The 72,089-nt window shown below is 43.0% G+C and overlaps 2 protein-coding genes across 5 annotated transcripts; one reads left to right on the top strand and one right to left on the bottom strand.

Moving 5' to 3' along the window:
• Window positions 1-16,126: 16,126 nt before the first annotated feature.
• srpra (SRP receptor subunit alpha) lies at window positions 16,127-36,955 on the top strand. Its single transcript, XM_080543073.1, has 14 exons — window positions 16,127-16,373; window positions 17,601-17,684; window positions 17,795-17,958; window positions 20,502-20,656; window positions 22,862-23,027; window positions 23,214-23,364; window positions 23,486-23,613; window positions 23,758-23,876; window positions 23,999-24,085; window positions 24,275-24,447; window positions 34,400-34,613; window positions 34,811-34,974; window positions 35,250-35,348; window positions 35,781-36,955. The coding sequence occupies exons 1-14, from the start codon at window positions 16,251-16,253 to the stop codon at window positions 35,907-35,909; spliced, it is 1,956 nt and encodes a 651-aa protein (XP_080399199.1). The 5' UTR covers window positions 16,127-16,250; the 3' UTR covers window positions 35,910-36,955.
• Window positions 36,956-37,064: 109 nt separating this feature from the next.
• On the bottom strand, window positions 37,065-65,235 carry fam118b (family with sequence similarity 118 member B). Of its 4 annotated transcripts, none has more exons than XM_080543075.1 (8): window positions 65,025-65,235; window positions 63,292-63,375; window positions 62,782-63,085; window positions 57,819-58,046; window positions 52,004-52,132; window positions 51,516-51,813; window positions 38,227-38,319; window positions 37,065-37,995 (listed from the first exon to the last, which is right to left on the bottom strand). In XM_080543075.1, exons 1-7 carry the CDS (start codon window positions 65,099-65,101, stop codon window positions 38,252-38,254), a joined length of 1,188 nt encoding a protein of 395 aa, XP_080399201.1. In that variant the 5' UTR covers window positions 65,102-65,235; the 3' UTR covers window positions 37,065-37,995; window positions 38,227-38,251. The 4 variants fall into 4 exon arrangements, with proteins under 4 accessions (XP_080399201.1, XP_080399200.1, XP_080399203.1 ...); XM_080543074.1 differs by having other exon boundaries at window positions 38,257-38,319; XM_080543077.1 differs by having other exon boundaries at window positions 62,782-63,034.
• Window positions 65,236-72,089: the final 6,854 nt, after the last annotated feature.

Raw genomic sequence — 72,089 nt, 5'->3', positions numbered from 1 at the left:
CAGAAGATGGGGAACCACACGATTGTGTGAAGGAAGCTATGAGGTACTCTAAGCTTAGAGCAGATCTACTAGCTTTGCCTTTAAAGGAAGCTGACGTTGAGTATTGGACTGATGGATCTTGTTACTGGGTAGGAGAAAGTTTACGTGCTGGGTATGCCATAGTCCGATCCCAAAATTCAGGGTTCATTGTGGAACAAGCCGAGGCTGTTCCTCAGCCTTGTTCAGCTCAGTTGGCTGAGTTGATTGCCCTCACAGAAGCATGCAACTTGGGAACCGGACGAAGAGTGACAGTGTACACCGACTCTGCCTACGCCCATAATGTGTGTCATCTACATGGAGCTGTATGGAAGGGACGGGGTTTTAAGAAAACTGATGGTTCGCCTATTCAGCACCACGCTCAAATCATGAAGCTGTTACAAGCCATGATGAAACCAAGGGAATTAGCCATAGTGAAGTGTGCCGCACACAGATCTGACTCATCACATGTCACACAAGGTAACAGGGCTGCAGATGATGCAGCCAAAGCCATTACAGGAGCAGACAAAGCAGGTAAAGTTCTGCTGGTCACACATGAAACACAGTTACAGGGCATGGTCACGCTTGAGGATTTGTTGATGTTACAGAGTGGGGCAAATGCGCTAGACAAAAACCTATGGTTAACAAGGGGGGCTAGTCAGGATGACACAGGTCTATGGAGAAATCATGAGGGACTGGTTGTGGCACCCCCAGATTTATTAGGCATGCTGATACAGGAAGCCCATGGATTAGCACATGTGGCCAGGGGGGAGGTAAGACGCAAGATCACCAAGGAATATGGTTTTTGGGCTCCATATTTATTGGAACAAATAGACCATATCCTTGGTCAATGTGTGGTCTGTTTGAAAAACAATATCAGACCTGGAATACCAGTGGGAACTGGGCATATCCCTACCCCAAACGGGCCAATGAAACATTTGGTGATTGACTATGTGGACATGATTCGTCCTGTTGCAGGATACAGGTACATGTTAGTTGTAGTGGACAGGTTCAGCAGATGGGTAGAAGCATGCCCCACTCGAAAAAAGGATGCTCAGTCTGTAGCAAAGTTCCTATGCAGGGAATTCATACCTAGGTTTGGAATTCCAGATAGGATAGCGTCAGACAATGGTAAGGAATTTGTGGATAAGACGGTAAAGCTTATACTACAAAAGTTGGGAATCAAGCAGAGATTTGGATGTATTTACTCACCTCAAAGCCAGGGGATGGTAGAGAGGATGAACGGGGTCCTTAAGAACCGTCTTTCTAAGGTCTGTCAGCATACAGGTCTTAATTGGGTGGAAGGACTCCCTCTTGCATTGATGGCCTGTCGTTCCAGTGAGATTCGAGGGCTGCACTTGACTCCCCATGAACTGGCTATGGGGAGAATAATGACAGCTCCCTGTGCACGAACCAGTGGGAAAGGGCCAAGTTTGGCTCTCTTGGAGAGTGACATGAAAGCCTATGTACAGTACATGACTAACCGGCAAAAGAGTATCTCTTCTTATGTGCTCCACAAACAACAAAAGGAACGTGAAGAGGAGGTGAACGCACAGGAGAGGAAGGACGCGTTGCAACCGGGTGACAAAGTATACGTGAAGGTCTACAGACGGAAGTGGCATGAGGCTCGACGGGAAGGACCATACGAGGTCGTTCGGTGCACTGGGACTGCCATCCAAATCAAGGGGTCCCCCACCTGGTATCACGTTCATCACTGCATCAAGGCACCCAATGAGGACGATGAGGGAGAGCCTCAGCAGGATGGTGAGGAGACCCCTGGGGACGAGGAAGTCCACAGCTTGGACATCCAGGCTGACGAAGATGTTGGTGAGTATCTGCGCCGTGATGCAGATGATGCCGGGGGCCTCGTCCCAGACCCTGTCCAGCCCAGAGATGAGCGGGCCAAGGGAGATCGTGAAGGATCCAGTGACTGCGACACCCCTCTTGGGGGTTCTACCAAGCCTGGTGTTGCCCCTGTTGTCACCCCTTCCGACCCTGACAATGCTCCAGACGGAGATGTCAGCAACCCGGGCGGCTGCCCGGACCAAGGTACCATTGAGAGACACAGACCTGTCAGTGATACACCCCAACCAGACAGATCCCGTGATACACCGAGGCCAATTAGGAGGAAACTCAAGCCATGCCGTTTCAGAGACTAATATACCCCTTAGTGTTCCTACCCCATTGACTTCCTTGGACAATGTTACACTTCACTCACACACTGTTATGCCTGGACGTCAGAGAAGAATGATCACAGCAGGTAGAGCTTTTGTTTGCCCACTTTCACGTTGTACTGTTGATGATTGTTTGATCTATACCGCCGAAGCGGACGAGTGGTATTTACTGGATGCTAAATATGTTACACTTAATCAACACTCAAGCAACACGCAAGAAACTCGTGTGACATTAACTAATGTTGACAAGGTGTTGAACTCGTATTGGTGTGCTAGACGTAATATCGGTGAACAGGTGTCTAGTAAATCCAACAATTTCAAGGACAAAGTTTGTAGGAACACTCCTGACTTTCCACACTACTATAGGTTGGACTGTGAGAAATTTGTGCATGAATATGTTCACGTTGAGTTACCAGGAAAGGTTGAAAATGTTGCTGTAAAGGCTTCTACGAAGGCGATTGTAGTCGCTACTGACGATTATTTGTTGTATGATTCTAATCACCTGGGGACACGGTCCCACCCTAATTCTGCCACTAGTATCATGAAAGATTTTGCTTCAAAAATGAATTATTCTGATTGCTGGATTTGTCAACAGGTCCCTGTAAGTACATCTGCTCCTATGTTTTTCCCCATACCGTTAACTAAAGCAGAATGGTTTCATTATAATTGGCAGGGTTTAGCCCAATTTGTTTTACAGGGCAAGAACCAGAGCTCTTCTTGTCAGCCCAGCACGATTCTGGTTCCTTTAAATTCTTCCTATGCAGGTGTGGATATTGGTGTGTTGGAACGTCTGACAGCAGCAGTTAACGAACACCATAGGCCTAGCGGTGTGGGGAAGGTTATTATTGATAGGCTTACACATTTGTCACAACCAACAGGTCCGAAGAAGATATATATTATCCAAGCTATGTTCGTTCAATTGAATGGTACTGCATTGAGTCCTCATCTGTTATGTTCTGGGAGTGTGACTTCTACACGGTGGAGAGGTTCAGTTGTTATTTCTGGATTGAAATGTAAAGTTGTTGATTGTGCTATGGTGCCTCAAATGAAATTACATGATACCAATACTACCAGACGGCAGAAAGGCACCACGCAGCTTAAGGTCATGCCTCTCGTAAATATTACAACCTGTATTGACATACAATCTCGGCTCAAGGGCAGCGCGCTTCGTCAGCTAGGGGCCGCGTCTTGTATAGGTGGTGTCATTTTCGTGTATCCTGGTACGGAGCTTCAACTCCCGGAGGGTGTGTTTCTTGTGTGTGATAATAATGCATTCTCTAAGCTTCCTGCTTTGAGTGAGGGTCTTTGTTATTTAGCTCATCTGATACCTTTGATTAGGAAAGTTACTCGGGAGGAGATGTCTGTACTTCACAAACAAGCAACCCATCGTAGTCGTAGGGCGTTATCTACCGCTCAGAAGTTTTTTGGCCTAATATTCCCAAGTTATGGTGTCTACAACTCTCAGACTGAATTAAGTGCCCTATCATCCGTTCTTGAAAAACACATTAATGCTTCGGATGCTGTAGTATCTGCCCTGGCTACTGAATTGACTGAAACTAAGAATGTAGCTCTCCAAAATAGAATGGCTTTGGACATTATTTTGGCCAGTCAGGGTGGTACTTGTGCTTTGATAGGCGGTGAATGCTGCAGTTATATTTCGGATTCTGGTAACGCTCTGTATGATTTCCATGAATCTAACAAGAAGGGTATAGAGGATTTACGTAAAGAACACGGTTGGAATACGTTGGATTTCTTTGATTCTGCTTTTTCAGGTATTGGTAATATGATCAGGTCCGTCGCTATTATTCTTGTTGTCATTATCATCTGTATTATGTTACTTGGTATTTTAATCAAATGTTTTGGAAAGTGTATTTCTGATGTTCCGGTTAATGCTTTAATGATGGCCGACATAGCTGATGAGCAAAAGCTGGATTCTGCTTTGCTTTCTGATTTTGTTTCCTCTTTTGATGATTTATTTATTAAGTGATGTTTTGTGATTGTTTGCTTCGGTTCCTGTTTGTTTCTTTCTATATCATGTGATTGATGTCGGTTGTGAAGTGATGTAATGGTTACGCGACAATGGAAGCTCCTGACTATGGAAGTGTTATCAATCTGAGACAGCGGTAAAGGCTGTTCTCCAACTGGGGCCATGTGCTAGCAACCTCTGACCCTGCCGCTTCGAGGACGAGGGAAACATCGGTCGTTGGAAATTTCTGTATCTCAGTTTTTGTATTATGCATGATGAACTGAGTGTGGTTTAATTGTGATTTGTTGATGTGTTGATGTGTTGATGTGTTGATGTTGTTGATGTGTTGATGGGATGATGTAGTTTTTCTGTCTGTCGTTTAGTTTCGGAACACACTCTGCGTGTTCCGAGGGGGGCTGTGTAGTGTATTTTCATGCTCTGTGACCATAGCGGTGGCCCTCTAATACACACAATGGCCTTTTGACATGCATGTGCAAAGGCTGTAATGTCATCATGGGAAGATATAATTGCATTAGGGCCCGAGCCAGCAAGACGCCCATAACATAAATTGCATTAGAATTGTATTAGACCATAGGGTGAATTGCATTATAATAAGACAATAACATCCTATTTACAGGCCAGAAAATGACCTCACCTACTATGATCTCACTGGTAAAACTTTGTATCTAACCAAATTAAAATGACGTGGACTCTGTTTTGATTGGCTCAGCGACAGTGACAAGGGGGGGGTATAAAATCCTGTACACAGAGGGACTCTTTCTCTTTTTGTTCATATCCCTCTTCTTTTTCATTCATATCCATATCTTTGACTTCATCCTGTGACCGATTCGGACCATCAGCTCCATTGAGGGGCCATGCTGTGTAACCTGTTTTTTTTGAATAAACAAGTCTTAAATTTGCTCAAGAACTCTTCTTCATTTTTAGTAGTAACAGATACCAATATATACGAAAAGTACAAGCTTACTAACCAGCTTGTTAGCTAAATTAGCCTAATCTACAGCTAGCTAGACAGGCATCGTTTTGCTGTAATAAATGAAGCATAATACAGAACTAAGCTTTCTCCCTATACCTAGGGTGTTAGGTCAGGTGACAGAATGTGGACGCTAGGAAGAATTCGACAAAAATAACATGAACTACAAATATCAAATGCACTTTTGTGGCAATTATATGACAATATATTGTTACATTTCAACATTAAAATATACCTCTATATGTTTTTTTAAGTGTTGTATTATTTCGTCAACATCCGTTTTAATAATCACAAATTATGAGATTATGTTTACAGCGACAGACCCGTCGAACGCTCGGTTTCGTGAGATTTCACTTTTTAGTGATCGCCGCAAAACCTAGTGTGGTCAGACATCTTTATTTCGCAAAAAGCAGTAATAAAAACTGGACTGGAGTCAAGTGAGTTTTCCTTGGCAAGACTCATCCCGACCTCCACAAGTGTGTTGTGAAAGCAGACAACGAATATTGACTGAAATACAAGGTAAGTACCATTTCACTTCGATGTTATGACAGGATTTTTTGCAGATATGTATTCACAACATAGCTTGTTAGAAACTGCAAGTTCTAAGCTACATTTTGATATACAGGTTGTTAGTGGTTGACCCAGATCCGTAATGCAATCCGGGTTTTCTATGTGATAGCAAGCGCTGAAACAAACGAGCTGTCAGTGGATCAAAGCGGCAGAAGCTAGCGGCCGGCAGAGATAACGTTCGCTTGCTTCAATTTGATGATAATAATAATACTACTACTACTACTACTACTACTACTACTACTACTACTACTACTACTACTACTACTACTACTACTACTACTACTACTACTACTACTACTACTACTAATAATAATAATAATAATAATAATAATAATAATAATAACAACTTCTATTTGTAGTCTCTCTCTCTCTCTCTCTCTCTCTCTCTCTCTCTCTCTCTCTCTCTGTCTCTGTCTCTCCCTTTCTCTCTCTGTCTCTCTCTCTCCCTCTCCCTTTCTCTCTCTCCCCCTCTCTCTCTCTCCCTCTCCCTTTCTCTCCCTCCCTCTCTCTCTCTCCCTCTCTCTCTCCCTTTCTCTCTCTCCCTCCCTCTCCCTCTCCCTTTCTCTCTCTCCCTCTCTCTCCCTCTCTCTCTCCCTCTCCCTCTCCCTTTCTCTCTCTCCCTCCCTCTCCCTCTCCCTTTCTCTCTCTCCCTCCCTCTCTCTCTCTCTTTTCCTGCAAACGTTTCAGCTCAAAGTGCTTTAATCATTATATAAATCATCATTGAATTATTTAGTAATTTAAAGAGGGGTTTTTAGTCTTGACTTGAAAATATTTAATGTTTAGTTTAGCTAAACTAATCACTGTCATACAAAGCTGTAGCTAGCTAGATATATTAGTTACTGGAGCTTCTGCTGAGAGAGAGAGAGAGAGAGAGAGAGAGAGAGAGAGAGAGAGAGAGAGAGAGAGAGAGAGAGAGAGAGAGAGAGAGAGAGAGAGAGAGAGAGAGGAGGGAGAGATGTGCTTATTCTCTGCGATTGAGTGAGTGAGAGAGGGAGAGAGCAAGAGAGAGAGACGCGCTTCTGCTCTGTGAATGAGAGAGAGAGAGAATTGGTCTGAGAGAGAAAAACCTGATCTGACTGATTATCCAAGTATAACCTGATGCCACATTAAAGCAGTTTAATGCAATTCTGACTGTTGTTATAGTGGTGGTCAAAATGATTGGCACCCTTGTTAAAGAAAGGTTGTTGTATTAAATCATATGTATCCTCACTACACAATGCATAACAATGATGTTTGATTATTGACCTTAAATTACAATTCTTACAAAAAATCGAAACAAAAAACTGTATGATCATGAACGTTTCCATGTCTCCTTTTTCCAGATTTGGTGGGGTACAATGGATTGTGCATCCAGTGACGCTGAGGAGTCAGGCAGCCTTACCAATGATACAGTGCTCAGTCTGCGAAATAAACATGGGATGTCAAAAGAACTGTACAATGCAGTGAGACAGCTGATACCTCAAACGGAGGTTAATGATCCTGCCTTATACATGTGTGTGAGCAGGATGCACAAAGCCGTCACTCAGTTGAAGAAAGGGAAAAATAAAGAGGAGGTGACAAGATATCTCCAACAGCCATTTAAAATCCCAGTAGCAAGGAAAGACGATGAGAAAGGCCAAGATAAAAAAAAAACAGACTCACAGTTAAACAAAGCAGGAAAACTAATGAAGAAAAGAATCACAGGGCTAGAACATGAAAACTCCAAACTAAAAGAGGAAAAGGAACATCTGGAGGTTAAGCTGGAGGGCACTGTAGAAAAGGACAAATCAGAACTGGAGAAAGCACAGTCAGTATGCAAGACATTAACAGCAACATTGGACGTGACAAATAAAGTAGCTAGAGTGAGTGCAAAGGTTGCAACAAGCAAGGTGCGCAACCTCAACAAAAAATTAAAGACAAAAGAAGAGCAGGTAAAAACACTAAAAGAAACCATTAAAGGATTATGTCAAAAGTTAAAAGATGCAGAGAAAGAAAAAGAAATTGCAGAGAAGGAACAGACAACATTTGAGGAAAGACAGAGAGAAACAGAGAGAAAGCTTGATGAACTCAAACGGAAAATGAAATCCTCTGTTGACAGTTGTCGCAAAAAGAAAAGAAAAATGACAGACAAACAGACCAAGGAAATGCAGGACCAGGAAGACCTGAATAACACATTATTGGAGCTGGAGGAAAAGCAAAAACTAATTGAAAAAGAAAAAAAAGAGTTAGAGCAACTTAAATGCATAGACACAATTATCACCTTTGAAGACGGGAGATACACCAATGAAATCCGGGAGGTCGTAATGGCTCTCTTATCGATGAACGTCTCAATGAGAAAAGTTGATGCAGTGATTAAGACTGTGCTAAACAGGTTGGCTGGGCAAGATGTCCAAAAGATCCCAAGCAACTGGCTGAAATCACAGCTTCTGCTTGAAGCTAGAGGTCTGGCAGACATCCAGGTACGAACTCAGAGGCAGGGGGTTCAGCAGATGACAAACTTCAGAGCCAACAGGCTCACAGCCGCAGAGGACGACCCCCTGCTGGCGGGAAAGCTGAACACCTTCTACGCCCGGTTCGACGAGGGGCGAACGGAGGTAACCACAACACAAACACCACTCTCTCCAGCTCTCAGCAGCCTCACCCTCACAGAGCATGAAGTGAGACGCGTACTGAAGGCGGTGGACCCCAGGAAAGCCTCGGGGCCGGATGGCGTCCTGGGACGGGTGCTGAGGGACTGCGCCGACCAGCTGGCCGGGGTTTTCACCAACATCTTCAACCAGTCCCTGTCCCAGGCCACCATCCCACCCTGCCTGAAAACCTCAACTATCATCCCAGTCCCGAATAAAAGCACGGTGAGCTGCCTAAACGACTACCGCCCGGTGGCACTCACACCAATCATCATGAAGTGCTTCGAGAAACTAGTCCGGGCCCACATACTCACACGCCTCCCGCCCAACCTGGATCCATACCAGTTCGCCTACAGAGCCCTCAGGTCCACAGAGGACGCCATCGTGACGACTCTCCACGCCACTCTATCCCACCTGGAGAGGGGAAACAGCTACGCGAAACTGCTCTTCGTGGACTTCAGCTCCGCCTTCAACACCATCCTTCCAGACAGGCTAGTGACCAAACTACTAGACCTGGGTCTATCACACTCTATATGTGCGTGGATCAAGGACTTCCTGACCGACCGCCCCCAGAGGGTGCGGGTGGGCCCCCACACCTCCACAGCCCTCAGACTCAACACTGGGTCCCCCCAGGGCTGCGTGCTAAGCCCCATCCTCTACAACCTCTACACCTACGACTTCACCCCCGTCCACCCCAGCAACTCCATCGTTAAGTTTGCAGACGACACCACCGTGGTGGGATGCATCTCGGGGGGGGACGAGGCGGCGTACAGGGATGAGGTAGAGCAACTGAGCAAGCTGTGCAAGGTTAACAACCTGCTGCTGAACAAGTCAAAGACCCAGGAAATCATCGTAGACTTCAGGAGGAAAAAGTCCGAGATCCAGCCCCTGCTCATCGACGGAGAGAGCGTGGAGAGAGTCTCAACCCTCCGATTCCTGGGGATGCACATGCGGGATGACCTGACCTGGAAGGACAACACAAAAGCCACCATCAAGAGGGCACAACAGCGGCTATACACCCTGAGAGTCCTCAGGAAGGAACACAGCAAGCAGGAGATACTGGTGACCTTCTACCGCGGCGCAGTGGAGAGCATCCTCACCTACGGCATCTGCAACTGGTTCTCCAGCTGCACAACAGCGGAGAGAAATGCGCTACAGAGAGTCGTGAGAACAGCACAGAAGATCACCGGCGCCCCCCTCCCCTCTCTGGAAGAGCTGTACAACACACGCTGTCTCAGGAAGGCCTCCAAGATCCCCAGGGACCCGACCCACCCTGGGTACGAACACTTTACCAGACTGCCCTCGAAAAGGCGGTTCAGGACCCTGGCCGCAAGGACAAACAGACTGAAGAACAGCTTCTACCACAGGGCCGTCCAGGCCCTGAACACAGCAAAGACCTAAGTTCTGGGCCCTGGACAGTTTGGACGGATTGATGGCAGCTGCTGGACTAAAAAAATCAGGTGTAGTGCTGAGGCACAAACATGTACATTTCAAGCCTGCAAACTGCGACACTTTAAATAAATGTGGAATAATACTATTGTGCAATATGACAACCCTAGTCGTCTGTCTGTACAGTATAGTACAGTGGATAGTGTACATAGCCTTTATTTATGTAAACCAGCTCCTTCCCTTCTTGTGATTTTTTTTCTTTTTTTCTAAAAGTTTTTTTTTTTTCCTTTCCTAACACCAGGGGAGCCACCCCTCCTTAATTTCGTTGTTTGGTACCTGTACTGTAGCAATGACAATAAAGTCCATTCATCCATTCATTCATTCATTCATTCATTCATTCATAGCTGTCCTTTGATCATATATCATCTTTGATTATAACTCATTGTTTATTAAATAAATAAATAGCCTATATGAAAATGGGCTTTTCATAACTCATGCATGGTCACAATACTGATTCGCCTATTATAGAAATAGTTTTCATAATATGGATTTTAAATCACAATTATTTATGAATTAATCACATATGACTTAAAATCAACACAAAGGGAGCATTGTTAATTATACTATAATAGTATACTATAATAAGTTAACACTTTATTTTAAGTGATTGGGGTGAATGGAGCTGTTAAAACGGTTTTTAATCAAGATTTTCCCACCGATTTGCGTAAATTAACACATACATTTGCATATTATTCATTAAATTAGCATAATATTTTAATATTTATTTGTTGTAAATGTCATGCATAGTAGTTTCTATCATCCCTAAAAATGTCATTACAGTGTGACCAACCTATCTTAAGCTATGAAGTAAAGTATGTAAAATATAGTGATAAAAAGGTCCATTTGGTGCCATTCCGGAAGACAGGTGTCCATTGTTAGGTGCGCGACCTTTTTGACCTGTCTTGGTTCACAAAATGGGTTGTATCTCAGCAACCGTATGTCCTATCATCATAAAACAAAGTGCTCTGTGCTCCTGAGAGTATGCTCTAGAACAATGTATATCAATTGTACCAGCAGAAGCAATCTTTAAAATTGGTACCTAACACCCATACCCTTATTATCTATAAGTTGGCTGCATGGGATCATTACAATGTTGCTGTCCACCTGTTGTGCTTTTCTTGTGTTGTGTCATGTTTGACGTTAGATTTATATATCTGAAGGGCATCCAACGAACCTTGCACTCCACAAAGTCCTCATTTTTTATGTTGAGTTTAGGGGATAAGCGTTTAACAGTTACTACTGTATGGTAATGTCAAATTGGCATTGCCTCACTTGATCGAATTGGCTGTATTGGTATTAAGATTTGCCTTTGGGTAATGAATGTGTCAGTTTGTATGGAGAAAATGTCATCCCCAGCTTTGTCAATCTAATCATAGGTGCCTACAGATTCTGTCTAGGCCTATTGATAAAATATTGCTTTTTGTGCCTTGCTTGCTAGTTCAGAGTGACAGGGAATCTGACTTTGATGACAATCATAACAGTCATGATGAAGAGCAAGAGGTGCCTCATTCAGAGGGGGAGATGGACAGTGATCAAGCCCCTGAGCCAGAGGAAGTGGAGGAGATGGACATTGGAAATGCTCATGACAATGGAGTGGTAAACTGAAACCCAAATGTTGTTTTAATTTAACTATTGGCAGTCTTGTTGTTGTTGACTATTATGGTTTTGATAGGGATGTGATCTGCTTGGGTGTCTCTACTCATCACTTATCTTGCCCCTTCAGCCAGATCCATATCCATGGAGATCTTTCACAGAAGCAGCCCTGAGCTTGTTCTTTGAAACCTCAGGAATTTTTTACTTGAAAAGTTTACTTGAAATCATATCACATGAGAGTTTCAAGAAGGAGGACGTCCCACCTAATGTCAGTGCTCTCAAGGTAGGCTATAGTGATACAAGTTATTTTTCTATGCTATTTTTCAATTTTTCTGCTAGTAGACCTACAGACAGGGGGTAGACCTACAGACAGGGGGGTAGACCACTCACCTAATATGGGCCAAGTTGAACTCATGATATAATAAGCTATGATATTATGAAGTACCCTAGGACCACGGGCCTGTAAGGTACCAGTCACCTAATTATGGCCTGATATACAGTGTATGCTATGCTATGATGATACAGTTTTTCCCAATTGCTAAAACACAAAAGCCAATTCTCTAAACCAAATGACCAGTTCTCTAAACACATTTAATAAAACTAGCTCCCATTTGCCAAAACCATAAACACATTTCACATGAAGACACAATTCACAAAACACAATCCTCCTTTTCTCATAAGTCTAAACACATTTTGTCTTGCTAAAACACAAGTTGCAAAAAACTCTGCTCAAATTCTCAAATTAAAGCTCATGTGATGTAAAATGCTTGCCACAGTCAGCAACATTTGAACACAATGAACACACCTAGCTTCATTCATTAAACATAACGACTCAAAATGTAAGACACTTGTTGCAAATTATTGTGGTGTGTGTGTGTGTGTGTGTGTGTGTGTGTGTGTGTGTGTGTGTGTGTGTGTGTGTGTGTGTGGGGGGGGTATAGTTCCATAAATAAAATAAAAAAACATCACACCCTGAACATTGTTTTCAGTGAGTATTGTTGTGTGTAATGGATCCTCTGTAGTGTTTGCATTGAGTTGTGATACAGTACAGTAGTGTACATGTTACGGTACATGTGGGAATACATGTACTGTGTATGTGGTATAGTTCCATAAATAAATAAATAAACATCACACCCTGAACATTGTTTTCAGTGAGTATTGTTGTGTGTAATGGATCCTCTGTAGTGTTTGCATTGAGTTGTGATATAGTACAGTAGTGTACATGTTACGGTACATGTGGGAATACTGTACATGTGGGAAAACTAGGGTTAGGGTTAGGTGCTAGGGTGCTAGGGTTAAGGTTAGGGTTAGGATTAGGGGTAGGGTTAGGGTTAGGGTTAGGGTTAAGGTTAGGGTTAGGGTTAGACATGCCAGCACCTAACCTTAACCCTAGTTTTCCCACATGTAACGTATTCCCACATGTACTGTAACATACATACTGTATTTTCTGTAGATTTACATACTGTTCATATGAAACACACACATCTATGAATGCCCAATACTCTACAGTGATATATTCTGAGAACAGATACTGTAAGGTTTCTAAAAATGTGCTTTGGCAGTTGTGAAAAAAAAGAACATTCTCACACACTGAACATTGTGTTTTCAGTTGTTTTGTTGTAGTCTGTAATGATGCTTATAGTGTTTACATTTTTGCAGGCTTTGAGCAGCTGTTTTGGTGTGAAAGTTTGAGTTTTGAAGAGAGAAGGTGTGGTTTTGTTTATGTAGCTTTAGAAAAGTGTGTTGTGTTTAGAGTTTTGGGAAAATGGAGGAAAGTTTTGTGAAATGTGTTTTAGCAATTGAGAAAAACTGTAATACACACTAAGCGTAAATACGAAAATGCATTGTGGGTTAACCTTCCCCAGTTAATGACCATGTTGTATAGTTTATGTCAAGCATTTCACTACTTATAATGTGCTTACACTATGTTTTTTGATTGAGAATGTTTATTTTGGTCCCCTATACAATTCACAATACAGATATAAAAAATGTACACAGTCACAATGCATAACACCAGGACCAAAAAGGTGTAGGCTGAAGCCATGGCTTATTGCGCCTACCCTTGTTACATGTATGTTTTTTCCCCATGAATGCATAATCAAAACATTGAAACTTTTACAAACAAAATTTCACTTACGCATGTCAACAAAAAGTTCAAAAATACCAAACAAAAACTATATTTGAAATAGTCTCTGGATACAGTCTGGAAGCGTCTTATTTTTTACTTTATACATTACTTGTGCCATTTTGAAGTCCACCAATTCTTTAAATTTGAGATCATAGGTGTTTATGAATAATTTGTTAGTTGGTTCTTGATAGGCAACTCTGTTTATAATTCGTATAGCTCTTTTCTGTAGTAAATAAATTGGTTTTGTGATTGTTTTGTATGTGTTTCCCCCCACTTCCACACAGTAAGTTATGTATGGAACTATTAGAGAACGGTACAATATGTGTAATGTTCTGCAAGCCTAGTATAGTATTCCACCCCAATCTGACAATCAGGTAAAGAGGTCATGAGAAGATTAGTTTTAAAGTGCTATATTAGCATTAGTCTTAGCTTTTAGCCAAAATGGTAACATTTCAAAGGCCTGTTTTTTGAGATATCAGGAAATGCTTCAACATGGTAACACATTGTAGTGCCGTATTGACGTATTGATGTAGCAGGGCACATTCTCAGAGCATTTGAAAATTCTGGGCCAATTTCTTTTTCTTTTCATATAATTTCCTCCGATATCTTTAAATGGATCTCTTATCCTTTAACACCCTGTAGAGAGACGTGCACCACCATGTTCATATACAATTTTGGACCAATCTGACATCATGGCGGACTTTATGGGTTCTTGAGGCAAATCTTCATACAACGGGGTAGAAATGCCAGCATTGTTACTTGACAAGTTACTTGATTTTCTATTTGTTATTATAGCGCCACCTATGGTCGAATCATGGTAATTATTTCGGGCATTGTTACTGATGCTCTATAGTTGTGGCATGCACATTTATAGCATTTTTAGTTAGGGACTTTACCTAGCAGAGCAAAATCTATGAGAATTTGAAAATTCTGGCCCAATTACTTTTTGTTTTCTTATAATTTTCTCCGCCATCTTGGAATGGATCTCTTGTCCTTAATCACCCTATAGAGAGATGTGCACCACACATGTTCATATGCAATTGGACTTCGACCAATCAGACTTACAGTTGATTTTAAGTTAATTTGTTGATTTCAAGTTTGGCCAAATTTTGCACCTGCAGAGAAATCCATCATGGCGGACCTCATGGGTTCTTGAGGCAAATATATTCCCCATGAGGAAAGACACATATTCTACCAAGTTTCATGAATGTTCATCCAACGGAGTGGAAATGCCAGCATTCTGAAGTAAATTATTTACTTGTGGTTATTATAGCGCCACCTATGGTCTAATCATGGTCATTATTTCTGCCATAGTTACTGTAGTATACCACCAATAACAATACTACTACGTAGTAGGAACACACATCCTTCCTTCTTCTAGCATTGTGACTGCCAATGGTCACTGGTCCTAGCATGTTTGCTTATGATGACTGTTGTATAGATGATTCACTTACTTTAGGCAAATTAACTTGTAAGCTTGCTTTGGATTAAAGTGCTAAATGTCAAAAATGAAAAACAATTTAAATGTAATGAACAACGTTTATTGTCTGTCATCACACAAGTACAGCGCAAGCAGCAGCAACAACAACTGTAGTACAGTAAAACAGTGAAGGGGGAAATTCAATTTCACCATGTTAATTCCCAGTATAGTGAAAATACCACCGCTCATCCGTGATCAGACTTAGCTGGGGTGCTGCAGCTGAAGAGGATCAAATAGAGTGCAAAAAAGCAGCATCTGCACACTCAAATCTGTGCAAAAAACGATGTTTATTGCAAGCTTTCGGTCCCCAGGCTATCGGACAATGTAAACAAAAGCTGTATGACGCAGTTTGACGAGGCTGAACGCGCACAGGGTTGCCAGATGGGATTGACAATTTACAGCCTAAACTTTCTATAACCTCTAAATCCAGTAGCCCATTCGGCGGTAACCCGCCCCAATGAATCTTGGGGAATTAGTACCCCAGAAGTGTCCAGTCGTATCATACGACTTACATGTCTTACATGTAACGATGAATTGAGAATCAAGGACCCCAATTGAAATAAGCCAGTGGCTTTCTTGGGTTTTTATCCTGTTAGTTGACCGTGTATGTAATATGTACTTTCATGTACCTACTTCTGCAAATCTTCTAATAAAGTTTTCAATCAATCAATCAAACTTAAATAATTCCGAAAATATAGTATATACAACATTTCTCGCATACTCAAATCTACGTCATATCTAGTATTATGCTAGTACGCTATTCCGAACACAGCCACTGTGTAGACAATACATATTCTCGGGAGACTTGTAAAACATATGGATTTCTTTTAGACATTGATGGAATACAATCATATAATCAACCTGAATCATAAGTGATGACGTCGGTGCTATCTTTGTACACAATACATTTTTACGAAAACATCATATCCTATGCTTCCCTGTAAGGTTGATATGTCATAGCATCACGGACTTTTTGAACAGTCAAATCTTTGTATTGTGAAATCATGAACGGACTCGATATAGTCCTGGTACCAGCGCGTCATACACACATATGACTGAACTGCGCAGGCGCAAATGAGAAATCCCGGAAGAATGCGTCACTTCCTGGTCCTGCAACTGACGTGTCTAAAGAACAACAGTAGTGGTGGAGGCGGAGAGGACAGAGGAGTTTAGATTCTGTATCTGGTGGAAGGAGGGCCACTAACATATCCGTCACATCAGTAACTTATTACGTTCCACATTAGTGTTCGTGTGTGTTTAGTCTCCTCCGTGGTTAGGATGCTGGACTTCTTCTCCATCTTCAGTAAGGGAGGCATCGTGCTGTGGTGCTTCCAGGGGACCGGGGTGAGCGAGTCCTTCACCGGGCCTGTCAACGCGCTGATCCGCTCTGTCATCCTGCAGGTGAGGGGGGCTGGGGACAGGGCTGGGGACAGGGCTGGGGACAGGGCTGGGGACAGAGACAGGGCTGGGGACAGGGCCGGGGACAGGGCTGGGGACAGGGCTGGGGACAGGGCTGGGGACAGGTCTAGGGACAAGGCTGGGGACAGGGCTGGGGACAGGGACAGGGCTGGGGACAGAGACAGGGCTGGGGACAGGGCTGGCTGGGGACAGAGACAGGGCTGGGGACAGGGCTGGGGACAGGCTTGGTGTCATGTTGTCATGTTGTCATGTTGTCATGGTGTCATGTTGTCATGTTGTCATATTGTCATGTTGTCATGGTGTCATGTTGTCATGGTGTAGCCATGTGTAGGTCTCAGTGTTGTCTCTCAGACAGACAGAGCTAACTAGCCTCGTCTACACGCTGGCTTGATGGTTTTGGTTGTCAGTTCTATCGAATGTACAAGTTTATGTCTATAGACATTGAAAGAAAACAATAATGTTCCTAAATTTACTGAAAGGTCCTGGGCGTGCGAGTGTGCTGCTAGCAAGCTAGTAATGCTAGCCCCTCTGCTCAGCCTGTCAGCTGATTGCGTAATACCAGACATGTTAATACCAGACATGTTAATACCAGACATGTTAATACCAGACATGTTAATACCAGACATGTTAATACCAGACATGTAATACCAGACATGTTAATACCAGACATGTAATACCAGACATGTTAATACCAGACATGTAATACCAGACATGTAATACCAGACATGTTAATACCAGACATGTAATACCAGACATGTAATACCAGACATGTAATACCAGACATGTAATACCAGACATGTAATACCAGACATGTTAATACCAGACATGTAATACCAGACATGTTAATACCAGACATGTAATACCAGACATGTTAATACCAGACATGTAATACCAGACATGTAATACCAGACATGTAATACCAGACATGTAATACCAGCCATGGGCCTGGTGATGAGGCAGGCCGACCACACCATACAATACTACTACTACAATACCATACCATACAATACTACTTCCTTACATGTCTGACAACACCATACAATACTACTACTACCTTACATGTCTGACAACACCATACAATACTACTAACCTTACATGTCTGACAACACCATACAACACTACTAACCTTACATGTCTTCAGGATATATTAAATGATAAAAACGTAACCTCTCTTATATTGTGTTGTGTCTCACAAATGTACTCATTTAGGAACGCAGTGGGAACAATTCCTTTACTCATGATGCCCTGAGTCTTAAATACAAGCTCGACAATGAGTTTGAGCTGGTGTTTGTGGTAAGTTGACTAATTTGTAAAATTGTAATCCATCCATCCTCAGGCCATATTCTGGGCATAGATCAACCATGTCTCTGATATATCAACCATGTCTCTCTCATTTTGTGCAGGTGGGTTTTCAGAAAATCCTGACGCTGACTTATGTGGACAAATTCATAGATGACGTGCAGCTCCACTTCAGGGATCGCTATAAGAATGAGCTTGAGCAAAAAGGGGCTCTTAAACTTTTGACCAACAACTTTGAGTTTGAGGATGTCTTCAACATGCTTCTTCGGTAAGCAAAGTCAGCAGCAAAGTCAGATATCACAAATACAATTGAAACACTAATCATAGAACATTTGTTATAGTTTGGTAGTGTATCTTGAAAGATTTGTAGCACTAAGATCATCTATCGTAGTCTTAGGCTATGGTTGAAAGGTGAACTTAGCATCAAGTCACAAGCATGCACTTACAGTATAACATGTTATCATATTTCAAATCTTGTGTGTCATAAAGTAGGACTGGACGGTTTCCAATTTTTTACGAGAATACGAAAATAACCGCGGTTTTTCGGTTAACAGGTTTAATTCAATTGTTGAGCCAATCTCAAATAATGGAGCCCTATACTGTACTACTACATTCATGTCGAAAACACTGTGAAGACTCCAGAAGCACACTCAGAAGCACAGTCAGAAGCACAGTCGCAACACAATTAGGCTACTTCATGGTTTCACAAATATAAGTAGTCGCTGGAATGCGAGTTCTTTTCAATACATTATTTGTGCATTAAAACACATCCACAGACCGAAAGGTCAACCAGCAAACATCATATTCCCATCAGCAGCGCAGCGGCAACTTCAAAGAGACAAAGGGGAGATTCCTTATTTGACAGCATCTATTATAGACAACCCAGTACCAAGAGTCTGCCCAACCAGGATAATGACAACACAGCACAGAGAGTCTGCCCAACCAGGATAATGACAACACAGCACAGAGAGTCTGCCCAACCAGGATAATGACAACACAGCACAGAGAGTCTGCCCAACCAGGATAATGAGATTCCTTATTTGACAGCATGGAGACAACCCAGTACCAAGAGTCTGACCAACCAGGATAATGCCAGCACTCCAAAACCAACTCAACTGGATATCAATCAGCCAAACAGCAGTGAATATGCAAGCCGTATACCATCCACTAATACACAGCTTAATGCACACACTCACCCACACCCAATGGCTGTGGGTCCTGACGTAGTAATAGTTGAAGCAGTAATAGTTGAAGCAGTAATAGTTGAAGCAGTAATAGTTGAAGTAGTAATAGTTGAAGTAGTAATAGTTGAAGTAGTAATAGTTGTATAGAAGTAGTAATAGTTGAAGTAGTAATAGTTGTATAGAAGTAGTAATAGTTGAAGTAGTAATAGTTGTATAGAAGTAGTAATAGTTGTATAGTAGTAATAGTTGTATAGAAGTAGTAATAGTTGAAGTTGTAATAGTTGAAGCAGTAATAGTTGAAGCAGTAATAGTTGAAGCAGTAATAGTTGAAGTAGTAATAGTTGAAGTAGTAATAGTTGTATAGAAGTAGTAATAGTTGAAGTAGTAATAGTTGTATAGAAGTAGTAATAGTTGAAGTAGTAATAGTTGTATAGAAGTAGTAATAGTTGAAGTAGTAATAGTTGAAGCAGTAATAGTTGAAGCAGTAATAGTTGAAGCAGTAATAGTTGTATAGAAGTAGTAATAGTTGTATAGTAGTAATAGTTGTATAGAAGTAGTAATAGTTGAAGTAGTAATAGTTGAAGTAGTAATAGTTGAAGTAGTAATAGTTGAAGTAGTAATAGTTGTATAGTAGTAATAGTTGTATAGAAGTAGTAATAGTTGAAGTAGTAATAGTTGTATAGAAGTAGTAATAGTTGAAGTAGTAATAGTTGAAGTAGTAATAGTTGTATAGAAGTAGTAATAGTTGAAGTAGTAATAGTTGAAGCAGTAATAGTTGAAGTAGTAATAGTTGTATAGAAGTAGTAATAGTTGTATAGTAGTAATAGTTGTATAGAAGTAGTAATAGTTGAAGTAGTAATAGTTGAAGTAGTAATAGTTGTATAGAAGTAGTAATAGTTGAAGTAGTAATAGTTGACAGGTTCCGTGATTTATCTCCGATGGTCACTTAGTTAATCTCCTTCCATATGATCCTTCATCCAATGCACCATCCGGTTATTGTGCAACATTTCGGTCTTTCATAGACCTTCTTCAGGCATACATGCTACCAAAAACTATTCGTATTGTATCCTACAGACCGTTGCGGTGCAATGTACCCCATCACAGTGGGCCTGAAAGTTGCATCAAGACTAGTCTACTTAGTCCGTCAGAAGGGCTTGGAACTTTGTCTACTGTGCTGAACACACGCTAATATATTTTTTTCAGTGAGCATCTCGCTTCAGTGTTGCCAGATGGGATTGATTTCCAGCCCAACTACAGTCTAAAAACCGGCCAGTGTGATCTTAAGTAGCCCAATTGGGAGGGAATACGCCCAATCAGGCAATACTATTCCATAATTCTCCGTTCTGAGGAGAAGCTGTCACGTGACACGTCTTTTTAGACAGTTAATGTATTGACAAATGACATTATTTACAAAAATCACTTTCATAGCATCTTCCACCACACACTCTTAAAGCTTTTTTAATTTGTATTTTATTCCAGTTTTATGACGGTTTTGGTAAAAAATATATAGAAACCGTCCAACCCAATCATAAAGCATGTGGCTGCTTTTTAATGTGTGCTGGTGAAACATGATCATATGTACTGTACAATGTTGTGGTATCAATGTGCCTGTTATGTTCTACACTAGTGAGGCAGAAGAGAGCAGCAAAGCTCGAGGTCCCACCTCCATGAGGACCTTCACTGAGTCCCTCAAATCCCAGAAAACTGTGAAGTCCATGATCGAGACAAAGGGAGGGGATAAGGGCAAGGAACAAGGTGGCAAGAAGAATAAAAATGCTAAGGGTAAGGGTTAAAACCAGACTACGTCAATATTGTTGTTGATATAGTATGCAAAATACTACTCATGGTTCTTTACAACGCCGTCACTGTTTGAGGTCAGTTCAGAGAATAGCCTATTTTTTCATGTTATTATTACAGTGAAATTAATTAGACTGCAAATGACACTCTGCTGAAACTAAAGTCATCTGAAATCCTGACTCTGTTCCTCAGGGTAATGTGATTATTTAAGATTAAAGGCCCTTTTAAGTGAAATATGTCATTTCAAGTGTTTAAGTTTGAAATTGGCTTCACCAGATCAAATTAGCATCACACAAATATGAAAACGTAGGTTTCAGTTGTTTTCCAGTACGCGTCCATCACCACGACCAACTGCTCAAGTTATACCTCAATAGGAAGTGTGCCCTGGGTAGTAAAGTAAAGCAATCATCATTTGTTTACATTGTACCTCCCTCCCATTTGATCCAGAACTAGCAGTGTACACGTTGGCAGCTCCCGGCAGGTACATGTAACAGCCCAGACTAGAAGAAGAAGAAATTTTTTTTATTTGCCATGCAATCAACTTGTCACTCAATTGTTGGAACATGGTATTTCTTGCTCACAGGGTCAGCCATAGTCAGCACTCCTGGAGCCATTAGGGGTTAAGTGCCTTGCTCAAAGGCACATGCAGCTCCCTCCTGAGGCGGGGGTCAAACCAGCGACCTTCCGATTGCTAGCCGGCCACCTAACCTCTAGGCTACCGCTGGCCCCACAGACTAGATGAAACTGGCCATTTAGAATGTTGTGGTAAAATGCAGCAAGACTGTTCAGAATACAAAGTTAAGAAAAGTATGTATCTTAAGTTATCTTGTTGTTTGACTTGGCACAGTGTTGTATTTTGCAGGCTAGAAAGACGACCTGTTTGCTAACGTATTAGTAGATTTGCTACCAACTTTACAAATCTAGTAGTAGTCTAAGTCAAAGAAATACAGAAATGCTGCACAAATCCACAAGAAAACACTGTAGGCTGCTAATTACTTGGTCAACATTACAGCCAGCTTGTTTTGTCCCTCACTTGAGAGTTTGGGCTGGGTGGGTGTTGAGAGTTGGGGCTGGGTGTTTAGGGGTAAAGAAAAGAAAGGTGTTCTAGTTCTCTGTTCGAACACCAAATGGGGGATAAAGAAAATAAAACTCTCATTTAGTTTTTATGAAGTCAATTGTATACTTTGCATTTGTATATTCTTGTCCCTGACTTGTATGCCTTTGTTCGCCAATAAAAATAAAAATAAACATTACAGCCAGCTAAAGAACATTGAGCTACGGTCCTAGGAATGAAAAACTGTCAATCGAAAATGTGAGGGTCATGCCAAGTAAATTGAGCATTTGTTTTGCATTTTAATTTTAAACAATGAATGTATGAAACCTAGCATTTACCCAGAAATGATATGTACATCAAAGTCACTTTAGTGGGCCATTAATAGGGCTTTCACACCGCGCGGGTTCGCGTTCGCAAACCAAGTCTGGAACCGGCCGGCGCGTTCAGACCGAAGCTCAATTGGTTCGGAACCTGAAAAGTTGGTTCGCAGCGGGCACCAAAAAATAGTGGTTCTCAAGTGAACCAAAAACGCGAACCGTGACGTCGTCAGAGGGTGTGTCCTATTCTAGGCTGCAGAGACCAGCAAGGAGGAAGTAGACAACATGTAATCTAATCTAAATCTAATCATTAGTGATCAAAAACAATATCAAAAGTGTCATTATTCTCTCCTCACATGCTCAGCAAACACACACACGCACACGCTCGCGGACATGCGCGAACGCGAATTTCGTAATGCCAGTAATGGAGAAGCTGATTAGTAAAAGAACGCATATAGAAAGTGTCTTTTGTTTTGTTTCACAGAAAATTGTGTTTATTTCAGATACTGTAGTGGAAGATATTATCCTCTTTTCCAGTGAAATGTTTGTTTATCCCGCCCCTTCATCACCCAGCCTTGATGCCGCGGATGGTTCAGGTTACACTGGTATGAACGCGGGCTCATTCGCCAGACAGCACCAAGGTTCAGAGGTTTCCGAACGCGAACCGGCACGGTTCTTTGCCGGTGTGAAAGCCCTATAAGAGATTCAGATAATGACCCCCCCACCCCCAAATGCTTATGTTTATGGGGAGACTGGTCATGTTTGGTATGGTTGTTGTTTAGTTTGTATAACTAGGCATTCCTCTGGTTGCTCCCCTAGCTCCTGCAGTGGAGTCTGTGAAGGGGGAACAGGGAAAGGCCCCAGCCAGTGTCCAGAAGACAGTGGAGAATGGCAGCCAGGGCCTGACCCAGGAGGAGGTCATGCAGAAGAAGAGAGAGGAGTTCTTCCGAAAGCGCATGGGGGTGGCACCTGTGGAGAAGCCAACGTGAGTGGTATTAATTGAACACAATGTAGTTTTTTTTTTTTTTACAATGTTTTATTTTATTTATTTAGTGTCCTCAAAGTGTTTTTAAAAATCGTCACAAGAATTCTTTATGCTTAACACATTCTGTAAAATGTTTAGATTATTATACATAATGAATTACTGTATGTCACATTTCCCCCTTGACAGTAAGTCCCCCAAGCCCCAGAAACCTAAGGGGAAGGAGAAGCGGGTGTGGGCTAATGGGGGCAGCAGCACCAAGGAGCTGGACTACAGTGAAAGCCACGGCGATGGTGCCCATGACGCTGGAGACCAGCCCCAGGACACTCAAGCTGTTCCAGTATGTATTTATTAGTTTGTGCCGTATAGAGCAACCTACCTTTAGGGATGCCCTGGTGGAATCTGTATTCCAAACCAAGTCTTTTAGATTTTAGAGTCTTATACCCATATCTTTTCCTCAGGGAATGCAGCTAAGCTCGATGAAGGGTGACTTGCTCACTGTGGATTATGAGTCCAGCGAGGAGGAAGATGAGGAGGAGATGGAGGAGGAAGAGGAGAGAGTGGTAGTTACTAACACCAGCAAGAAAAGGTGAGAGTCTTATATTATTGTGTCTCAGACAATAAGAAACAATTAAATTCAAATTCTTGTTTGAATTGAATTATTGTGTGTCTATGATGACAAGAAACATGGCAGAATAAATTGACACCTGTAATGTTTCTCATTTCTCATTAGCCCCAAAAAGGGTGGTTTTGGGGGAATGTTTGGAATGCTCAAGGGCCTAGTTGGTTCCAAGAGTCTAAACCAGGAGGACATGGAGCCAGTTCTGGACAAAATGAGGGACCACCTCATCGGTATGGAGTCCTCTCTGTTGTATAGGCCTATTTCAGATCAGTGGCATCCCACATTTCGGCACAGACAGACCTGGTTATCTAGACTCAGTCATGTTCATTTAAGTTGTTTGCTTGTGTTACAGCTAAGAATGTAGCAGCTGAAATTGCCTCCCAGCTCTGTGACTCTGTAGCCAAGAAACTGGAGGGCAAAGTCATGGGCACTTTCACCAGTGAGTACAGTACACACATGTTGCTACCCACCCATGTGAAGAACAATGTGTTCACCTGTGGATTGCTAGTTCATAGTCAATTTCCTGACCATTCTAAATCTTCAATTTGAATGTAAAAAAAAATGTGTTCGGTTGCCCTCTTATAACACCTTTGCCTCTCTCTTTCTCTCTATCTCTCTCTGTGTCTAGCTGTGGCCTCTACTGTAAAGCAGGCCCTGCAGGACTCTCTGGTCCAGATCCTGCAGCCTAAGAGGCGTGTGGACATTCTGAGAGATGTCCTGGAGGCCCGCAGCCAGCACAGACCGTTCGTCGTCACCTTCTGTGGGGTCAACGGGGTCGGCAAGTCTACCAATTTGGCCAAGGTGAGATCTGCCTTGCCTAAGGGCAAGTGTCTGTTTAAGCCCCTCTCATACCTACAACCTTACTGTTACCTGGTATTTAAAATCTAGGTTTTCTCCTCATGGTCTCATTCAGACCACCAGCCCTAATTGCATCAGGTAGTATATAATAGCTAGTTGGCACCTGGCATTCTTGATGACCCCATACCCTGGAATGTCCAGGGCCATACCTTGACATAGATACATAGGTCACCGATAAGCCAAGATGACCACACTGACAGGTAGACAAGGGACATTTTAAGGTATGGTGTCTGACTGGAAAGGGGACTTCCATCTTACCTCTAAGTAATCACACCCACCACATGTATTTTCGAAACTGGGTGATGCATGGCCATCTTTCACTGGCATCATCCCAAAATAGTGAAAATACCACCACTCAGTAGTGCCCTGTCCCTGTATTGGGACAGTTAACGTATTATGAGATTTAAGTAGAGATAGCTTTTATTTGAGGGTATTTGTGTACAGTACATGTTGGTTTCACCATTTAGAAATGGCACCAAAAGTAATGAGACAATTAGCTTGACAGGTGTTTAGTGTCGTCCGTCACAACATTCGTGTTGCATAAGAGAGCTGTCAACTAGTCTCATATTAATTCTAGGTTTTGTGTTTGCCTTTGGAAAGTGCTATTGGTGTCTGTCAAAATAAGGACCAAAGAGATGTGAATGAAAGTCAAGGAAGCCATTATGAGGCTGAAATATCAGAAACAGATCAAATCTTACAGCAAACCACCTAATTTGTGAAACATGGTGGAGGGGGTGTTATGGTTTGGGTATGTTATGACCCTTCAGGCCTAACACATTGCAGCAATGCTGCGGGGTGTGGGTGCAGTATCAAACAAAAATGCTGCAGAGACAGAACTAAAATGAAAGAATGTATTAATTAACAAAAAGAACGCCACAAGGAAACTAAGGGGATGCTGAACGGTGCCAAAATAAGAAAAGATAGAAAGTCCTAGCTACCAAAGCACACCTGATTTAAAATACAAATGAAAGGGGGTGGCATCCGTTCCTAACCTAATGTGTATAACAAATGTCTCTATTAGGGGTAGTGGTGGTCTAGTGGATAGTGAGTTGGACTTGTGATCGGAAGGTTGTGAGTTCAAATCCCGCCTGAAACCACACCACTACTAGTGTGCCCTTGAGTAAGGCACTTAGCCCTCAGTTACTCCAGGGGGAATGTCCCTGTAATTCGTAATTGTAAGTCGCTTTGGATAAAGGCGTCTGCTAAATGGCAAAATTATTATTATTTATTATAAATTATTAGGGCGTTCACACCGGCAAAGAACCGTGCCGGTTCGCGTTCGCGAACCAAGTCTGGAACCGGACGGCACGTTCAGACCGAAACTCAATCGGTTCGGAGCCTGAAAAGTTGGTTCGCAGCGGGAACCAGAAAATAGTGGTTCTCAAGCGCGAACAGTCACGTCGTCAGTGGGTGTGTCATATTCTAGGCTGCAGAGACCAGCAAGAAGGAAGTAGACAAAATTTAAACAAAAGTTTCATTGTTCTCTCTATCTTCCTCACATGCTCAGCAAACACACACACACACACACACAAACGCGCGCTCAAAACAACGACCTAATTTCAACCAAAACTAGAGGGAGGATGGCAAAAAAAATAAAATAAAAATACAGAATATAAACGTGTGATACCGGTTTCCATCCATCAGCTCTGAAGGTTTACGTTACTCACGGATCCAATGTCCTTCCAAACGAGCAGTCTTGGCTCCGTCTCAAACACAACAGGAAAAGTATGTCCAACTTGGCGAAAGTTTCCGAGTGATTTTCCAACTTGCGCAATCAGCGCCTTTTTACATACAACCCTATGGGAAAAGGGGAAAAAACTGCCTTTTAAAAAGCGTGAGAAAAGCGCAGCTGCCGCCGTCTTTTTCAGTTGAATTTATTTAACTTTTCAGAAAGACGCTGTGTGTCGTCAAGCGTCTTTCTGACAGCTGACCAATCAGGACGAGGAGAGTACCTTCCCTAGTAACCAACTTCCCAACAACCGGTGCTCCAAGATGTCAGACCCATCAAGATGTAGCACAATGTAGCACATGTTGTAGGATGTAGAACAACTCGTGATTGCTACTGGTGTTTCATAACGTGGTTCCAGTGTTAGCAGCATTCGGCAGAAATCTTCATTTTCCGCAACACTGTTAACCAGTTTAACACAACAGTTTAACACAACACACCTTGCAAATATACCCAGCGATAGACTTGGTAATAGTTGTAGCCTCGGGGAGTAAAAGGGAAGCCTTGTCTGCCTCTTAGACATGACTACATCGTAATGATTACAAAGATGCCACTTGAAATGCATGAAATCCAAGTTTATTACATATTCACCTAGTATTTGACTGACTGTCAGTCACGAATGGTCCCAGTATTGTGGCTTCAGTTGGGTTGTAATTGTGCTTGCTGCAGAGCACGATGTTATTGCTGATATTTTTGTTTTAATCCTGTTCTTTTACCAACTGTTAACAATAAAGTAAACTAGTTACTTTAGCTAGCTAAAGATATTGGCCCCCCAAATCATTTTACAACTTGTTATAATTATGTTACAATGTTTCTCCGCATTGAAGGGAGCAACGCAGGGTGCGCTCGTAAATTCGCTCTGAGAGCGCCGGAGCGCACACTGGGTTCAACGTCATAAAGGGACCAGGTAATTTGATTGGACAAGAGGCATTCCATGAGTGCTGATCAGATTTCCAGGGCGAATTTACGAACGCAGCTAGCGAACAAAAACCGTCAGATCATATACTGTACACCTCGTTCCAAATTATTATGCAAATTATATTTTTCGCAGATTTTCCTAAATAGTCGATGCAATTGACAATCAGTAATGTTCAAGTCATCAACCGTTAGAGTATAATTCAAATTTTATTGAACAAACCTTCCAATGATAACAGTATTTTTTTTTTTAAATAAAAAACTCAAAATGCACTGTTCCAAATTATTATGCACAACAGAGTTTCAAAACATTTTATAGGTTGTAAAGAACTAAAAATGGTAATTTGATGAATTTAGGGTTAGGAGGTCATATTAGGAGGTCATATTTACTGAAATCAAAAGCTATTTCAAACAAAAACATCTTAACAGGTCAAGTTACATGTTAACATAGGACCCCTTCTTTGATATCACCTTCACAATTCTTGCATCCATTGAACTTGTGAGTTTTTGGACAGTTTCTGCTTGAATTTTTTTGCAGGATGCCAGAATAGCCTCCCAGAGCTGCTGTTTTGATGTGAACTGCCTCCCACCCTCATATATATTTTGCTTGAGGATGATCCAAAGGTTCTCAATAGGGTTGAGGTCAGGGGAAGATGGGGGCCACACCATGAGTTTCTCTCCTTTTATGCCTATAGCAGCCAATGACACAGAGGTATTCTTTGCAGCATGACATGGTGCATTGTCATGCATGAAGATGATTTTGCTACGGAAGGCACGGTTCTTCTTTTTGTACCACGGAAGAAAGTGGTCAGTCAGAAACTCTACATACTTTGCCGAGGTCATTTTCACACCTTCAGGGACCTTAAAAGGGCCTACCAGCTCTCTCCCCGTGATTCCGGCCCAAAACATGACTCCGCCACCTCCTTGCTGACGTCGCAGCCTTGTTGGGACATGGTGGCCATCCACCAACCATCCACTACTCCATCCATCTGGACCATCCAGGGTTGCACCGCACTCATCAGTAAACAAGACTGTTTGGAAATTAGTCTTCATGTATTTCTGAGCCCACTGCAACCGTTTCTGCTTGTGAGCATTGTTTAGGGGTGGCCGAATAGTAGGTTTACGCACAACTGCAAACCTCTGGAGGATCCTACACCTTGAGGTTCGCGGGACTCCAGAGGCACCAGCAGCTTCAAATACCTGTTTGCTGCTTTGTAATGGAATTTTAGTGGCTGCTCTCCTAATCCGATGAATTTGTCTGGCAGAAACCTTCCTCTTTATGCCTTTATCTGCACGAACCCGTCTGTGCTCTGATTCAGCCACAAATCTCTTCACAGTACGATGATCACGCTTAAGTTTTCGTGAAATATCTAATGTTTTCATACCTTGTCCAAGGTATTGCACTATTTGACGCTTTTCGGCAGCAGAGAGATCCTTTTTCTTTCCCATATTGCTTGAAACCTGTGGCCTGCTTAATAATGTGGAACGTCCTCCTTAAGTAGTTTTCCTTTGATTGGGCTCACCTGGCAAACTAATTATCACAGGTGTCTGAGATTGATTTCAATGATCCAAAGAGCCCTGAGACACAATACCATCCATGAGTTTAAGGCCCTGTCCACACCTATACGTTTTTTTGATAAACGTTTTCGTATATAAAAATATTACCGTCCACAATAGCATGTTTATAAACAATGTCTGTGTCCACATGCATACGCATGAACGCAATATAAACGCTGTCATTCAGCATTCCACACCAGTAGTCGGCGATATAATATTATCCCCATAGCCCCGCTGGCCAATCAGACGCCTCTGTCTCTCAATGTTCTCGATCATTAACTGTGCATTTATCTGTGAACAGGTTAAAAGTCCAGTTAACAGTGAAAGAACTAGAAGCACTTTGTACACATCCATTTTCCTCGCTTGTGTAGCCTCGAACACCGTTGCCTGTTGTAAACATAGTAGTTACTGGTGCTAGGATATGACGTTGGAGGGAACAGCAAACAGCTGCAGTGCGCATGATCATAGAAATCGACGCGCATGATGACGTGACGAATACAAAAAGCTCCGTCTATCTCGTCCACACGTCAAAAATATACGGAGAATATACAGCGTTTTTAAACATCTTCACTCTGGCAGGCGTTTTTAAACATCTTCGTTTTCAGAGGGCAACAACTCGTTTGCGTCTGGACGAACCCCCCAAAACGAATATAAAAATCCACGTTTATCAAAAAAACGTATAGGTGTGGACAGGATATAAAAATCCACGTTTATCAAAAAAACGTATAGGTGTGGCCAGGGCCTAATTGAAAAACAAAAAAAATCTATTTTTATGACACTTAAATGCAATTTGCATAATAATTTGGAACGAGGTGTATATATACAGGTTATTTTGATAAACTGGACACATTTTGGGAATATATATGGTTACTTTCTCGCCTGAAAACATATTAAAACTTCATAAAATGACATGTTAACACTTGTATTGCCAAAATTACAGCTTTTAGCCAATGGAGGTTAAAATGGACGATTTAAATTGCCCGCTGCTAGCCGGTGCGAAATGCATTCTGGGAAAAAGGCGGTGAAGGCTGCGCTTTTTTCCCATGGGTTGTACCGTATGTAAAAAGACGGCGAAAAGGCGCTGAAGGCGGCGCTTTTTTCTAAAAAAAGACGTCAAGTGTGAACACCCCCTTAGATGGTTCACATTTAGACCAATCAGGAGTAGCCCTTGTGTCACGTCGTCAACTGAATGTTTAATGTCATTAATCTGATTTTGGATCAGCGGTTAGAGAGAGATGGGCGTGGATTTAGGTGCACTTTTAGTCAACATCCATTATAGCGCTGATCTAGGATTAGATATATTTTAATCAGCTAAAATGTTCAGAGGTGGATTAAAAAAAAAAAAAAGTTTTGTTTTGTTTGTGGACTGAATCAATTAGTGGCGGAGGAAATTCATTCGTGGCGGCCCGCCACCAATAAATGCATATAGAGGAAACACTGCGTGTAGTTTCTTTTGTTTTGTTTAATAGAAAATGGTGTTTATTTCAGATACTGTAGTGGAAGATATTATCCTCATTTCCAGTGAAGTAGCTGCCATCTAGTTGTGACATTTTTGTTTATCCCACCCCTTCATCACCCAGCGTTGATGACGCGGATGGTTCTGGTTACACTGGTATGAACGCGGGCTGGTTCGCCAGACAGCACCAACGTTCTGAGGTTCCCGAACGCGAACCGGCACGGTTCTTTGCCGGTGTGAAAGCCCTATGTGTGATGTTATGTGTGAAAGCCCTATGTGTGATGTTATGTGTGAAAGCCCTATGTGTGATGTTATGTGTGAAAGCCCTATATGTGATGTTATGTTCACCCGTTGGCATTTACCTATCCCCTCTGGGCCTGTGTGTAGAAAATGACAAACAAAAACCCTCTACTGAGTATAGGTTTAAACATGAACCAAAGAATAACAACATTAAACATATGGCTTGGCCACAGGACTTTTAACATAACATCAAACTAAACGCAAACAATGGCTCCCGAAAAGAGGACAGAAGGGCTTTTAAATAGGCGGACGAATAGCTGGTCCAGAACAGGTGCGCAAATGATGATGGACATGATGACAGGCCAATCGTTGGACGGACACCTGCATTGAATGAGTGAGAGGAGGAGACACAGAAGGAAACACAGCACAACAGGATGTGGAGCGTAACAGGGTATGTACACTAGAACTAACGTTGTCTTAATTGATGACATAAGTGCTGATGGCAGCAGCAGAATGCATTTTGAAGTGTACAGAAACATCTTGTCTGTTTGTACAAATGCATTGGATGGTGCTTCATTATACAGTAAGACAATGACCTAAAACATACTAGCAACTAGGGAGTTTTTCAAGACTTCAGGCAGCTATTGTAGTGTTAGGTTGGCCTAAGTACAATAAATGAATAACGGTCGGTACTAACGATGTGTGCTCTATAGGCTTGTGTTTATTCAACTGCTTTTTACAGCCCTCCTGGTCTCATTACTAGGAGGCAATATCACATAACACAACACCCCGCTTTCTAAGTACAGTACTGTACTGAATGATACTCTCGCTATCAACAATGTTATTTAAACGATTCCAAATCCTGTCAGACTCAGTATGTTTACTGTGTTTATGTTCCTTTGTAAACTCTTTTCAAACTGTTCCACTCTGCTGAGAACTAAATAAACTACTGCTGCTCTCACGCAGCTGATCTTATGATCTGTCCCAGACATTTGACACAAGTCTGTAGAGAATTCATATTTCTCACCTCTCAGCGTGAAGCCTGCCTCCTGCAGCCTCCCCGGCACCGTGTGTCCAGCTGGGCTCGCGTGTCTCCACACACAAGCACGTCAGGTGTGTTTCCACACACAAGCACGTCAGGTGTGTCTCCACACACAATGAATGAATGAATGAATGGTCTTTATTGTCATTAATACAGTACAGGTACCATACAACGAAATTTAGGAGGGGGGGCTCCCCTGGTGCTAGAAGGGAAAAGAGCTGGTTTACATAAATAAAGGCTACACTATCCACTACACTATACTAACTATACTATACAAATAAAACACTGTGCTGTACTCTATGCTATGCTATAAATATCCTAACATTTCCTATCTCTGAACCTTCTGTACACGAGGGTTGTCATATAGCACATAGTATTATTGCACATTCATTTAAAGTGTCGCAGTTTGCAGGTTTGAAATGTTCACAGTTGTATTTCAATATTGCACTTGATTACAATCTAGTAGCTGCCATCAAATTGTCTAGATTGTCCAGGGCCTAGAACCTAGGTCTTTGCTGTGTTCAGGGCCTGAATGGCCCTAGGGTAGAAGCTGAGCTTCAGTCTATTTGTCCTTGCGGACATGGTCCTGAACCGCCTGCCTGAGGGCAGCCGAACAAAGTGTTCGTTCCCAGGGTGGGATGGGTCTCTGGAGATCTTGGAGGCCTTCCTGAGGCAGCGTGTGTTGTACAGCTCTTCCAGAGAGGGGAGGGGGGCGCCGATGATCTTCTGGGCCGATCTCACGACTCTCTGTAGCGCTTTCCTCTCTGCGGCTGTGCAGCTGGAGAACCACACGCAGATGCAGTAGGTGAGGATGCTCTCCACTGTGCAGCGGTAGAAGGTCACAAGCAGCTCCTGTCTGAGGTGGTATTTCCTGAGGACTCTCAGGAAGTAGAGCCGCTGTTGTGCCTTCTTGATGATGGCTGCTGTGTTTGTCTTCCAGGAAAGATCATTCAGTTTGGTCAGGCCTACACAGATGACTGACTGGTTCAGTTTGGTCAGGTCTACACAGATGACTGACTGGGTCAGTTTGGTCAGGTCTACACAGATGACTGACTGGGTCAGTTTGGTCAGGTCTACACAGATGACTGACTGGTTCAGTTTGGTCAGGTCTACACAGATGACTGACTGGGTCAGTTTGGTCAGGCCTACACAGACGACTGACTGGTTCAGTTTGGTCAGGCCTACACAGATGACTGACTGGTTCAGTTTGGTCAGGTCTACACAGATGACTGACTGGGTCAGTTTGGTCAGGTCTACACAGATGACTGACTGGTTCAGTTTGGTCAGGTCTACACAGATGACTGACTGGGTCAGTTTGGTCAGGTCTACACAGATGACTGACTGGGTCAGTTTGGTCAGGTCTACACAGATGACTGACTGGGTCAGTTTGCTCAGGCCTACACAGATGACTGACTGGTTCAGTTTGGTCAGGTCTACACAGATGACTGACTGGGTCAGTTTGGTCAGGTCTACACAGATGACTGACTGGGTCAGTTTGGTCAGGCCTACACAGATGACTGACTGGGTCAGTTTGGTCAGGTCTACACAGATGACTGACTGGGTCAGTTTGGTCAGGTCTACACAGATGACTGACTGGGTCAGTTTGGTCAGGCCTACACAGATGACTGACTGGTTCAGTTTGGTCAGGTCTACACAGATGACTGACTGGGTCAGTTTGGTCAGGCCTACACAGATGACTGACTGGTTCAGTTTGGTCAGGTCTACACAGATGACTGACTGGTTCAGTTTGGTCAGGCCTACACAGATGACTGACTGGTTCAGTTTGGTCAGGTCTACACAGATGCACCTCGTCTCTGCCTGGCTTTGGCACCGTAACCATGCCGGCACTAATCTGTGGGTTTCTCAACCCGCGAGATCACACCCAGCTCTTCCATGCAAGTGAGATCCTGTTTGACTTTGGTCATGAGAGGCAACGGGATACGCCGTGGAGTTGATATGGAGAATGGCTTGGCATCTGCTTTAACTTTTTAACACACATAGTTTACATTCTATTGGTTTGTATTTGTTTTCTCTGAACGGTTAACGGTTCGCAGTACTGTAGTTTACCGTTGCCAAACCAGGCAGCTCACAAGCTGGCATATGATTGAAATGAATTGATTCATTTTTTAATTAGCCTTCTTTTATATATAACAGCCTATTTTATGTTTATTGTGATTCTATTAGCCAATTGATTTTAAATGGAAATATCTAGTGAATGTATGTTATTACCATATTTTTTTTAATGTTGAGATTTGTATATAATACTGTGATTTTGATCTTTGCAGAACATTCTGTCGCCAATGAGGTGAAGATGTTGTCACAAGTTGCAAAGAAAAGAAAAGTTGACCAAGAACACAGAGTGTTCAAAGAGGAGTAGACAGACAAATATGCGTTCATTATGCCCCAATCCAGCACAAAGCCCATGTGATTCGCATTTTCTGTTGCTATTGCGGCTATCACTGCTATTGTTGATTGTTGCTTTTGTTGTTTTTATATCTTGCTTTATTTTATTATCGATTTTGTATTCTCTGCTGCAATGCCAATGTTGAATAAAAGAGTACTCTGTGTATCTGTACATTGACGTAATAAAACCAATTCTGATTCTGATTATTATTTTTATTACACAATCAAACAAAAACCAGTCAGCACAGAAATGGACTTGAATGTATCTTGACTGTGTTGAACTTGATTGTTTGTTGCTTAAAAGTTATAAGTGAGCTGAATAAATGTTATTTTGTTATCACCAATCGTTCCGGACTTCTGACCTTGAATCAAAATCAATTGTGGACCTTTGAGTAAAACGTTTGAGAACCCCTGCTCTGACCTGTAAGTGTTTGATTTCAAATCCCAACTTTTGGATAAAAAAATGTTTTACTGTCCCACTGTTACTTACGCAGGACACTGTATATGCTCTTCTTGTGTTCTGATGCCCACTCCTCTGCGTATCCTCTGCGAACAGATCTCCTTCTGGTTGATAGAGAATGGTTTCACTGTGCTGATCGCCGCGTGTGACACGTTCCGTGCGGGGGCCGTGGAGCAACTGCGCACCCACCAGCGCCGCCTTAACTCCTTGCACCCCCCTCAGGACCACGGGGGGCGCCCCGTAGTGCAGCTCTATGAGAAGGGCTACGGGAAGGATGCTGCAGGCATCGCCATGGAGGCTATCGCCTATGGTAACCATACCCACCATTGATAGGATACTTCTAGATGCATAAGGCCCAAAGTCTGTCAAAAATACTCTAATCATGACCAACCTCAAATAAGTCTGTGGTTGTGGGACTGATATGTATATATGAGGAGGGCCTTGTTAGACATCCATTCAACCATAAGTCCAAACCTTTTCTTTCCTCTGCTATCTGCATCTCCCCAGCTCGTAATCAGGCCTTTGATGTGGTACTGGTGGACACTGCCGGGCGGATGCAGGACAATGGCCCTCTGATGACGGCCCTGGCCAAGCTGATCGCGGTCAACATGCCTGACCTGGTGCTCTTTGTGGGGGAGGCTCTGGTGGGCAACGAGGCTGTGGACCAGCTGGTGAGAACCCTGATCACTATTATCTTATACTATATTGTAATACTAGTAACACTGTACAAAAACCTGGCACTAAGAAAAGCACCAAAATTAGTCCTCCTATGATTTGCAACCTTGTCTTGTTTGTTTTCATGACTGTCCTGCAGATGGCGCTGCCTGTGCATGTTGTACTTTCAGGTGGTCGTTTCTCATATTTAGGTTGATAAAATATGTGTATGTTCCTATTTGCACAGCAACCTTTTGGGCAGTTCACATTGTATAACGAGTGATGATTTCAGGTGAAATTCAACCAGGCCCTTGCTGATCACTCCATGTCTGATAAGCCTCGCCTTATCGATGGAATTGTTCTCACCAAGTTTGACACTATCGATGACAAGGTATTTTACCCGGTTCCAAAAGTTACTTTGAAACAACAACTCTTAAGGGCTCTGCACACAGCGTGCGATTTCTGTTGCGCGTCAACGTTCCATTTTGAAGTTTGAATGGAAGTCTATGAGAACATCGTAAAACATCGCATCCCAATGCACACAGCGTGCGATGCAATTTCTGTTGTATGTTCTCATAGACTTCCATTCAAACTTCAAAATGGAACGTTGACGCGCAACAGAAATCGCACGCTGTGTGCAGAGCCCTTTAGAGTGAAATTTAAATTCTATACTACTGACAACAGTTATATTGGCTAGAACCTTATTTGAAATGTGTTCAATTCTGTTTATGACCTCACTGATCTTCTCAGAATGTGTCACAAGTATCCTTGATGGTCCTGATTTGAGACTGGAAAGCTGATATCCCTCTCACCCGCCCCTCAGGTTGGTGCTGCTATCTCCATGACTTACACCACGGGCCAGCCCATTGTGTTTGTGGGCACTGGGCAGACTTACAATGACCTACGCAGTCTCAACGCACGCGCTGTGGTGGGCGCACTCATGAAGGCCTAAGAGCTGCATCTGTTGTTCACCATCGTGACAAAGCCAACCAACACCACACTTTTGAGATGTCTGATCCTGCTATCCTGCAGCTCCAACCCTAACCAACCCCTTCATCGCACCAAACAAACAGCTCAACCACGCATACAGGCTACGTCCCAGCTCCATCCGGGAGAAGGTCAGGTGTTGACTTTCAAGCCAGAATGGAAAAGAGAGAGAAATTGCGCTAAGAAGAATTTCCTTTGCATCATCGGTAAACTGTTGGGCCAAATCAAAAGTACCTCAATTGTGCTTTAAGCTTTACAATGACACAAAACTTGAAGTTATACAAAAGAGATTGTCTAGAATTTTATCCAATCAAATTGAGCCTAGAATATTTCCTTGTCCTCACTTTATAGCATACAGAATTTTCAAACTTCCCAGAATTTTGGTTCTAGTTTCCCCCCTTTAAATTTTACAAGAGAATGTTAGGTCTGAATGATTGCTGGATGTGACATATTTCAGTAACCTCTCCGGCCCAGAGGAAGTTTTAGTGACCATAGTGCCTCTCCCTCTCAGTCTCCCTCAAGCAGCCTCGCTGCATCTGCCCACTGAACCATGGCGTGGAAATAAGAAACCACATCAACAAGCCTGCCCTTCCCCCAGTATGCTCTATTCTGTTTCTCGAGCTCTCTGAACGGACTGCTAGAAGAACATCTCCTCCATGCCCCCCTTTTTCCTCAGCATTTGGGGACCTGGATCCTTCAGTTTGTCGTGGAGGTGAAAAGAGAGAAACCATTTTGTAATTGTTTAGTCCTGCAGGTGTCAAGGAACTGCAGGTGTCACGGAACTACACCTGTGTGTGGACTATTGGAGCACTAGGTCTCTAATTGAAGTTTTAAAATTTGATTTATTTCCCACTATCATTTTGAGAACCAATACAAGTCTTAATTTCTCCTGTCCCTTTAATTTGCGGTAGTGCAATAAAGAGAGAATCAAGAGTTATATAGAGATTTGTCATAATTTATGAGAATGTAAACATTTATAAATAAAGCTGCTATGATAGCCTGTAACAAGCTCTTGATTTCTTGTGTAACCTAGGCCTCTTATATTATGTAACCTTTCCTATCAGGAAGCAGCTGGGTGTACCAGCTGGATGTATGGGAAGATATGCAAACAAGGAGAGGCTTACATGATACCAAAAGCTTTATTTTGAAAATAGCACTTATAAATACCTACAACAAGATGTCACAAAAACAACACATGCAGTATTAAAAATACAAAAGGCTTACAAAGAACAGTATTTTCTTTTATCAGCAAAGGAGTGGCCAAGTGATTGCTACTATAATGTATATAGGATGCCTCTCCTAACATCATGGAAGGTTGCTCTGCTGAACTTGCATTACCTCATGTGGACCACATGTTTGCCACACATGTAAACATCCATAACTGTATCAAGTGTTGCTCCACAGAGAGCACATTGACTTTGCTGGTTTCAAGTTAACATTGAGAGTCATGTGATACATTTCAGTCTTACTGGCATCAACTATTTTCAGTGACTACACGGTTACACCTACTGATGCTCTATGCTGTCAAGACAGTTTTTTATGAGGGGCAGCACTGTTGATCCTGAAAGGGTGATAGTAGAGGTGAGCTGTGATTTGGCCACTGCCTACTTCTCTTCAGAGACCCAGGGACTGACACCCAGCACAGGATGTATTTCCAAATGACGTTGAGTGAGAAAGCAAGTCCTTATTTTCATCCCTTTCCTTCTTCCCTACAGTACACACAATCATCTTCTGTAGGCCTTTCCAAAATCCTATTCGAGATGGTAGAGTTATGGACACTTTTGCAGAGTTGCCAGGTTGGAAAGCCGGATTCAGTTTACATTCCTGTTAGCCCCCTGTGCCTTTATTTCCCTTTGTGATAAGAATTGATACAAAAGATTAAACTGGGTGTCTACAGAGTAATGACGTGGGTCTCCTGGCCCATATTTGCCTGGTGCTGCAGATCCAATGAAATCAGACCTGAGTAGTTGAAGAATGAACTCTAAGAAGAGAAGGAACTGTGGAGGAAAATGACAAATACTTGCCAGTTTGTGCCCGTCAAGAATGGTAGTCTGGGCAAAAAGAGAAGGAGAACGAGGTGAACAGGTATATAACACAAGGACCAACACCTGATCATTTGCTGCTGAATGCCATGCAAAACAGGTAAGCCAGTTGTGTCAGAGTGCAAATTCCAATTGGGCTTAACATCACCTTTGATTCCTATCATTCTAAAAGCAAGCAGGGAAAATAATAATAGAGTTCTCGGGTAGTGTGGAATCAGATAATGCATCTTGCATGCTTACTCTGCCACCAAAGAAAACCACAATCCTAACCTTGAAGAAGGCTTTTCTGTGGATTTAAGCCATTCTGGGGTTCCTCTTCTTGTAAGGGAGATCCTATGAAAATTACAATGAATATGTTAGTGCATACTTCACAAACTCAATGCATCCTCCCTGAGCATGAAGCCATAGCATAGCATGTGTTTGTGTTTTAGAATCTTTTTTTATTATTATTATCGTTTTTTTTTACCTTTATTTAACCAGGCAAACATGTAAGAACAAATTCTTATTTACAAATGCAGCCTGACCAAAAAGCAATGGCTCTTTGGGGGGGGGAAGCTAGAATAAAACAAGGTTAAATAATTTACAACAATAAAACAATAAAACACTGGCAAATACAGATGCATTCAAATACTAACAGTCAGAGAGAGGGGAGAGAGAAGGAGGAGGTAGGGGTGAGGAAGAGCGGAGGTGAGGGATAGCGGGGGTAGTGGAGCAGGGGTACTTAAAATGAGGCAGTGATGGGTTATGGGATGGGTGAGAGACGGTGATCAGCAGGTGCATTGATCGACTATGGTTCGATGCAGGATTTATTTGAAAGCAGTGAGTGAGGTGAGGGCGGTGAGTTTGAGGGTGTTCTGTAAGGTGTTCCAGTCGTGTGCTGCTAGAGCCACCTTTAAAGAGGGGAAAGACCAGCGCGGATTTCCAGTCAGGAGGAAAGACAGACAGCTCAAAAGACATGTTGAATAGCCGTGTGATGGGAGCGGAAATGACAGGTGCAGCAGCTTTCAAAAACATTCGAGTGTTGGGTTCGAGCCCATCAAGGCCAGCAGACTTGTTTGAGTCTAGCTTGGTTAGCTCCTCTAAAATCTCTGAGGTCAAGACAGGTTTAAAGGAGAAAGCGTCACAGCTGGAAGGAGGAGGAGAATGTGATGAAGCAGCAGTGGGGGGAGTAGCTGAGAATACATGGGCCGAGTTGACAAAGTGATGATTAAAAAGCGAAGCCATGTGAGACTTGTCAGTGACAACAGTTAAGCCCTAATAGTTATTATAGTTATCGTTATTTTAAGGATATACTGTACAGTGCCCTCCATAAGTATTGAAAATAGCGAGTATTTTGTCCTCTTTTAGCTCTATACGCCAACAGTTCAGAACAACCCTTTTTTTATACATAGATCCCCTATTTCAAGGCACCATAAGTATTGGGTTAGTCAGGTGTGTACTGTCACATCATTTGTGCAGCATAAGAGAGCTGTCTATGTCTAGTACTGATTCTAGGCCTTGCATTTGCCTTTGGAGTGTGTTATTGGTGTCTGTCAACATGAGGACCAAAAAGACGTCAATGAAAGTCAAGAAAGCTGAAATATCAGAAAAATCTATCAGAAATAGAGCCACAACTTTAGATTGACTAAAATCAATAAATATTGTAACATCCTTAAAAAAAGAAAGCAGTGGTGATCTCAGCAATCACAAACAGGCTGGTAGGCCATGGATGATCGAAGAATAAAAATGAATAAATAAATAAAATTAAATAAATAAATAATACTAACTGCATTTCCCAAAAACATCTGATTCACATTTCGAGGTGATTCGCATCAGTTTGAGATGATTCGCATGAGAAATGTTATGGAAACGGCTTGATTCTACTAAACTTCATGTGGATCACCTCTAATTCTCTAATTCGCACAAAGTCTGAAGCAGCAGAGAGTCTACAGATAGTATGTTTACAGATATTGCACTGCTGGTAGTTGCACACCACACTTTGTTGAAAGAAATAAAGCTGTATTGTACTTTTCAAAATATTTATTTTTGTTCTTTACATCAAACTATATACATGTAAATACTGACGAAATACTCTGACGAAATTACTTTTTACGTAGTCTAGCTCAGTGTTTTTCAACCTTTTTTGTGCCACGGCACATTTCTTACCGTGAAAAAATCCCACATCACACCGCCATCCCAAATGTTACAAAATGATACATAGTAGCCTATCATATATGTAACATTATAAGAACTTGTCGTTATACTCACTCAGTAGTATACTCATCACCCTGTATGTTGGCCATGTATGCGAGCCTCGCGCACAATTTGTCACTTGCAAGCAACTTTGCGTCATCACACTTCTCATCAGTTAAAACGCTTTTCAGCTCCTCCCGTAACTCAAACTTTTCCGCGGGACAATCATCGGCGTATGGAGCAATAACGTCTTATGCTGGGCTCCCATCTCTTCACATAATGCTGCATATAAGCGGCTTTTCAGAGGTCTTGTTTTTACAAAGTTTACCATACGAACAACAGCTATCTCCGCTGGTAAAGTCTCGGCAACATACAGTAGCTGCTGCTCCATCAGTGCAGACACTTACGCAGCTGTCCCACTGAAGTCCTCCCCTGTTGTTGTTTTTATGCAATGTCTTGCAAAAAAGAAATGTTCTGTGATTGTGTCTCCATCCACAAAGCGTGCATTGGCCAATAACAAGAGTTGAGCCAAGACTCAAGTTGCAAAGCAAACTGCCCACCAGTGATGCCGGTAACGCGATACTAAGTAACGTGTTACTCTAATCTGATTACTTTTCCCAGTAATGAGTATTCTATCGCGATACTATTTCCAAATCAGTAATCGGATTAAAGTTACTTATTCAAGTGACTGTGCGTTACTATTGCGTTACTACCTCATAACTTAGGCTAAATGCAGTATTTCTTTGTAATGTTCGATAGTAAACAAACATTTATTGCTTTTCTCGCGTCTTGGGGAGTGACGTCGGTGATCACGTTTTCAACACGAGGTGCAGCAGAATCGCTCACGTGTATCACCACGCTGATTGCACAGTGTAAACAGAAGCGTATAGCCTACACAATGGAGCGAGAACAGAGATATGCGTTAATTAGCTGGAAATATAGGGATTATTTTGAGTTTGTGTCAGCAAAGGATGACAAGAACATAAATGTTCGTTGTACACTCTGTGCTGGAAAGAAAATATTGTCCTGTGGTAAAACCACAACATCAAATTTAAAGAAACATTTGGAATCTCAGCACAGCACAGTCAAGCTCGCGGAGAAAGTCCCAGAGACCGCGGCCTCGACTTCTGCGGGAGGTCCCACACCGCTCAAGCAACAAAAGCTGGACTTCAGTAGGCCTACAAAATCACAACCTGTAAGTGTGGGAGAGTTGAATAAATTGGTCGGGCGGTATGTTGTAGAGGAAATGCTGCCCATAAACACAGTTGACTCGCCCTCTTTCCGTGCCATCATTAACAAGATCCCCACTACTACCAATGCCGAGCTACCTCACAGAACATCTTTTTCTTCGTACTTGGAGAAGGAGTATGCAGAGATGGAAAAACATCTGAAGGCTGCGCTGAACGAGGTCGACTATGTGTCAACTACAGCGGACATTTGGACAGCTAACAATAGGAGCTATATGGGAGTAACGCTCCACTGGATTAGTAGATCCACATTAGACCGCAACAAGGCTGCATTGGCGTGTAGGAGAATCCGCGGTAGACACACGTATGATGTTATTGGTGCAGAAATCGAAAACATTCACTCTTCATATGGACTAATCAACAAAGTAGTAGCAACAGTGACAGATAATGGATCTAACTTTGTCAAGGCATTTCAAGTCTATCAGCCTGCTGTCACAGAGTCCGATGATGAGACGGTGGAGGAGGCCACGGATGATGTCACTTTTTTAGATGTGTCAGAAATCCTATCAGCTGAGGATGATAGTGATGGCCAGCTGATTCTTCCCCCGCACCAAAGGTGTGCTTCACATACCCTCAACCTTATTTCTACAAGTGATGTGGAGAAGTACATCACTTCCAAACCAGAGAGCAAGGCTGTGTATAGCAGCAGCACAGCAAAATGCACAGCTCTCTGGACGAAAGCAAGCCGATCTACCGTTGCGTCAGAAACGGTGGAGGAGGTTAACAAAAGAAAGCTCCTGGTACCGACATCCACAAGGTGGAATTCCTTTTACGAAGCCATAAAGAGAATCGCAGAAATCCCCATGAATGAGCTGACTACTCTGTGCTGGGAGTGAAGTGCTTCAAAGACCAGGAGTACCAGTACCTGCATGAGTACTGTACCGTCATGAAGCCTCTAACTATAGCACTGGATATCCTACAAGGTGACTGTCCGTATGGGACTTTACTGCCCACACTTGAAGTCCTGATGCAGAAGACCCTTGCTGTGAAAGACACCCTATCCAAGATGACTGCAGGCCTTCCAGATGCCATAGTGCAGGTATGCTATGTTGTTCCATCTTAAAGATAAATAAATACATTTTCATTGCACTATTCATGAACATGGAGCAGAGTCACACCATACTGCAGTATGTAGTTTGTCAGTTGCACAAACTAATTGCATACATAATTAGTAAATAAAGGTATAAATAATAGACCTTATAGGCTACAACTAGATAATAATAAACATATCAAATTATATCTTTCAGGCTATCCAGACTCGTTTTGCCAGTGTGCTGGACAACAAAGATGCCCTTCTCGCAGCTGCTAGTTGTCCAAAATTCAAACTCCGATGGCTGAGAGATGAAGGTAGGAGGGAGCAAGTAAAGGAGCTTCTCACAGCAGAATGTCGCAAAACTGCTCCTGCAGCACAGAGCCCTGCCAGTGTACCCACCACGACTGCCAACCAAGGCGAGATGGACTTTTTTGCTTTTGAGGCGGAGCCAGAGGAGACCTACTCGGCAGAAAAGGAAGTCATGGACTACTTGAGGTCAGGGCATGAGCTTCAGATTCTGAATCAGTATCCAAACATTAAGAACATTTTCTTGAAGTATAACACTCCAACCCCATCTAGCGCTCCTGTAGAGCGGCTCTTTAGTCTGGGAGGTTTGGTGCTCACGCCTAGAAGGAACAGACTTTCTGACAAGAGGTTTGAGAAGCTTCTGTTAATGAGATACAACCACTGGTTTACTCGCCCCTTTCCACTGTTTCACTCATAGCGTGTTCATGGCCTCCATAGCGTGTTCATGGCCTCCATAGCGTGTTCATGGCCTCCTTCCAGTCTTGACAGCTGAGTTCACTCTTCATTGATAAACTCAGACTCACCCAGTTTAGGATTAGGATTATATTAGGATCATATCTGAATGGTCAGGGTAGGTTTTAGGTTTTGTGAAACCACTCCTTGCTAGTTACTGTGTTAAATAAAGATTATATTTATTTTATTGTTTAAAAACAAGTATTTATGTTGGGTGAGGCAAAGAAAGACTCTTTATTTTGTTGTTTTAAGTTATTGTTTAAAGTTTAATTATGTAATTTAAGTTACTGTTAAAATAAAGTGAGTTTTGGCAAAACCAGTTTTCATTTTTATGTTGCGGGGGGGGGGGGGGGTCGGGTGCCTAGGCAGCTGCCAATAGTAACTAAAAAAGTAACTAGTAATCTAACTTAGTTACTTTTAAAATCAAGTAATCAGTAAAGTAACTAGATTACTTTTTAAAGGAGTAATCAGTCATCAGTAATCAGAATACTTTTTCAAAGTAACTGTGGCAACACTGCTGCCCACTGCCACGTATCTTCTCCAAAACAAAATTTTCGATGTCTGCAGACATGTCATGTCATCAATGCGTCTGGCAATCGTCTTAATGAATGAATGAAACAATGTAGGTTATTTTTATCATCTTGGGGTATGGGCATACAATCGTTAGGTTTTTCAGTCACGTATTCACACACCCTCCTGTCAATCACCTGGAAGAGGCCGCTTTGCGGACGGCGATACGCTTTTCTCTGACTGTTACCATTCTTTTTGGGCTCGTCAACTTCTAACATTACACTCTGTAATATCATATTTCTTGGCTCCTCGACAGTGATGCCTCTGCTTCATTGATCACCATGGTCTTAAAATTGGCATCGTAACTCCTCCTCTGTTGTTTGTTAACTTGACCAACCAAGTGTGTCTCTGCGGTGTCTCTCCGCGGGTGTGTGTGAGTGTGTCTCCATCTCTCCAGGCACCCGTCACTGGGGTGTGTGTGAGAGGGAGAAACACGGTGGCTCGCGTGGGGAACAGTCTTTTGGCGCCATATGTTGTTGTGAATTAATATTGACGTGTAAAAGTCTAGGGCGCGAATATAAGACGATGCAACTTTTTCAGATTTTTTCCGGGAAAAAAACCCTGTCTTATATTCGGGGCAATACGGTAAGTGGAATTTGATAATTTCCCACGGCACATCTGAAGATCTCGCGGCACAGTGGTTGAAAAACACTGCTAACTAGCCTAACTTTCCTTCGTCTCTGGACAGTCTGCAACATGTCATTCATTTACTTCCACAGCATGTGTAACGTCGTAGACACGTAGCCTTTACCGCGTCATCCTCTGACCAAATTACATTTTACGTAGCCTAGCTTATTTGCTCTAACTAAGTTAATGGAAATGCTTCGCATTTCATGATTCAAATGTCTAAATTCGCTTAACTTTAATGGAAACACAGCTACTGTTGGGAATTTGTATTAAAATAACTAGAAGTGATAAATCATGTACTATGTGCTCATTTAAATAATATGTGACTGAGGTCAGTTGAGAAAAATGAAAAGGTCACGCAAAGCCAAAAGAGAGGTTCTGTTTTTGAGCGACATGAAGAAGAAAAGCTCCTGACTAAAAGAAAGTATCCGCCTGTAAATTACTTATTTTTACCTATGTGCTAACAACCATTTTACACCTGCTGTTATGATATTCTATTTTGCTGTACTGATTTTATACTTTCATAACTAATGATTAATGATTAGTCTATTCTTCTATACTGTATTTTAACTTGTTAATCGAATCCCAAGTCATGGGACTCTGTGGGCCGGGCAACAGTTATGTTTTCACAAGCTATTCTGATAAAGGTCACACTGACCTAGTCATGAGGGAATGGGTTTGAAGATCAAATAACTGGCCAATTAGTGCTTTAGAACGCACGTAGAATGTATAAAAATGTCTGTTCATCCTAAAAATGTAACTGTGTGCATATGTGTGGTGGCCTGGGAAAACCCGTCGGATGTCGCTGGCGTTCGTTTGTGGCAAAGAGCAAAAATAGATGGAAATCGCGATTTTGGCGATTTTGATATTATGTGGTATTCTAGTACTTTGTTTGAACTCCATACTACATTATGGTGAATAAACATTTTGAATGAATGAATGAATGAATGAATGAATGAATGGACTTTATTGTCATTGCTACAGTACAGGTACCAAACAACGAAATTTAGGAGGGGTGGCTCCCCTGGTGTTAGGAAAGGAAAAAAAAAAAAAAAAAAACTTTTAGAAAAAGAATAAAATCACAAGAAGGTAAGGAGCTGGTTTACATAAATAAAGGCTATGTACACAATCCACTGTACTATACTGCACAGATAGTCAACTAGGGTTGTCATATTGCACAATAGTATTTTTTCACGTTATTTAAAGTGTCACAGTTTGCAGGCTTGAAATGTACATGTTTGTGCCTCAGCACTACACCTGATTTTTTTCAGTCCAGCAGCTGCCATACAATCCGTCCAGACTGTCCAGGGCCCAGAACTTAGGTCTTTGCTGTGTTCAGGGCCTGAACGGCCCTGTGGTAGAAGCAGTTCTTCAGTCTGTTTGTCTTAGCGGCCGGGGTCCTGTACCTTCTTTTCGAGGGCAGCCTGATAAAGTGTACGTGCCCAGGGTGGGTCGGGTCCCTGGAGATCTTGGAGGCCTTCCTGAGACAGCGTGTGTTGTACAGCTCTTCCAGAGAGGGGAGGGGGGCGCCGGTGATCTTCTGTGCTGTTCTCACGACTCTCTGTAGCGCATTTCTCTCCGCTGTTGTGCAGTTGTAGAACCAGTTGCAGATGCCGTAGGTGAGGATGCTCTCCACTGCGCCGTGGTAGAAGGCCACCAGTATCTCCTGCTTGTTGTGTTCTTTCCTGAGGCATCTCAGGGTGTATAGCCGCTGTTGTGCCCTCTTGATGGTGCCTTTTGTGTTGTCCTTCCAGGTCAGGTCATCCCGCATGTGATGTCCCAGGAATCGGAGGGTTGAGACTCTCTCCACGCTCTCTCCGTCGATGAGCAGGGGCTGGATCTCGGACTTTTTCCTCCTGAAGTCTACGATGAATTCCTGGGTCTTTGACTTGTTCAGCAGCAGGTTGTTAACCTTGCACAGCTTGCTCAGTTGCTCTACCTCATCCCTGTACGCCGCCTCGTCCCCCCCCGAGATACATCCCACCACGGTGGTGTCGTCTGCAAACTTTACGATGTAGTTGCTGGGGTGGACGGGGGTGAAGTCGTGGGTGTAGAGGTTGTAGAGGATGGGGCTTAGCACGCAGCCCTGGGGGGACCCAGTGCTGAGGCTGAGGGCTGTGGAGGTGTGGGGGCCCACCCGCACCCTCTGGGGGCGGTCGGTCAGGAAGTCCTTGATCCACGCACATATAGAGTGTGATAGACCCAGGTCTAGTAGTTTGGTCACTAGCCTGTCTGGAAGGATGGTGTTGAAGGCGGAGCTGAAGTCCACGAAGAGCAGTCTCGCGTAGCTGTTTCCCCTCTCCAGGTGGGATAGAGTGGCGTGGAGAGTCGTCGCGAAGGCGTCCTCTGTGGACCTGTGGGCTCTGTAGGCGAACTGGTATGGATCCAGGTTGGGCGGGAGGCGTGTGAGTATGTGGGCCCGGACTAGTTTCTCGAAGCACTTCATGATGATTGGTGTGAGTGCCACCGGGCGGTAGTCGTTTAGGCAGCTCACCGTGCTTTTCTTCGGGACTGGGATGATAGTTGAGGTTTTCAGGCAGGGTGGGACGGTGGCCTGGGACAGGGACTGGTTAAAGATGTTGGTGAAAACCCCGGCCAGCTGGTCGGCGCAGTCTCTCAGCACCCGTCCCAGGACGCCATCCGGCCCCGAGGCTTTCCTGGGGTCCACCGCCTTCAGTACGCGTCTCACTTCATGCTCTGTGAGGGTGAGGCTGCTGAGAGCTGGAGAGAGTGGTGTTTGTGTTGCGGTTACCTCCGTTCGCCCCTCGTCGAACCGGGCGTAGAAGGTGTTCAGCTTTCCCGCCAGCAGGGGGTCGTCCTCTGCGGCTGTGAGCCTGTTGGCTCTGAAGTTTGTCATCTGCTGAACCCCCTGCCACATCCGCCTGGAGTCGTTGCTCAGGAGGCATTCCTCAATCTTCTCTCTGTGCTCTGCCTTGGCCGCTTTGATGCCGCGCTTTAGGTTGGCCCTGGTGGAGCTGTACAGCGGTGTGCTCTTCCCTGCGAAGAAGGCGTTGTCCCTCTCGTTGATCAGTTTTTGGACCTTCCCAGTCATCCATGGCTTCGTGTTGGGGTAGACCCGGACCCGTTTGTCCACGGTGACTGAGTTGGTGCAGTTCACTATGTGGTTCAGAACCGACAACGTGTACTGTTCCAGGTCCTCATGCTCATATTCCTGCCATAGGGTGTCATTTAGGCAGATCTGCAGTGGAGCGGACCCTTCTGGCCAGGTTCTGACAGTCTTAGTGGTGATGGGAAAAAGTGGTGATGTTTTAAGAAAACAAAAGAGAAAGTACTTATTTTTATGTTTTTGTGGTGGGTAGTTTGTCTGCATCACAAGCAGACAAACGAGACCGGCTGATCTGCATAGGCTCCTCCCCCGACCCGGAGGAGAAAGGAGTCGGGGGCAGCATGGGGGCAGCATTTCTCATCTTTCCCTTTTTTTGACATGATACATTAAAATGCTCATAACTTTTTAAAATAAAGGGCTATCTCAGTCATTCAACCAGTTATGAATAGCTGAGAACTTCTAATTTATGGAAATATTAAAAAATGAAAATGTCAAAATGCCACCATGTGAAGGGTTTTCCCAGGCCACCACACATATGCTTACTGATTTGTTAATGCTTACTGATTTCTTAAAAACATAACAGAATGTGTGTGTGTCTAACGTTGCGCAAGACTAGGCTGCTCCCACAGGTGGATACAGTTGCTGACAAAGTGTGCAACCACTCTCACCATGACTAACGTATACACTAACGATAACACACAGATCACTCGCACACACACCGAAAGGAGTTGAAGGCCACATAACTAATTAAAACACTTGCTTACTAATCAAATGGTCACAGCTGCAACAGATTTAATGCTGACAATTAAAAACTACCAGATAGGGGGAGGAGGGACAGCCCAGCCCCAAATGTTAAATCAAAATGTATAAGTACTATGTATCAAGGCGAAACTGGGTTCTTGTCTGGTGAAGCTTCTGTAGTTAACCTATTGACGGCTAGCTGATACTGGCCTGCGGTGGTGAAACTAGATGGGACCACTTTTCCATGGAAATGAACTATTATTGCTTGCTGATGTGCTTGAATAAATATTATCTTAAAGAACAGTTCAGTAGTGGTGCCTAATATTTGATTAGATCATTTTATCTTAAGAAGTTATATCAAGGACGTCTCGTTGAGATTAAACAAACTCGCTTGTAAGTGACGACTCAATTAACTCAATTCTGTTGATCGGCTTACACTACTGAAAAAACGTCCTCTAAAGCCCTGTCCGGACGGCATATAAATTACCTGAGGACCTCGGTAATATATGTTTTACCTGGGGTAATTCGGTAATTTTTATCCCGTCCGGACCGACCATGTCAGTGATTTACTCCGGGGACCCCAGTAATTATTCCGGCTGGAATTACCTACTGTGTTTCAGCAAACCCTGAGGTCCTCAGGTAATTTTATTACCGTCCGGATTTACATGTCAGTAATTGGTACGCATTGCATGATTTTGCGCGATATTAATACTAGAATTTACCGTTTTGACCGGGGTAGCTCTGTGCAAACAATGGATGTGGATGACATTATTAACTCCCTTGAATCTCCACTATCGGATAACCAAACCACCTAAAAGGTTAATCGACGACGACGATGTAAGTGACGATGGACTGATTTCTTCTTCTGAACCAGTTCTAGCGAATTTACCTAACATTAGCTTGTAAACTGTGCAGTTTGTATGGTCTGGATCTAGCACTCTATAAATCACGGTGTCTGACAACACACAGGGATGAAGTTAGGGGTGGGAATCGCAAGGTAACTGACGTATTGATAACCGTACAATATTACCCCCCGATAATCTATACATTGTAAGAGAAAATTCATCAACGATACATCCCAATATCTGTTAACTGATATTTCATAACGTGGTTCCAGTGTTAGCAGCATTCGGCAGAAACCTTCGTTTTCCACACCCCTGTACAGGCGAAGGTCCTTGAATGAATGAATGAATGAATGAATGAATGAGCCCTCGGGGAGTTAAAGTTTGTTTTGAAATATTATATAATCGTTCGAGACTTTAGATCTCGTATCTGTTTTTCCCCGCTTTGCGCCATTTCAGCCATTCATCTTAATTTTAATAACATCAAAACATTCTGATAGAACATCGACATGCTAGAAACACATAACTACACATAATTAGATGCTCACACAGCCCCAAACGCGAACACATCCCAAAACGAAAGTATTTACAAATTATGAGTATTTCGTGATCGTTAAACTGCTGTTTATTATATCGAGTGGGTACTTTAAAACGTTTCGTGTTATGAAAAAACCGAGTCTACGAGTGGTGTCGGCTGCGTTCGTAAATTCGCTCCGGAAATCTGATCAGCAGTCATGGAATGCCTCTTGTCCAATCAAATGACTTGTTGTTGCTACACGTGCGTTGTGTTGTGGGTCTGACAAAATATCCGGCGGGAACAGCTTCTTCTTCTGTGATGTTAAATGGCAGCTTGCACGCGAAACGCAAACATGCATGGAGATTTTTTATTCCATCCGGATCGGTCATTAAAATCACTGGGGTCCTAGGGTAAAAAAATATTACAGAGGTCCTCAGGTAATTTATATGCCGTCCGGACAGGGCTTAATTCTCAAAAAAAGTTTGTACGCTCGCTTGAGGTGGTTTTTGCCTTTTGCGAATCAGAGTTAATGCACAAAAAGATAGATGGAAACTGACATGAATCAGCTGTTTCCGCTGTCTGCGTCTTCACGGAATTTGTCTTTCTTGTGTCTTATATGATTAAGGCCACTTGTTCTGCTGCAATGTCACTAGACAACATGGTTTTGATGTTCATATTCCCAGTTTAGGGAGACAGTTGTTCTTATTCCCAGTTTAGGGAGAAAGTTGTATGTTTACAGACAGGGAGGATGGCAGAGGAGGAGTGGAGAGAAGAGGAGAGTTAAAGAGAGGAGGGGAGAGGATTTGAGTTTGTGCCTCATGATACTGTATAAGTAGCCTATACCGCGCCATCCTCTGACGAAATTACGCTTTATGTAGCCTAGATTATTCTCCCCAAACCAGTTAATGGAAAAAAAAGTGCATAATTCACATTTTCTTTCTTCTTATTTTTTGTGAACTTTCAAAAGTTTGCTTAAAATTCGCTTGACATTTTATGGAAACACAGCTAGTAACATTATTGTCTGCTCGAGTACAAGTTTTTCTAGGGCCGAAAAGCAGAAAGTTCTTGACAGGTCAAGTCAATCTTCAGATTTAAATCCAATTGAATTACATGCATTTCATTTCCTGATTGTTTTTAGGTCAAAATGCTTTGACAAAATGCTTCCTGTTTCCAATACTTATGAAGGTATGAAATAAAGGTTAATACTTGTGAATGTTTCATGTTTTTTTCATGTGAATAAACATTTTAAATGTAATCTACAGTTCCTCCCAAACACACATCACATACATGTGACGGCCGGCCCGCTGGTGAAACCACAAACAAATGGCAGAATCAAAGTGAAAGTGAAACTTATTGTGTCAATAATATCTGGTTTTTTCATAAGACGCAACTTGAAGTTTTAAAATACCCACTCGATATAATATACAACAGTTTAACGATCACTAAATACCTATAATTTGTGGATTGGATTCTCTGTTCTCGTTTGCCGTAGGCTACTGGTAAGTGATAATGACTTGTAAACATACTTTCTTTTTAGGACGTGTTCAAAAGCAAGGACTGTGTGTTCATCTAATTATGTGTAGTTATGTGTTTTTAGCATTTCCATGTTCTCTCAGCATGTTGTGATGTTATAAAAACACAGTTAGATGTTCGTAGCGATGTACCACTGTTAGCCGCTAGCTGTTAGCAGCGTTTGTAGCTGCGGTTTCATTAGTCACGTTTCTCCCATTCTGTCCCATTCCCATTCTTGAGATGCACCAACATTCAAATACTTCTGTCGTCTTGAATTTTTTCCCGATTTCAATGACACATCATTTGAAAGCTTACAATCTGTAGTTTCAGATGTAAAACTGAAAGATTACTGCAAATGATTTATGATTTCACCAGCTGGTGTCACATATGGTCCACCAGTATTGCTTGCAACCTCTTCCTAGAAATGTAGGGGCTTCCTTACCCCAGCCATTAGTTGCCACATCACGGGTGCAGATCTCGTTAGCCAACCGCTCAAAGTACTCGGGCAGGTCGGCATACTCGTTGCCATAGGAGATGACCTTGATGCCCTTGTCCAGCAAGTTGTCCCGGAGCTTCTTGAACTCGCCCACGTCCTCACGCCGCACCAGCATGAAGTGTTCCAAGTCAGACTTGTGCTTGACCGCCTCCAGGAAGAGTGCCTGGAAGGTGGTGTCATCCACAGTGCGCCCGCAGCCCAGGAACACAAAGGACTTGGTCTCATAGAGTTTCTGGATCTCTCTCTACCAATCCAAGACAGTTTGCATTGCATTAGTGGGTCTTGACATCAGTTAGTGTAAACATGAAACATAAGCCAATAGCCAAGTAATAACCCTTAATTTAGGCCTAAACACATAGATTACTTTATAAGGTCATCTGAATAGATTTTCTGTTGACATGGGTATAGCTGCTTGTGCCTGCCTAAATGCTCACCATTACTTCAGTGTTCCTTAGTACATTCTGATAGCCAGCAGGGTGCAGTACAATACCACTGGGATTGGTATAGACACCATGAATGTGCAAAACACTCAGCCTCCTCTTCTCCTGAGCCCACTCCAAGACCTACACGAACAGAAACACACATTTCACAAACCAAACCCAACCCTGTTCTCACTGGGCAGGGAGTGTATATATATATATATATATATATATATATATATATATATATATATATAAATATAAGGTACATTTCTGGTAAACGGATATTAGTCCTGATGGAGACAGGGCATAAATGCATTAATCTAAAAAGCAATATAGAGAAACATTTAGGTAGATTTTTGTGGATTAGTTTAGGACAACAAACCCGTTGTAAATAAGAATCCATGTTAACCCTGGGTAATGAACTGGGGCTAGGCGGCTACATCATGCTAAATTGCAGTGGCATCATGGAAACAATGTTTTAGTTCTGCTTTAGGAAGAATAGATAGTTCTATTCATAATCAAAGACAAACATTGATAAAACCATGAATCTTTAAGGGAAGTTGGGTCTTTGACCCCACCACATGCATACTATATGTACCACAGACAAAATACTCTTTCATACAGATAGTCTATTGTTGAATCAACTAGGGATGCACCGGAATGAAAATTCTTGTCCGATGCCGAAACCGAAATGAAGGAAAACACTTGGCCGAATAGTGAATACCGAGTGCGTACCGGCAGTTTTACATTTATTTTGCCAATTTTTCTACCATTGCATAAATTAAATAAATGTTGCTTTTTATTCATGCTTGTATGCTTATTCGTGTAAAATGTAAAATGATAATTATAACAATTACATGTTTGAAATTGTATATACTTTATGGTACGTAATACTTCCTCATTTCATGAAAGATGTACACATTGTGACAGCGGCTGGTGAAAGTCACCAATCAAAATGTTCAGACTTTTATTTAGAAACACAGAAATACATTTCAACGTTGTTGAAAATCACATCACAGGCTCGCTAGTCAAGCCAAAATATTGCAATGCAATGGATTGGGTGAGTAATCCCCACTGCTACCTAGTTAACTATAACACTACTTTACATTGTTAGCAAGGCTCACAAAACAAGCTGTTTTAGTTGACTAACGAGTGTGTCATTGATTTTCAACAACACTGAAATGCATTTAAACTTTTCCCCAAAAAAGTCTGAATATTAAATCGGCTGCCGGCTTCCCTTCCGCCAGCAGCTGTCACATGTTTGCTGTAATTGTAAGACTTGGCAGTAGGCAGTCATCACTCAATGCTCGTCTCATTCACAGTGCACATACAATATGCTTTTTTTTGCCGAATCAACTGTCTGTTTTTCGGGCCGAATCAACTGTCATCCATAAATACTGATAGCAAAAGATGCTATTTCAATCCAATACAGCCTCTTCAGCGAGCAGGGAACGCAGAGATTTTGCACATAATATGTGACGAAATACTGCAACAAAATGGTTCCCCACTGCTACCTAGTGTTAGATATTGGTGTATTTCTTAAATATAATCTATGTGGTAGTACAGGGGTCACGCTGCTCTGCGGTTGTCTGTCATGTTTAGACAGACTAGCCTGCATTTCGGCAGACCTTGGGCCTCATTTATAGAACGTGCTTAGATCAAATTTTGATCTTACCCGTGTCGTACGTAGAAAACCACGTCAACGTAGTGATTTATACAATTTCAACGTGAGTCAATTTGACCGTGGAAACGATCGTAGCTCTACGTCGAGTATTCATTTGCTTACGCACATTACCTACTGGTTATGCGGAGTTATTACAGGCATGTGAGCCGCACTGGAAAAACGTTGCCTACTGTAATTCATGCGAAGTTTAAGTGGCTCGTAATAAAATTAACGATGTTGTTATCTGCCGAGAAAATGAGTTTAATTCAACATTTAAAGGGAATTGTATTTCAGTCTTTCTTTATATCCCTCCGGAGCTGTCTATCTCCCCTTCAACGTGCATAGTGCATTCCACAACGGACCTTGCCCGGCCAAGCGCTAAATTATACTGGAGTTTCTCCGGTGTCTGGGAGTTCGCAAACATGTTTTCAATGTCACCTGATAAGAATAAGACCATTATATTATTACAGTATAAGCAGCACTCGAGTTGAGGCGGGATGAAAACAGTCAAAATCGTCCCCCTTCTAAAACTGCCCTCCCCTCTTTCCATACGTTATGTCATTTATCAATGAACGTGGTATTACTGCTATTTCAAGGTGCAAACACTGGATAAGGTATACACCAACATCAAACGTGCTTACAAGGCTAGTCCGCTAGCTCATCTAGGCATGTCTGACCATGTGTCAATCCTCCTGATTCCTGCATACACTACAATGGGGAAAAGTGCTCCCATCACCACTAAGACTGTCAGAACCTGGCCAGAAGGGTCCGCTCCACTGCAGATCTGCCTAAATGACACCCTATGGCAGGAATATGAGCATGAGGACCTGGAACAGTACACGTCGTCGGTTCTGAACCACATAGTGAACTGCACCAACTCAGTCACCGTGGACAAACGGGTCCGGGTCTACCCCAACACGAAGCCATGGATGACTGGGAAGGTCCAAAAACTGATCAACGAGAGGGACAACGCCTTCTTCGCAGGGAAGCGCACACCGCTGTACAGCTCCACCAGGGCCAACCTAAAGCGCGGCATCAAAGCGGCCAAGGCAGAGCACAGAGAGAAGATTGAGGAATGCCTCCTGAGCCACGACTCCAGGCGGATGTGGCAGGGGGTTCAGCAGATGACAAACTTCAGAGCCAACAGGCTCACAGCCGCAGACGACGACCCCCTGCTGGCGGGAAAGCTGAACACCTTCTACGCCCGGTTCGACGAGGGGCGAACGGAGGTAACCGCAACACAAACACCACTCTCTCCAGCTCTCAGCAGCCTCACCCTCACAGAGCATGAGGTGAGACGCGTACTGAAGGCGGTGGACCCCAGGAAAGCCTCGGGGCCGGATGGCGTCCTGGGACGGGTGCTGAGAGACTGCGCCGACCAGCTGGCCGGGGTTTTCACCAACATCTTTAACCAGTCCCTTTCCCAGGCCACCGTCCCACCCTGCCTGAAAACCTCAACTATCATCCCAGTCCCGAAGAAAAGCACGGTGAGCTGCCTAAACGACTACCGCCCGGTGGCACTCACACCAATCATCATGAAGTGCTTCGAGAAACTAGTCCGGGCCCACATACTCACACGCCTCCCGCCCAACCTGGATCCATACCAGTTCGCCTACAGAGCCCACAGGTCCACAGAGGACGCCATAGCAACGACTCTCCACGCCACTCTATCCCACCTGGAGAGGGGAAACAGCTACGCGAGACTGCTCTTCGTGGACTTCAGCTCCGCCTTCAACACCATCCTTCCAGACAGGCTAGTGACCAAACTACTAGACCTGGGTCTATCACACTCTATATGTGCGTGGATCAAGGACTTCCTGACCGACCGCCCCCAGAGGGTGCGGGTGGGCCCCCACACCTCCACAGCCCTCAGCCTCAGCACTGGGTCCCCCCAGGGCTGCGTGCTAAGCCCCATCCTCTACAACCTCTACACCCACGACTTCACCCCCGTCCACCCCAGCAACTACATCGTAAAGTTTGCAGACGACACCACCGTGGTGGGATGTATCTCGGGGGGGGACGAGGCGGCGTACAGGGATGAGGTAGAGCAACTGAGCAAGCTGTGCAAGGTTAACAACCTGCTGCTAAACAAGTCAAAGACCCAGGAATTCATCGTAGACTTCAGGAGGAAAAAGTCTGAGATCCAGCCCCTGCTCATCGACGGAGAGAGCGTGGAGAGAGTCTCAACCCTCCGATTCCTGGGACATCACATGCGGGATGACCTGGCCTGGAAGGACAACACAAAAGGCACCATCAAGAGGGCACAACAGCGGCTATACACCCTGAGATGCCTCAGGAAAGAACACAACAAGCAGGAGATACTGGTGGCCTTCTACCACGGCGCAGTGGAGAGCATCCTCACCTACGGCATCTGCAACTGGTTCCACAGCTGCACAACAGCGGAGAGAAACGCGCTACAGAGAGTCGTGAGAACAGCACAGAAGATCACCGGCGCCCCCCTCCCCTCTCTGGAAGAGCTGTACAACACACGCTGTCTCAGGAAGGCCTCCAAGATCTCCAGGGACCCGACCCACCCTGGGCACGTACACTTTATCAGGCTGCCCTCGAACAGGAGGTACAGGACCCCGGCCGCTAAGACAAACAGACTGAAGAACTGCTTCTACCACAGGGCCGTCAAGGCCCTGAACACAGCAAAGGCCTAAGTTCTGGGCCCAGGACAGTCCGGACGGATTGTATGGCAGCTAGTGCTGAGGCACAAACATGTACATTTCAAGCCTGCAAACTGTGACACTTTAAAATAACGTGAAAAAATACTTTTGTGCAATATGACAACCCTAGTTGACTATCTGTGCAGTATAGTACAGTGGATTATGTACATAGCCTTTATTGATGTAAACCAGCTCCTTCTTGTGATTTTATGCTTTTTCTAAAATGTGTTTTTTTTCCCCTTTCCTAACACCAGGGGAGCCACCCCTCCTAAATTTCGTTGTTTGGTACCTGTACTGTAGCAATGACAAATAAAGTCCATTCCATTCCATTCCAAGGGGGCACGCACACATGCAATGACATTTTTACTGACACTGAAGTCACTGACGCTGAGGGGATGCTAAAATTGTCCTCATATGATAAAATCCAACATCCCCCCTGATTTTCTTTTACAACTTGAGTAGCCTACTGCCTTGTTAGTTGTCATGATCAAACGTTACAAATGCAACTTACCGAGAAGCCACCCTTCTCTGCCCTCTCCCGCTTCCAGACGAACGCCTACCCTATATTATAGCACTTGGCTTAATTCAGCCGCTATAATTGAGCCTCTATCACAGGGCGTTAATACAAACCTCATTCACCTGCGTTCAATTCCAAGTATATTTGGTATTTATAGAAGGAAGCACGTACGCAACTTTAAACCATCTCAGCCCGTTTTATAAATAATGCTTACGTCCGTTTAGAAAAATGTGCTTACGTGAAAGTCAAAGATGACGTTCAAGTACTTTTTTATAAATGAGGCCCCTTATCTGACTCCCAGGGGCACTGCGCCAGGGCTGGTCAGAGGGAAATGTGTTGATAAACCATCCTTGACCGTTGTGTGATTGTCTAATGCTGATCTCAGATGCCAGAAGACATTCATTTTGTATGCAGTTCCTTCTGTTTAATAAACCTGAGTGATCATTTATGACCCGTGTTGAATATCCTTGTCACTTTGTATTTGCTGCACACCTGATCTATCCAGAGATTACACAATGCATTTAAGATCACGACAATCCTCTATAGATTGATCCATTCCATCATTATCGACAAGAAGATCCTTCACTAGTTAACTATAACACTACTTTACATTGTTAGCAGGCTCACAAAACAAGCTGGGTTAGTTGACTAGAGATGTGTCTTTGATTTTCAACAACGCGGAAATGTATTAATATTTTTCGAAAGAGATGTCTGATCATTACATCATCAGATCCCGACAAGAGGACCAAAGCATTAGAATGTGTCTCATATGTTCAGGAGACACACCCTTCAAATGTGTGTTTCTCTGCCCTAAACACGCAAAATGTAATGTATGGGCTGACATTAGAATATGCGCTGGAATACGCCATAAAACACAGATCCACGTGCGTACAGTGTTATGCTAGGAAAAGAGAATAGACCCTAAAAAGAAAGGATTTAGGCTACTATCTCCCAGTGAAGAATCTGCAGTGTTTCTACCTTCTTCTCATCTGTCAGGTCCAGAGACTCCAGCTTGGTGCCCTGGTGGGCAGCGTAGATCTCCAGCAGGTTGTCAAAGTTGGTGGTGAGAACCAGGGCTCCGCTCTCCATCAGCTGCAGTACAGAGCGCAAGAGATGCTTCCCTGCATGCTCCATCTTACACTCCAGGTCATCAAACACCTCGTACAGGCAGTCCTTGAAGAAAGTGGAACGCACGTTGCCCGTTCTCTACAATGACATAGAAGCAGAACAAATAGGGATAAGTGGGTGTGTTCCATGTTTCAACTTGAAATTGCTGGATTTTGAAGGATCAAATAGCTATATTTATGACAATATATGGTTTTCATGTATAGGGCAAGGAGCGTTTCCCAACCATGTAACCTGACATGGGTTAAAACACTTGTAATTTACCTCCTCATCATGTGAAAAAAAAAGTGGGATTTTTCTTTTTTACTGATGAGCTATCCAAACTGCATTAGTTAGTTAGCTGCCTTCAGTAGCATATTGTATTAGTTAGTTAGCTGCCTTCAGTAGCATACTGCACAGCGGCAACAGTTTCAATGCATGGAAAAGAGAGCCTGAGGGCAGGCTGTTTGAGTGGCTGTTATCAGAATCAGAATCAGAATCGCTTTTATTACATCAATCATTCATTAGACATTGGCATTGCAGCAAAATACGCAATCAATAATAAAATAAGCAGTATATAAAACAACAATCAGCAAAAAACAGACATTTCCAATGAGTGAGGATTTGTTCCAATGCTTCAATCCACTGTCCATGTACTGCAAATATACCATTATAGTATTACCATAAAGCCCAATTCTAGCAGGATAAGAAATATTGCATACTTTAACTAAAATAATAAAGTGCATCCAGTTAGCTCTTTCTTTGACACTATTCACACCATGGAACTATAATAAGACACTTTCTAGTCACAACAATAACGACCAATTTGAACCAACTTTCTCTGTCAGAACACTCAGCAATTATATTTGCTAACGTTTGAACTTGCTTACTTTCATCTGCAGACATCTCACCCTGCCAAAACTCTCACTCGCGCTAAAATAATAATATTCTCCAGCGCTGGCACAGCGCGAGACTACTGGCGGACTAACGTTACCAACGAGCCCACGGGCTTGCCACTGTCGCCAGGTTCGGGTTGGGTGCGTTTAAAAAATGCAGATATTTTAGCCTGCTTGTCAGATGTTTGGGGTCTATTTTTTTTTATTGGGAGGCGGGGGGTCCCGTTGGGGGGAATTGGCAAGGCAATTGTAGGGGAAACACTGCTGTTTACCCTCTCTACAGCAGACCCGCTGATGGTGATGGGGTCTTGAGTCTGCCTCTTTTTCCTGAAGCCCACCACCAACTCTTTGGTCTTGTCGGCTTTGAGGGAAAGGTTATTGGCCGTCTCGTCGCCATCACTAATCAGGCCAATCACTGTTGTGTCATCGGCGAACTTGATTACCGTGTTGGAGCTGTGAGTGGCCACGCAGTCATGGGTGTACAGGGAGTAGAGAAGGGGGCTAAGAACACAGCCTTGGGGGGCTCCTGTGCTGATGGTCAGGGGGGCGGAGGTCTTAGAGCCCATTCTCACCACCTGTTTCCTGTCCGTCAGGAAATGTAGGATCCAGTTGCATAGGCTGGGGTTGATGCCTAGGTCCCTGAGCTTGTTGCAGAGTCTGGAGGGGATTATTGTGTTAAATGGACTGACTTATATAGCACCTTATTCCAAACGCTTTACAATGGCCTCTCATTCACCCATTCACACACCAATGGAGGCAAACTACCATGTAAGGCGCCGGCCCGCTCATTGGGAGCAATTTGGGGTTCAGTGTTTTGCCCAAGGGCACCTCGACATGTGGCCAGCCGGGGTGCGAACCACTGATCTGCCAACCTTGCGATCATTAGACACCTGCTCTACCTCCTGCGCCACAGCCGCCTGTTGAATGCCAAGCTGTAGTCTACAAACAGCATCCTCACATAGGAGTTCCTCTTATCAAGGTGGGTGAGGGCTGTGTGTAGTGCCGTGGCAATGGCGATCAGATTATGGGTGTCTCTAATGGATAAATCTCATTATACTGAGCTTAGCCTGGGTAAGCACACTCTACTGACAGTGGCTGTTGGAAAACAGAGAAGAAGAGAGAAGGGCCACTAAGAATAGCAGAGAAAGCACTCCGTGGTGAGCTTAGACCAGAGAAACAGGCCGTTGTACACCAGAGAGTAGAGATCTAGTGAGTTCCCAGGAAGAAACTCATTACCCAGAGAGCAATCATCTACTACCCTGCCGTTGTCGTCCTTAGCAACTACATTGTTCTTTTGTCTAGGGACTTATGATATAACTGTATACGCAATATTCTCTGAGCCTGAGGTTGAGGTAGAGGCATAAGCCTGTATCTATATAAGCCAAATCTGACCAGAAATATTGTTTAACTTCAACCAATTTGTTGATATAGGCCTAATGGTTTGCCTCGGTCATTCAACAGCCTGAGAGGATTTAGGTCACACACATTATCTTAGAGTCTAGTTTTCAGATTAGTCTGATTAGCTGACATTAGGTGCCAGGAGTATGTCCTTATCCAGAGTGATTTAGCCTACATTTCTTCGATTGTAAAATAACCAAGTTTTAGTTATATTTGTTTCATTTGAATAATTATTTAGTCTAGTTATTGTCAAATGGGCGAAGAATATGGGCCATTTTAGTCAACTTATTGCCATTTCATTTTAATCACATTGTAGTCTGTCACATGTGTATTGCCTCATTAACCCATAGTAAACATAAATAATAAAACTTCCATGTGTGCAAACATAGCGTTGTCTTACCAACATGTTCTACTGTGTAGCATCCTATCACATAACCTAGGTGAGACCAGGCTTTTTTGTTTGAGAGAACAACGCAATTTGGAGGGATGGTTACCTATCGCACAATTCTCTTCTATTCAGCCCAACACCTAAAACACATTACTCTGTAAAAGATTACAATACACACTCAGGGCATATTAATGGCAGTAATCAATGCATAAAACAAGCTCTGTGTTTAAAAGGATCACTAAGCAGATTCGCTGATATTTATCACACAATCGGTGGTTATTTCAGCAGGTAATGTGTAGATCAGTGATTCTGCTCAGCGCCTTTTCCACCAATAACAGTATTGCAACGTTGCAATGACCGTCTTAGAATTGTCATGCATGCTTTTTATTGGACAAAACTGATGATACCTACATCACTCAAAAAAACTCATCCAAGTCCAATTTCATTTCATCTCGTTTTTGACAACCAAAATGTCATTATTTTTATTTATTTATAGTCGAGGCCAGTGCTTCTCTAGCTACTCATTGCAGCGTTTGTTCTCATGAGAATACAGTATGTTAACAGGCAAGAATATCCCCAACAACAAAACAAGCAATGACAATTCCCATTTATACACACAGAAGCTAGGAAAGTGTCCTGTCTTGAATATGTTTCCTTTCCCTAAAACTTTTTTTCAACATAGTCTTCTCCAAAATGTGACACTTTCTGTACTTGCTAATTAGGCTACATACAACTTGAAATAACCTAGCAGCATTGATAAGAGACACCAACAGATAGCTATTGTATGTCTTCTTGTGTACTAGTGTTGGGTAAAAAAAGATTTACCAAAGAGTCAATGGATGTGTAATCACTTAATGATCATGTCTCATATTGTGAGCTATTCAGTCTGATGGAGCGATCTGTCATTCAATAGTCTGAAGCTGAGCCTAGGGGGTTGGCTTTGCATTATTCTGTGATTACAAAACTTGTTTTTAACAAGGCAGCAGCCCTATTAAAACATTAAAGCCTCCCAAATCCATAGCCAACAGCAAAGGTCCAGTGTCGGCATGATTGTGGACCGAAATAACAACGCTGGATAAACCCACAGTGCACTGTTTGTCCCCTTTATGATAACAAGTTGGCTGCTGAAACAAAGCATTTTTTAGCAGTGGTGAAGGTGCGATGAGACATGACTAACACAATAGGCAAATGGTATTAAGGCCACATTAACTGGTTCTGGATTGAGCTCAACTGGTATGAGGGAAATGGACGGATGCGGAAATCCCAAAATGTTTTCACCCTTGAATTTCTCCATAATTTAATCACGGTCCATTGGTTCGTTGACTTATTAAGAGAAATCAATGGGAGGATATTCACTGCAGGGATTCTTTCCCCCATCGAAAGAAATAACAGGCCTAAAAAATGCTGTTGAGTTAGCCTGCATACCATGGCTGCTTTTGCCAACTTGTCATTGCCTTGCAAAACAAGGCAAGGCAAGGCAAGTTTATTTGTATAGCACATTTCATGCAGAAGCAATTCAATGTGCTTTACATACAGCATTAAAAGAAAAATACAGCAAGAGGAGGATAATAAGAAAATAAAAATGATAAAATATATTTATATAGAAAATAAATAAAACATTTAACAAGATAATACATAGAGAAGTGTTAAATAAGTAGTAGTAGTAGTAGTAGTTAAATGTAGTAGTGTGGTTGAAAATCTGAACAGTCGGGTAACCAGGGTACAATTCATGATAAGGGCATAGTGAACGTAAAATCAGCCATTTCTAATTTAATTGTTTTCATTAGATAGTGCTAAAACAAAAAATGTGCCACTGTAACTACAGCTAGGATTTCTATGACAAATACGCTAATAGATTGAAATGAAAGTCAATGGTCTGAGCCAATAGGCTGTCAATGTGTGTGCTGGTGTTTCCTCCAGATGTTTTCTTAGGCACGGTGCAGAGGCCCAACAACCCACATCCATGGTTGCCATTACCCCCAACAATCTATAGCCAAAAGGTTTTACACAGAGCAAAACAGATCCATGCAAGGGGGAAACACTTGTGTGTGTGTGTGTGTGTGTGTGTGTGTGTGTGTGTGTGTGTGTGTGTGTGTGTGTGTGTGTGTGTGTGTGTGTGCGTGTGTGTATACAAGTACACAAACACGAGCCTTACCGGGGAGAGCTTCTGGATGAGGTCATGGGCCACGTGGACAAGGTTCTTGTCCTCCGCGAGGCTCTTCTGAAAGCGCCTGCTCTCTTCTTCCTCCAAAAGGTCAAAGTCGTTTGCAGCGTCCAGCAAAGCCTGAATCAGGCCCTTCCATGAACGGAGCGCGGGGACCTGAGGGGCCACAGCCGAGCTCACCCCTGTACCAATCACCAGGACCAGCTCGGGGGCCCGCTTGGTCTTCAGGCTGGGCAGCAGTTTCCTTTGGGGCAGGCAGAGATTGAGTGATGGTTCCAATGTTGGTGCCCAAATCCTTAGACAACATGAAGGTTAAACAAAGTTTGGCATGCGTACTCAGCTGCTGTCTCAACTAAAATCTAGGTTGAACTTTGAGCTAGGTTGATCAGACACAGACTATTAGGAACAATCAACAATGGTTCCTGACTAGACATATAGAAACTAACACAGTAAGTTTAACGTGAAGTCAGGAATACAAAATGACCCGTCGGTTTTGATTACCTGGGTTTTTTAGAGTTTGAGTCGACATCTTGAGTGTCAGCAACAGGTCGCTTCTCAGTTTTCACAACAGAGGCCATCCGGCTCCTGAAGCACAACAATGATCATCAGAGCCTCATACATGCTAACCATGTAATACTGTCTACACCAGGGGTGCTCACACTTTTTAGGCTTGTGAGCTACTTTTCAAATTACCAGCTCAACAAGATCTACCAACCAAATGAAACATATTGCCATTGCTGCGAATACAAAAATGTACTGTAATAATAACAAATTAAGGCCACGCTACACTGTTTAAAAATCAAAGAAGAGATTTATTAAACTATATAACAAATATTCACACTGGTAGTCCATTAACATTAACATTAACTCAGGAGCTCTGAGTGGTTTACACCAGACTGGCCAGTGCCAAGCCAGGTGCCATCGACGTCTCCGGGCGGCGGAGTGTGTGTGTGTGTCTGTCTGTCTGTCTGTGTGTGTCTGTCTGTCTGTGTGTGTGTGTGTGTGTGTGTGTGTGTCTGTCTGTCTGTCTGTCTGTCTGTCAGTCTGTCAGTCTGTCTGTCTGTCTGTCTGTGTGTGCATGTGTGTGTGCTTGTGTCTGTGTGTGTGTGTGTGTGTGTGTGCGTGTGCTTGTCTGTGTGTGTGTGTGTGTGTGTGTGTGTGTGTGTGTGTGTGTGTGTGTGTGTGTGTGTTGTGAGGCGGCGCGGGGCTGAGTGGTGCCCTCTCCTGTGTGGTCCAGACGGGAGGCGTCCCGTCTGGACCACACAGGAAAAAAAAAAAAAAAAAAAAAAATCCACTTTTTTTTTTTTTTTTACAATGCCGTGTGATCTACCCACACTACCTTCGCGATCGACGTAATGAGCACCCCTGGTCTACACTGTTGTGTCCTGTAGTAGTAACACACATCTACAGTAGCTTACACAGTAATAACACTCACGGAAAGAAGGATGACTGTTAAATGTATCTGGATTAGACAGCTAACGATGTTTGCTCATTATTATTAAAGTGAGCCGCCTATGATGACAGACACACAGCACAGTAACCTGGCCAGATAGGACAGATAGTCAACGACGATCACTTTACTTATCTAATGTTTGTACATGTTAATGTTTGTACATTAGCTCGAACCACCGCTACGGGTTAACTAGTTCTATGGGTTAACTAGTTCTATGGGTTAACTAGTTCTACGGGTTAACTAGTTCTACGGGTTAACTAGTTCTACGGGTTAACTAGTTCGCCAACAAGTAAAACAGATGTTGCGTTGCTGTCGAGCATGTCGTCTTGTGATCTAGCCAGCTCCATTACTGAATAACGTGCTTGTAATAATACTACTAATAATAACGTGCTTGTAATAATAATAATAATAATAATAATAATAACGTGCTTGTAATAATAATAATAATAACAATAATAACGTGCTTGTAATAATAATAATAATAACAACAATAATAACGTGCTTGTAATAATAATAATAACGTGCTTGTAATAATAATAATAACGTGCTTGTAATAATAATAATAATAATAATAATAACGTGCTTGTAATAATAAAAATAATAACGTGCTTGTAATAATAATAATTATAACGTGCTTGTAATACTAATACTAATAATAATAACGTGCTTGTAATACTACTACTAATAATAATAATAACGTGCTTGTAATACTAATAATAATAATAATAATAACGTGCTTGTAATACTAATAATAATAATAACGTGCTCGCTACTGACTTACCCTGATGATAATTCCCAACAGTACTTCTGCTCAGAGAGATCTTCTGCTGTTGCCGTCTGATTAATGTCGCTATTCATGTACAACCGTGTGCAGATGACGAACCAGCACTGCTTTAAACCCCGGTACAAGCCATGGCGAAGTCAGAGGGAGTCTGGCGTGAATGTCATTATTAATAATCTATTTAGCTACTCGATGTTCTCAGTCGACCTCCTCTGTGGACACACGCTGTCTGTCTGTCTGTCTGTCTGTCTGCTCACATGCGGTGGTCTGATCGCTGTCTGTCTGTCTGTCTGTCTGTCTGTCTGTCTGTCTGCTCACATGCGGTGGTCTGATAGTGATGACGCGCCGAGCTGACCCGTGGACCTGAGCAGAGGTCTGACCCTTCAACAAGACAACACGCACCATGATAGTAGACCTCCTACTACAGCATACAGCACTGTAGGCCTATGTCTCGCCAGTATTGGACTTAGTGTTGGAATAGACCGTTTATATAAACCATATTTCCCAGTGGGTACACAAGGCTCAATTGCTACTCATTGCATAGGCAAACAGGCAAGAAATGCCATAAGCAATTTAGAAAAGCATGGGAGGTTTAGTGCGAATATGGGACATGAGAGTGTTCGGTGATAGGGCTGATCTGCGTTCAGGTAGGGTTACTGTACAGTCACGTGTCATCATAGCCTATTTCTCATACTGTGGATTACATCTACACTATTTGTATTATAGACATACCTCATGTATGCCATTGTAGTATTTCGTGTAGAGTCTGATGCTAGGGTACTACTCTGTATTGTGATGTTACTGTGGGCCTGTTGCTAATGTATTCTGTGTTTTCGAAAAAGTTGCCATTGCAGTGTCATAGTGTCACTCTTTATCCATTTTTTTATTTTATTTAATCTTTATTTATACAGGTAGAAAACACATCCAAGTACATTTGACAATACAACTTTGAATCTTGAAACTGCTGTTATAGGCTTAAATATAAATGTAATGTACATGCCTACAGCATTTACCTATTGTACTATTCCTATTGCTACACGTGAAGTCCCCCCTAGGAAAAAAAGTGTGTAAATGTTATTCTATATTTCTGTATGTCAAGGACAGTTATTCTATGTGCAGTTGCAGTGTAACAAAGTAACTCTCTCACTCCAGCCCTCTAGGGAAGGTATAGTCCTTAATGATAACCTATGAGCATATGGTGTTGCATTGATTGCTGAGAGTTGAACATCAGATGTAATGATACTCTGTGTCACTGGTCAATAGAGAGGGAGACTGTGTTAACTACTCACACAACTGATAAGACGTTTTGTTGCCTGCCATAAACTGCTCCCTAGACCTGCAATTGTGTGCATCTGTTATTAAGCAAACCAAAGTTTACCACCACCTCCTGGGAGACAGTGGCACGCAGCTGAGATTTTGTAATGGCACCATTAGGAAACTAGGAGACTAACCTATGTTGCTGGATATTCTTGGACTAATTCAGTAGGACCGAAAAAAGTATATTGATCAAGGATATGTATTTTCCTCTAACTCAAGTGGTGTCAGCTCCCTAATAATCCCTAACAATCCCTCTCCTCATGGTGGAAGAGAAAACTCAAATTATATTTTGATTTCCACAAGACTGTTTGCCCATTTAGCATGACTTCAGGGAGCCAATGCAAGTCTTCCGGTCTCAGGCAATGTAATACATCACAAAATCACTCACGGTACAATGTGACTGATCAGGCTGAGGTTCAAACCCAAGTCTTCTGTGTACCATCTGACTGTGTTAGCTGTTAAGAAGCCCTAAAACTACCACAGCTTTATTGGTTCTAGGGAAAAAGACTGTGAATGCAGTATTAATGTGGAAGTAATATATGTCAACGTATGTGTCTGTTGAGCCCTAACCGGAGATAAAGACTTTGCTATGTAATCTAAATAAAAATGAGTTTGTTATGAAATCCCTCTTTCACTGACTCTGAAGGTTAGTTGGGTGGTTGTCCCCTTTGACGGAATTAAGCTTGCCAATTTTGTCTTGAGAAGTAATTTAATAACAAGGGAGTTTTTTCCCCAACTCCTGAGTTGGAGCTAAGCACGCCTCATACTATACCCATTGAGTAGTTGAAAACTGTGTTATTTTTTTTCCTGGCAGATTTGGCTAGCTTGATGCCCATCAAAGGGAGCAACCACAGGACGAACCATCAGTCAGTGAAAGAAGGACTTTCTTTATCACAAACTGTAAAAATGTGCGAGGTCATTTTTATTTTGATGGCAATTTCTCGGACTATCTGTCCATAGGACTGAGAAGAGGAGGACGCTATCCAGCTAGTCAAGCACCAGAGTGACATGTGCTCACCTGTGTCCTCCAACCTCTGTTCTCAGACCTGTAACATTGGTCCTCTCTGGGTCAGTCAGCTCCAGCGTTGTTGTTCGTTTAGTTTGTATTTCAAATGGATGGCGGTAAACTATATAAACGATTTAATGGACTTAGGTCCTACATTGCTAGTCCATAAATGTCCTTGTTTGTCTCCAAACTAGAGACACCACCAAAGAGGCTTGGTCGAGAAATGGTAGACAGTGAGCACAGGCCACACCCCTCTCTTTGATCTCCTTCAGGCAGGAAGTACACCTGGCACCGGACAAATAACTAGACAGCAGTCCTCGTCCAGCTCCTCTTGCTATTACCTCTCACACTGCTTTAGATCTTCCATTGAACTCTTAATCTAGACACTTTTAGGTCAAACTCTTTCATCTGAAGTTCAACACTCTTTTATTTATATTTTTATATTTTAATGATATGAACGCAGCCTATTCTTGTCAGTTATTTTCATATGCAGATGATTCTGCTTTGCTTGTTTCCCACCCAGACAAGGCAGTTGTTGAAAACACTCTAAGCTTAGAGCTGGAAAACATCAGAGTCTGGTTGGTGGACAACAAATTGTCCTTACATCTGGGCAAAACAGAAGCAATATTATTCGGCTCTAAATATTGTAAATTCCATGCTATTGAAATGTAGTTAGCCAAAAGGCTTCTCCCATCGATACTGGTCTCTGATGTTGATTGTTGGGAACGGTATTCACCCCATGCTACCAAACGCATTGTAAACCCAACCATAGCAAAACCAAGGTAGGACCACCATCTGCAACCAATTAACCAATTAGCAAACCTCATAACAACACCTCTGGTTAACCACATCCTCTTCAGACATCTTGCTATCCAACAAAAGCATGTACAAACAATTAGCTTACCAACTGTTATAGAATTACTTAAGTATCTAAATATAAGATCAAAAAGGCAGCCTGCTTCATTTCAAATTGCATAGGAAAAGTATTTTTAATATATACTCTTGCAAGAGGAGAAAGTTTACAGCGTGTCAAGATCTGTCTTGATACGACAAAGGTTCTCTGAAAGTCCAGACAAAGGGGCAAATCTGTATTTTATACACTCAGGTACACTCAGGCAACAAGCCTGCCCTCAGGTGAGGTACAGGCCAATCACAGGCATTTCCTGTATGAGGAGGGCTGGCTGTGATGCAGGTTGAGAAGAGGTTGGGGGGGAATCGACCCCCACTTTCTCCTAGAGACACAAAGGTGGAAAAGGGGCACAAGAGTCACGTATGGTGCTTTTCCACTACAGGGCCAGCCCGGGTCGACCCAGGCTGGCCTGCTTCTTTGGCGCTTTTCCATTTGTCGGCCCGGCTCGGCTCGGCTCGGTTCTTTAGCTACCCTTCGCGAGCAGGAACCATAGGGCCAGGCTGCGTGTGACGTGTGACGCTGCACACCGTTGATTGGTCAATGGAAATCGTCATCCCATGTTCATAGATTTCATCACCAACCGCCATTTTTAAATACCACAACAGATTTCGCTCTAGGAAAATGTCACTTACTGTTTCTGTAATAACGTATTAATAACGATTTGAAAAAATATGATAACCATCGTATTATCTTAGTTTAATGTCATTTCAATGCATCATAGAACTTTTATTTACAACAAGCATAACAAAAAAATCGCTATTATGGCGACACCGGAGCACTCTATAACAAACGCGGAGATTGTATGAGCCCCGCGTCAGTCAGCCTTTTCGTAGAAATACATCGCTTCCCAATCCCTGCTTGCCAGGCCCGTCACTATGGGCGGGCCTCAGGGGGCCAGGCCCCCCCACAGACGTGCTGGTGCCCCCCCAACTGGCAGCCAGATATTTAAAAAAAATAAAAAAATAAAAAAATATTATTCATATTTTATGTTAAATGAAGACATTAAAATTGAGAAACAATAGTGTGTTTTTCATTTTGTTGGACGGGATTCTAGTGACAACCAATCATTTGAAAGTTGAAAGTTGAAAGTTGCACGTTACGCACGCTGCTGCTCTCGCCATTTCAGTTGTGTGAGGCGAGCACTGAGCAGTTGAGTGAAATCTGCGCTTTTTGATGGATAAAGCTTTTTGAATAAAGATGGATATAAGAAAGTGGATTACCGGTAAATCCTCGAAAGGTGCAGCTGCACCCAACCCCGATGGACATACGTAGCACCAGCATTAGCGACTGTGGGCAGCCTGACACTAGCACCCCGACGGCTACCAAACCCGGATTATCCATATATTGCATCGGGTGAATGCCCTGGGGCACCAGCCAATGGGGGGGCACCAAATTATTCGGACAATGAATAGACCTTTAAAATATTTGGGGCACATTTTTAAAATATAGGCTATATTTACTGGAAGACATCCACACAGATACAAAACTAACGGTTATATTTAGGCTATCATATAAATAATAAGATAAATAATTGCGAGTGCCCCACCCCCAGTCACAGACAAGTGCCCCCCCCCCCCCCCCCCAATCACAGACAGGTGCGCGATGACGCAGTGACGCCAAACTATCAACTAAGAAATCAAAATGGACAGGCGACAACTGAGTGGCTCTGCCAAGCGAAAAATTAAGCAATCCTGTCTTGTTCAGCGCATTGATGCATACAGGGCCCTGAATGGACTATTTGGCGTTTTGTTTGATTCCGACATGGACCGCGATTCTGTGCGTAAACGCGCTACTGCGCTCTCCTCCACATATCCAGATGACCTGGACAAAAACTTTGGAGATGAACTTATTCAGTTCAAGGATTTTGTGCGGGAGGAGACAACCCGTTCACCAGAGGAGATGCTTCAAATCATGAGAATACATGGACTACAGACGACGTTCCAATGTGTGTTTGTCGCACTGAGGCTCTTCCTTACCGGTAAGGCTTACTTATGATTATTTGGGGCTAATATGACGCTGTGGCTGATTTGGGCCTGTGTGATGCACAGGGCTATAGCCTACGTCTGATACAGCATCACGAAGGTGAGCAGAGCGGCAAAGAGACAGGCGCTGTTTATTTCCATTTTTGGACTTGGTTGGTATTGAGCTTGTTTTATTGTAGTATACAGTATGTGCATTTTCCCCCTTTGTTATGGTTTTGCATGTAGTCTCAGGCCATTTATGATGGAAATAATTAGCCTATATTTAGAAAGTCGTGTTGCATTGGGATGTGAGTTGCATTCAGATTTGAGCATCAGTGTCAAGGCTATACTACGGCATTAGGCCCAACTGGGATGAGCCTGTACTGTAGTAATATGCTCTTGTAAATCTATGGTTTTTGTAACCATAGTAAATATCAAATTTTCACTTGCAAAGTAAAAAAATTAAATAAATAAAAAGTGTGTGTGTTGGGGGGGGGCACACATCAAGTCTGGTCACCCTAGGGGGTTAATCCGGGCCTGACGGCTACCACTAGTGAGGTAAGTCCTACTAGCCCAACTGTTAGGGCTAGGGCTACTACTAGCCTTGCTAGCCCCCCGATGAAAGTTTTGTTACTTTTCGAGCCACCAAACAGACTGCTACAAAGCGAGAACATGGACCTGTTCACTGCGGTTACTCTTGTGAACAGTGCATCTGAATGCATAAAATCACTGCGCACAGAGGATGAGTTTAATGCGCTCTGGGACCTCTGCTCTCCTCCAGCCTCAGCCACTGACGAGGCTGGTCCCAGCTGTCCAACTAAGAGAAGACGCACAATTAACAAGAGCTTTGGTGCATTTGTAGTTGAAGGAACGGTTGGACAGTCACAGAGGGACACTGGCGAAAAGACAGAGTTCCTGGGAGTGTTTTACAGTGTTATTGATGCTGTGCAAGGAGAGATGGAAGCGCGTTTTGGAGAGCGCAGCTGCAAGCTCATTGGTGCGCTGGCTGCTTTAAACCCAGAGGCCGAGGATTTCATGGATCCATCGAAGGTCACTCCTCTCCTAAGATTAGCTCGAACTGAAGTGGTTGAATCTGAATATGCTGTGGCTCGTGGTGGGTTCCTGGTAAAGAAGATGGAGGACACCTCGTTTCCCCCCAAAGATGGACAATGGACAATAGCCAATATTCTCAGTATACATTCCACTCAGCACTCCAGGCCATGCCAACTGTCATCCAAGCTTATACACTCGCCCTAACTTTGGGAGCGTCTACCGCGACTTGTGAAAACTCTTTTTCAACACTTAAAAATGTTTTCTCTGAGCATCGGCGCAGCATGTTGCACAAGCGCAAGGCTCAACTGATTCAGCTTGCCTTCGAAAAGGACCTCACCCACAAGTTCAAGGATGAGTGGAAGGACTTACTGATGAGGAGATTCAGCACTGAAAAACGCCGCCTCCTTCTTTTCTGAGCCGGGTGTGTGTGTGTGTGTGTGTGTGTGTGTCCGTGTGAGCACACGCCGTGGTGATGTTTTGCTAGTTGTATTCTCGACAGCTTTTTCAACTGGAGAGATGAGCTGTTTGCACGGTTATGCTATATTTAATGTGCTTTGTGTATAACGTGTTCAATGATGAGGATCTGGCTGATCCTATTTGCTGTAGATGGGTGGTTTTAATGTGATGATCACACGATTGGTCGGTCATACTGTATCCCTTTTGGAAGTGCACTGATTGCGTGCCAGTCTCCTAATTTTAGTTACGTAGGCTATCCCTGGCATTTATTTAATTATTGTTCTTGTAAGTGTGCCGGGTTGGTGCCAATTATTGACCTGTGCGCATTGTAATGCACAACTTGGCCTCTCCACGCTATAAAG

This window comes from Nansenia antarctica, assembly GCF_963989245.1.
Source record: "Nansenia antarctica genome assembly, chromosome: 12".
Taxonomy (NCBI): domain Eukaryota; kingdom Metazoa; phylum Chordata; class Actinopteri; order Argentiniformes; family Microstomatidae; genus Nansenia; species Nansenia antarctica.
The sequence above is the reverse complement of the archived record's forward strand: the minus strand, read 5'-3'. Positions and strand labels throughout refer to the sequence as shown.

Coding starts and splice junctions, on each gene's coding strand:
- srpra (XM_080543073.1), top strand. CDS start 16,251: ATGCTGGACTTCTTCTCCATCTTCAGTAAGGGAGGCATCGTGCTGTGG. Junction 17,685..17,794: donor AGTTTGAGCTGGTGTTTGTG/GTAAGTTGACTA, acceptor CATTTTGTGCAG/GTGGGTTTTCAGAAAATCCT. Junction 23,614..23,757: donor ACTAACACCAGCAAGAAAAG/GTGAGAGTCTTA, acceptor ATTTCTCATTAG/CCCCAAAAAGGGTGGTTTTG.
- fam118b (XM_080543074.1), bottom strand. CDS start 65,101: ATGAATAGCGACATTAATCAGACGGCAACAGCAGAAGATCTCTCTGAG. Junction 52,133..57,818: donor ACCTGACAGATGAGAAGAAG/GTAGAAACACTG, acceptor CTGTTCGTGTAG/GTCTTGGAGTGGGCTCAGGA. Junction 51,814..52,003: donor TAAGGAACACTGAAGTAATG/GTGAGCATTTAG, acceptor TTGGATTGGTAG/AGAGAGATCCAGAAACTCTA.